The sequence below is a fragment of the Alosa pseudoharengus genome, unplaced genomic scaffold, assembly GCF_046254945.1.
Source record: "Alosa pseudoharengus isolate Yale_2024_CS ecotype anadromous, Long Island Sound unplaced genomic scaffold, YU_APseudo_1.1 YU_APseudo_1.1_scf_2, whole genome shotgun sequence".
In the NCBI taxonomy this organism is placed as follows: domain Eukaryota; kingdom Metazoa; phylum Chordata; class Actinopteri; order Clupeiformes; family Clupeidae; genus Alosa; species Alosa pseudoharengus.
This window is the reverse complement of record NW_027468663.1, coordinates 30777381-30849469: the sequence shown is the minus strand read 5'-3', so window position 1 is coordinate 30849469 and position 72089 is coordinate 30777381. Positions and strand designations below refer to the sequence as shown.

General features: G+C 42.5%; 3 protein-coding genes across 7 annotated transcripts; 1 reads left to right on the top strand and 2 right to left on the bottom strand.

The window, feature by feature from the left end:
* Positions 1-25329: 25329 nt before the first annotated feature.
* Positions 25330-44988, bottom strand: fyco1b (FYVE and coiled-coil domain autophagy adaptor 1b). 3 transcript variants are annotated; one of them, XM_076294473.1, is made up of 18 exons: positions 44935-44988; positions 44073-44177; positions 43131-43237; positions 40770-40895; positions 38810-38916; positions 37388-37531; positions 35933-36026; positions 33384-35654; positions 32760-32852; positions 32318-32430; positions 31902-32069; positions 31431-31574; positions 30420-30625; positions 29153-29297; positions 28376-28480; positions 27756-27966; positions 27447-27556; positions 25330-27231 (listed from the first exon to the last, which is right to left on the bottom strand). In XM_076294473.1, exons 2-18 carry the CDS (start codon positions 44128-44130, stop codon positions 27156-27158), a joined length of 4278 nt encoding a protein of 1425 aa, XP_076150588.1. In that variant the 5' UTR covers positions 44131-44177; positions 44935-44988; the 3' UTR covers positions 25330-27155. The 3 variants fall into 3 exon arrangements, with proteins under 3 accessions (XP_076150588.1, XP_076150589.1, XP_076150590.1); XM_076294474.1 differs by lacking the exon at positions 44935-44988 and adding an exon at positions 44825-44922; XM_076294475.1 differs by lacking the exon at positions 44935-44988 and adding an exon at positions 44675-44809.
* Positions 44989-52679: 7691 nt separating this feature from the next.
* On the top strand, positions 52680-56809 carry xcr1b.1 (chemokine (C motif) receptor 1b, duplicate 1). 3 transcript variants are annotated; one of them, XM_076294471.1, is made up of 4 exons: positions 52680-52770; positions 53615-54640; positions 55609-55667; positions 55999-56809. In XM_076294471.1, the coding sequence occupies exons 2-3, from the start codon at positions 53617-53619 to the stop codon at positions 55647-55649; spliced, it is 1065 nt and encodes a 354-aa protein (XP_076150586.1). In that variant the 5' UTR covers positions 52680-52770; positions 53615-53616; the 3' UTR covers positions 55650-55667; positions 55999-56809. The 3 variants fall into 3 exon arrangements, with proteins under 3 accessions (XP_076150586.1, XP_076150587.1, XP_076150585.1); XM_076294472.1 differs by having other exon boundaries at positions 55954-56809; XM_076294470.1 differs by having other exon boundaries at positions 55609-56809.
* A 2479-nt stretch (positions 56810-59288) lies between these two features.
* Positions 59289-61187, bottom strand: xcr1b.2 (chemokine (C motif) receptor 1b, duplicate 2). The gene is made up of 2 exons (XM_076295921.1): positions 61113-61187; positions 59289-60896 (listed from the first exon to the last, which is right to left on the bottom strand). The coding sequence occupies exons 1-2, from the start codon at positions 61171-61173 to the stop codon at positions 59887-59889; spliced, it is 1071 nt and encodes a 356-aa protein (XP_076152036.1). The 5' UTR covers positions 61174-61187; the 3' UTR covers positions 59289-59886.
* Between the last annotated feature and the right edge of the window lie 10902 nt (positions 61188-72089).

Below are 72089 nucleotides of genomic sequence, written 5' to 3'. Positions count from 1 at the left end.
GGAAAGATCTGAAACAGTTTGGGATTTATTTTTTACAGTATTCTATAATTTACCAACATAAAGGTTCTTGTTGCTTGTGTAGCTCTTCGTGTAGGCTGCACAGGCTACTGATAGACCACACTGACAGAACAATAGACATCTTAGCTTTTATCTCCTGTGGAGCTATTTATATCTCAATCATCAGTTGGTAAAATATCTTTATATAATGGCCTGTTGAACAGTTTCCATGGCAAAAACCTGTGTTCAGTCTTGCGCATCACCGCTGCACAATTTGCTCTACTTTTCTTAATAAAGAAGTAGATGAGGACATACGTATATATAAAAAAGCCCTTCTAATATTAGAGGCTGCTTCTTGCCCTGCTGGAGGAGTGATCGAGTTTAGTTAGTGTTAGTAGTGCCGTAGCCTACACAGAGTATCAGGCGATGCGAGTGGAGCTGGAGATGCAGGGACAGCGTGTCGGGAGAAGTGGCCTTGTTGGCGTTCATCTTTCTCCTCTCCAGCTCCTTCGTGTGAAAAGTGCTCTCCGGCTCGATTGAGACATCCCACAGAGTCCCCCCCCCCCCCATCCCCCATTCCACTTTGCCTCAATTAGGCCCCTGTGCATCCACATCGCCATGGTGATTCTGTCGCTGACGCAGAGTGGATGGAAGCTCGAAGTCGTTTGAGTGTTGAAGCAACTCACGAATCCTCCGACCCCATACACATACAGTATTCTTCTCAGAGGGCTCCCCAGCCCTGTACTGTCATTAGAAACAGCTTGTAGGCTTTAGAATTGATCATTTTGTTCATCAGTGCCCCCTCCCCATGTTCACGGCTCATTCCCAAACACCCCGGCTCTTGAGTGTGACGTCAGTGACATGATTGAAGTTTCAAGGGGTTTGCAAAGTGTCTGCTAAAGAAGCCACAAAGACATAAAGCGTGCACCTGGCTGTGCCTGGCTTATTTTTGGCACATTATTGTTTGCCTCTGACATCTTCAGATCAATATCAATATCTTCATTGAACATTTATATATAGCTTTGACTGTTTATCTTCAAAAAACACAACCAAATGGCCCATTTCAGTTGTTTAGCAAGCCCACCCTGAGCAGTTAGCGTTAGAGCGGGGTCGGCACCAGCTCAGACCTACATTCATTCAGGCCATCAGCATGTTCAGCGTGGAATGTGTCCGCATCATTTAGCATTCAGCATGACTGTTGTCACCCACTATTACGTTCAGTCTGTCTTTGACAAGCTCTTCCAAACACATCTGATAGGCTGAAGTGTTTGAAATGCCTAACAGTATGACTTCATGAAAAGCTTTCTGGTTTAATTGCAGGCTGTCAACATGCCAAGCAGCTGTTCACTGCTGAATGGCTGCATAAATGACAAATGCTATTGCACACTTTCTTTCTTTCTTTCTTTCTTTCTTTCTTTCTTTCTTTCTTTCTTTCTTTCCCATCAATGAAGAGGATGAAAACAATGCATGTTGTCCATAGGGTCTTGGCTGTGTATTGCATAAATGTGATGAATGAGTGTAGTGTTGGTCTAGATGTAAGCCTACGGCATGTGTGTTGTGTTGTGTGAGTTTGTGTCCATATGAGTCAAGTGAATGAATGAGGCCCATAACTGTCTTGTAGACAAGCTGAATGAATAGAAACAATGAGGACGAGAAACAATTCCCCTTGTCTTTGCAGTAAGCAAGCAAAGCTGAAAAGAGAGTAGCTGGTTACTGCTCATAATATACTGCTTCTAAATACTGTCCACTATATTGGCAGAAGATATATTTGGCTGTTCAGCATTGGAAACTCTAATGCTGAAAGCCTCGGCAAATTCAAATTAAATGTCATGACAGGAGAAAAGCATCAACTCCCGTCTCGAATGTCAACCGGATGACAGCAGCTTGTTGGGAGTCTGCAAGCAGAGATGTCTCTCACCATGACGATTGAGAGAGTGGGGTTTAATACACTCACACATTTCCAAAGCCTCCATCACCCCCCTCTCACACGTGGGACCTCAGCGGATTTTGGTGCGAGAGCACTAGTCGGCTCATTGCACACGTAACTTCTCAGCTAGCCAGTATTGAGTGTGAGAATCTATTTTGACGCCCGCAAGAAGAGCCGCGCTGGGAGGTCAAGGCGGCTGCAGAGAAAAGATATTTGTTTGGATGAGTTTGGACAAGCGGATATTGTCAGGTCAAGGCGGCACAGGAGGTAGAGTCTAGAGGGATGGGAGTTAAGTAATGTGACAGCTTTTCCAAAAGAGCCAGAAAAGGCTTTGACCTTCAGCAGTGGAACATGTCATTAGTTTGAGCATGCATAATCAATCAATTGCAGCATACACTCTGCACCATTGAAATAATATTTTGCTTTTTAGGAGACTTAGACCAGGTGGACATACTGACTGACCATTACAGTGCACTTAACAATGTGTTAATTCTCCTCATCCATAAAACATAAACTGATGATTTTACTCTGACCTCCACCACAAAATGAGCTAAATCCATGGCAACATACTGTAGTCTGCATCGCATGTCTATTTGGAGTTCTCTATCCATTTTGAGTTTGAGGTTTTTTTTTTGTAATGTGTTATGATTTGAAGTTTTTGCGTGTTGGCTCTTGCTAACTGTGCTGTTTCAAACTAAAATAAACGTGAGACATGCGGGAGCAATTGGCTTTTGTTGTCCCCCACTCCAGCATTATGATGAGTGTAAACAGATCGGAGAGGACATCAAAGAACAACGTCCCCCTCCAGTGAGATTCTAAAATGCCCATGTTTGATGGAGCAGCCCGAGTGTTAATCTCTCCTCCAGCTGAGCTTCACTGTCCCTGATGGCGACCGGGTCCAACCCAGATCTGGCCCAGAGGCCAAGGCTGTGGCTTACTGACACATATCACCTTGGTTTCATGGTAGCTATTGGGGTTGCTTAGAACAGCTGAGTCTACTCAGTAATATACCAGCAATGTCATGTTGTGAGTTGGTATTGCATCTGGGAAACAAAAAAGCACATTAGTTTATGGATGAGCTGCTTTTTTACATGCTCAGATCCAGATTACTGTGGTTTCATGGTGCTGATGAGGTTACAACTATAAATCAAAAGCTAAGAAGTAGAAGAAGAAGAAGAAGAAGAAGAAGAACAACAACAACAACAGAATAATAATGATCCAAAAGACATTCCTCTTCTGCTAGCTAGGTGATATTGGGGATCTGAGAGCAGACTTTTCTACATGTAGGAGGTCATGCTGTATTGTAAGCAGTTGCTGTGGACTGGCATCATCCAGACTCAATTTGGATGGTGGTCGTTTGTACTTCAGTGTCAGGACTACCTGCATTGCAAATGTGTTTTGGCATGGTCTAATGGAGGACTGCAGATAGTGGCTGATCGTGGTAGAGCCCTGGCCCCACAGGTTGAGGAATGGGAGGCACTGGACTGGACTGTTTAACAAACAGGAAAACAAAACATGGACAACACACAATACATCTGGGGAAGGGTCCAGACATGGGTCTCTCTCTCTCTCTCTCTCTCTCTCTCTCTCTCTCTCTCTCTCTCTCTCTTTCTATCTCTATCTCTCTCTCCCTCTCCCTTTCTCTCTTCTCTCTTTCCTCCTTTCTCCTCTGTTGCCTTCTCTTCTGACTTCCCTCTCTCTTTTTAGCTCACATGCTTCTCTTAAGGATGAGAGTCATCTGTAATGATGAAAAGGTTAAATACATGGGTCAAAGATGGTCATGAGCTACCATGGAAAGGTAATATTTTATATCACTGCATTAGACAATGCATCAATGACTCAGTGCACTGAATAAACCATGTGTATGAGAGTTTATGATCTGAAATGGATATGACAAATCTGATAGCGATGTTACTGTAATGCTATGAACATATGGTCTCTGGTCTTTCAGCTGAAGGAAAATGGAATACGTACTGTCATACAGAAGGTGGGGAATTATCAAAGTTTGGGCTTTTTCTTTTGTTATGTTGAAGTCTGATGATCAAAATAATTTCACACCATCAAAACAATACTGTGCAAGACATAAATAACACAACACAACTCGCTGGGGCACCGTATGACCCCCCCCCCCCCCCCCCCCCCCCCCGTGGTCCTTTCCAGATCCCACCCCGACTCACTCTCCCACTCACTTCTTTCACTTCATTCTCCACTATCCTGTTGCATAAAAAAAAACCACCCCCCCCCCAAAAAAAAATAGGGGGGGGGTGGGAATATAATAGGGGGAAAAGTAGGAAATAATACTGTAAAAAAAAGACAGCCAAAGTAACAAAGAAATGTCATCCAAGGATATATTAGTGGATTTTTAAAAAGAAGACAATTTTGTTAAACAAATCTGATGGGTGATTTGATGAGATGCTCTTAAATTCATAAGCTCTTCTTAATTGCACGGTAATTTCTGTGTCACTCAAAATGTTTTTTTTTTCCTGCGATATAATAATTAATGCAGAGATCTGCATGAAATGTGTCTTTTGCCTATCCTAACAGCTTTTTGTATGTGAGTTAATTTAATCTTATTATCTGCGATTGTCTATTTACTCATGAGATGTTGAAACTGGAAATATCACTTACTGTATGGGGAGTGTTTTTTTAAGAACTAAATGTTTTGGTTGGTATGTATATGTGTATGTGTTTGTTTTATGTTTTATGAGATTTTATTTGGATAGTTTCGAAATGCTGAAATTAAAGATACATTACATAAAAGCAGGACAGAAGAAACAGAAGGCACAGAAGAAGAAGGAGGAAAAGAAGAAGAACAACAACAACAACAAGAAAAAGAAGAAGAAGAAGAAGAAGAAGAAGAAGCTTCAGTGTGGAGAAACTGAAGCAGTGAGGCTGGTGGGTTGGCCCTGGCACTAGCCCTGGCCTTGGCCTGTGTGCTCAGCTCTGCTCTGCTCAGCGCCATGTTGAAGCCCAGCAGGCCGCCGAGAGTAGAGGTCTCTGTGGGGGATCGCGTTTCACAGCACCGGTTTGTTTTCTGACCACGGCTCGACAACAACAAAACCGCAAATGAAAACCCTGTCAGGGAGAGGAAAGGGAGAGCACTACAGTAAAGATCTGTTGAGTTAGTTACAAAGAGGAACGTATGTAAATAAATAAGGGGAGGTGAGGAAAAACAATCAGTTGAAAACATGCACACTCTTTGCCTTGCTGTGATGCTGGCCATATGTCAGTGCTAACAAACTGTTAGCTCAGCGCATGTCTCTGACAACAGGACTTTCCATTCCAGATACACAGGAAAAGATAATACATGGTGACCTGCAACTACTCATACCTAACAACAATATCACACAACAGCGCGTACAACAATCATACTGATACTTAACAAATAATAATAACAACAACAAAAATGTGAGCCACCTCAAAAACATTCCACATGCATATTTGAATAACACAGCCTACTAATTATCCAATCATCAGTCTCATGAGGTTAGGGTCTATCTCCCTGAAAAGGGAGTGCTGCTCCATTGAAATTACTTTCTGCAGGTTGAAATATCTGCAAATGGTTTATTCTGTTTGAAAATAATTCCCTGTCAATGATGTTAAAACCTGGATGTCTCGATCCTGGATCACCTTTTATTTTACGAATAATAGATTTTTAGTGATTTCCACAACATGACTTGTAGTTTCTGTCTTCACCCACCAACTCAGATAATTTCCTCAAAAATGAATTTAATGCAGGACATATCCCACAATTATCTCCAAGCATGAGCACATTAGAAATGAATTAGTAGGAAATATTATGAATTTTCTTGTTCCTTAACTATTCGTTTAGAGTGGTCTTAGCACTTGTACAACCCACAAACTCACACGTCTCCCATGGTCAGAACTGGCAGGCTACTGTAGTGTAGTCACTGAAACAGAGGAATATATGACAGCCTGATGGAGACTCATTCTTTATTCATGAAGGATGGGGAATAAGAGCCATTTACTTATCCATTTAATGATATTTTCACACATTCTAGGCGCATATTGTGTTTTCTGTGTAGTTTTCTTGAATTTATTGGAAAATTCTTAAATCGAACTGGAGAATAAGTTAAAAAAAAATCTGATTATCTGATCAAATCAAGAAAACCATCCAGATATGAACACCACACACACACACACACACACACACACACACAGACACAGACACAGACACACACACACACACACACACACACAGACACAGACACAGACACACACACACACACACACAGACACAGACACAGACACAGACACAGACACACACACTCGCCAAAGAGAGAGTGATGAAGAGGAACCTCGTGCACGTCAGTCCAGCTTGGAGGGGCGTCTCTTATGTAAACAGCAGAAGAGAGAATGTGTGTGAGCAGCACTGCAGAGCCCACTCTCTGCTGCCTGATGCCCATGCGTGTTGAACCAGCCCACAGAGTGTACCTCCTTCTGATCCTGCGTGTTTCTAAGAAGAGGCTGCAAGGGGAGTGGGCGTGCAGATTGTACTGAGAGAGCTCTCGCTCTATCTCTCCATCTCTCCATTCCGCTCTCTATCTCTTCATCTGGCTTTGTCACTCTGTGTCTCTCGAGGGCTGTGTGAAAGAAAGGGGGGCAGGGGGGCTGGTGAGGAAGTGGGGGTGGCAGTTGAAAGATGTCTGAAGCCAAGAAAAGAAAAGCATCCTGACACCACCACCACCCCAGCTTTTAACACGCACCTCTAATCAAGTAGACCCCTCTTAATTTATCTCCCATCTCCCAAAACAAAAGAGTCAACCCCCCCTAACCTCAAAACCTTGGGTATGCTCTCTCAGCAGAAGGGTAATATGATTTACAATGAAAGCCCCCTCTGTAATTTCATATCCCAGCCCAGCGCAGTAAGCTCTCAGAGGGGCATGTAGTGTGGGGACTCTCTGGGGGGCGATGGGCTGGGGTGGAGGCCAGCTGCAGATAAACGGGATGTGTGCTCCAGGGATGAGTCCTGATCCACAGTTCAAACACGCTGGGTGCCAAAGTCAGGATGATACTGAATAAGCTCTCCACAGAGGAATGCTAATATAATTAGACCACATGATTGTGTTATGTCGTACCCAACAATGCTCTGAGTCATGCATAGGCCATGCATTTAGATAATGCATCAGAAGAATTACATTTCATTAAGCTACATAATTTTGTGCTGTATATTTGGACAGTGCAGCACATGTGTCCTAGTGGTGAGAAAAAATAAGTGAATCCTCTGGTAGTAAAGGTGTAAATGTCTTCAAGGTGTAAATGTCTTCAAATATGGCCTAATCTTCACTTGAATTACAATAATGAACAAACACAAGCTGTTTCCTCTGATAACAGACAAATTATTGAATTGTTCTGGTCTATATTCACAACATAATGCAAATCTTCAAAATGCTGGTTGGAAAACTTGGTTGGCTATATTCATATTATCAAGCTGTAGTGACTCTTTATCAAAATTTCTTCCCTTATATTACAATGTGACAGAACTGATTTGTCCAGGACTGGGAATCCTAAATCAGATTAGTTGTGGCCATTTAGCATTAATTAGAATAGTCAGATTGGAATTCATGTGTCTTTTTGCATGCTACTTTACTGCAGGCTACCTACATGTATATCCAGTAGCGACTGTCAGCTATAGCTGTGAAAATTATGTTGTTATGTCAATTACTTACATATGTCATTACAAGGGCTGATTGTTAATGGAGCAACTCAAGGTTAAGTGCCTTGTTCAAGGGCACAACAGTGGAAGCCGGGAATTGAGCCCACAACTTTTCTGGCTGCATTACTTGCTAGCCCCGCTCCTTATCCACTATGCTACCACTGTCTGTGAAAATGGCAAAATATGTTTTTCTTCTGACCTAATAATTTAGGCTGCAGCCGACAAACTGTTTCCCATTCTCCAGAGTGAAATGTGATACATAGAATTACTTTTTGTGACATTTTAAAGGTGCGATTTGTAGGATTGTTACCGAACGTTCTGTAGGCCAAAATCAAAACACTGGTGAACGTTCTCAAGACTACCAGACGCGAGCCTCGTCTGGGTTGCCAGATGTAATGAAGACTTAGCTAACTTTAGTTGACCTGCAGCTGCTTTAAAGTTTCTCCAACCATGACCCAGCTACACATTACGGAAACCGTGAAAACAAAAAATACCTCTCTAACCAACGTAACATATTTATTAGCTGAAGTTAGCGATGAAGTTTAGCATAGGCTAGCCTACCTGTTGTGGAGAAATATGGCCAGCTCGGCGTCAGACTTGATATGAAGACGTCACATCTCAGGATTGAAGCTCCTCCGATGTCCACTTCATTTGTTTCTTGTTTTAAATTTGCCTGCCTCTCGTAGGCGTTCATGACTACAACTGACAGCTGTTGACAGTTGGCCTTTGCTAATTTGGCAACCCAAATAGGAGGACGGGCTAGCCCATTATTAACACGCTATTCTAGAATTAATCGTTCAAAACATAAACGAAGATTCCGCCCCGTAACTCATTTTTTTTCATTGGTTTTACAGGTTAGAGTAATGTTGTCAAATAAGCCATTACTTCAATTTATCGTGTTTCCTTACTCTCTGACAACATATGGTGATCATTTTTGGAATGGTTACAGTTTATTTTCCATTATTTCCTACATACTGGTCCTTTAATACTATGTTCCAGACAACCCAGAAGTTAGCAAACCTGAAGTTCAACAACTTTGGACATGTGGGTCAGAGGTTCTTTAATGAATATAAAAACATGGACACATTCTGGGCCCGAGTTCAATGGCGATATAGGTATTGGGAAGCTACATCAAGGCAGGGACTGGAGAGAATTCTCCGATGAAGTGAAATTGAATAAACCAATATATGCAACCTGTGTTAAATTCTGATCTACCAGTATCTATCTATCTTTTATGAATTAACTTCAGCCTGATTCTGCCCATTTTGTCCGTCTGACTTCGCTCTGGCCACAGTGCACTTGCACTTTCGGCAAAATACACTGTCAAACTTGCACCCTTAGAGTTTGTTGTTCATGAGAAACATCTGATGTGAACCATACCTTGCAAGAAAAATATCTCAGAAAATCTACAACAATGAATTGTTGATCTGTATGCAGTGGTGGACGAAGTACACAAATCCTGTACTTGAGTGAAAGTAGAGATATACATTGTTAAATGTTACTTCAGTAAAAGTAGAAGTCCTCCTTTTACATTTCCACTTGAGTGGAAGTACAAAAGTACTTGCCCTCAAATGTACTTAACCAAAGTAAAAGTCCTGAAGTGTATTATGACTAATACAGCTGCATTTCCTATTGTTGAAATGATTCAGCACAGACATTCATTGAGCCTTTCTCCTTCATTCAAGGACAAAATCAACGAATTGTTGTAACTAACACAAACTAATGTGATATCTTATCTTAGATTCTTCAAAGTAACCACTTTTTGTTTTGTTGAATGCTTTACACTTTCGGACCAAATCAACATGTTCCCTTTTGTGTTTGATAGTGTCAGATTGTCTTGTCTATCATTGAATGTCTATCTATCATTGTCTAATCATTTGCTCGATGGTGTCATGAGGCTAGTTATGTTAACATCAATATTGTGAAAAGGGGTCACCAAGGTACAGTACATAGTGGATATAATAACATAGCTTAGGCAACACCATTATCCAAAGCCTAGCTCGCTTAATAAATACACATGTAAGTACATATGTATTTGGGCAGTCTTTTTTCCAAAAGGAACTTCAGCTGTACTTCAGCTGTACTTCAGCTGTCACAAAATGTAGTGGAGTAAAAAGTAAGATATAAGGCCAAGAAATGTACTGGAGTAAAAGTAAAAAATTGAAATACTCAAGTAAAGTACAGATACATGAAAAAGCGACTTAACTACAGTAATTGAGTAGTAATTGAGTAAATGTACTCAAGTAATGTCGGCGACTGTCTGTATGGAAAGGGCTTCAACACACAGCTGGTTCTAGGCTGGGGCCAGGGTGGGCTAAGCTGATCCAAGTATTGTGTCTTGCCCACCCAAACAAAGTCAATATTTTGTTTACAGTTGTGCATCTGCACAGTATACAGCCTCAAACCCAGCTTGAATGTAGATGAGTTGGGGTTGAGTGTAGCTAGCTGGTACATAGTTGTGCAGTAGACCTACAGTATGTGTGTTAGGTAGACCTCCCTCCTGATACCTTAAAGGAAAACTCTGGCCATTATTCACAGATCTCTGTTTCTCGAAGTCACATGAGTAGTAGTGTCAGTACGAAAGAAAAAAAAACAAAATAACAATCAGTGCTACCTAGTTGCTCGAGTTGCAGTTTCTTGATAACTAACAGGTCATTCTTACCAAGAAAAAAAGGGGGATTTTAAGTGTTTGTGGTTGAGGAGTGTGAAGTCCGTCTACTTAAAGAAACATGCCACTGTTTTATGAAATTAGGTTATTCACCGTCTCTCCCTAGAGTTAGAGATCAGCAAGAAGCTTCAAAGATTAGTCACACAGCATGTCATGTAAATGAGTTTGGATAATGAATGGATTTTTTAAATGGATATACACCGATTTCTGAAGCGTCATTCTGACATACTGACTATATCCTGGAATTTTTGTTCTCTTTATTGTGATTTAATAAACTTTACAGACTTTATTTATTCCTTCTGAAGTTAACAATGAACTTATATTACAGTAATAGGGATTGAATAGTGAAAGTGTGGTCTATGAGGGAACACCCTTGGTACCACCAAATGGTAGCCTAAAGCGATGTGGTCAGGATACACACCGGTATACCGTGGTCCGCCCGGTGACCGCGTCATGGTCCGCCTGATAACAGAATATAGTTTACCCACCTCTTTTTTTACCACTACACCCCTGAAGGGAATGAAATGAATTCCCAAGTTACAGTATGCAAAATGTTAATGACATTCCAGCAGGATCTGATCGCATGTCATGACTAATTTTTATAGAAAATTAGGTAATTCCAAAGGGCTCAGATATTTTACTTGCCATTGTATATGCCTTGCAGCATGCAAGAGAGAGAGAGAGATGGAGAGAGAAAGAAAAAAGAGGGTCTTCCACCAATCCCGTCAGCCACAGACGCCCATTCAGAGTTTCATTCTGTAGTTACCGTTCTCCATGGCAACTGAGACCCAGTTGTCCATGTGCTCTACCCGGTGACTCGTATAAAAAGCTGTGCAAAGGGGGAGGAAGACAGCCGACCACAGATGCCTCGTTAAGCCCTACAAGTTGGATCTGACGCCTCGCCGCGCCATCTTCTGAACTTGGCATTCAAAACCATGCCCCTGCACACCAATGCTTTTGGACACAACACTGTTTCTCAACAAACAAACAGACATAGAGAATAGAGTGATATAGACAAACAGACAACAATTCTTCTGCAAGAACAGACTACAGAGAGTAACAGACCCAGAACATGATGTTCAGAAGGTCCTCATCACTATGAGCAGTGGTTAACTGCAGCCCGAGCCGCAGAAATCCAAAGCGTGTTGTAGAACAATCGTAGAGGCTATGGACCACACAGAAGCATGTTTGGAGGCTGACACTGTCTAGAATCGGCTCACAGTAATCACAGAGAGCTAGCTGGGGACGGTGAGGGCCCTTGACACAGAGAGTGTTTACAAGGGCTTTACACAGATCCACAGACACCATCACACCCTCTCACCTCACCTGAAGTATCTGCAGTCGGGCCAGCAGCCGGGGAAAACACACACACACACACACACACACACACAAACACGCACACGTCTCTCGTGTTATTATTTATACATTTCTCTAGTTTCCATTTAGGTCTCAGTATCACTGCAACTACTACTAATACTACTAATAATAATATTTACTAGATGTACCGCATAGTACAAAACTGACGCTGTACATCCTCTCTGCGAATATAAATCACGTTTGTCAATTTGTCTCCATCTCCTACTCTTCTCTACTCTTGCAACTTTTGTGTATGATGGTATGCGCGTGCCTGTGTGTGCGTGCGTGTGAGTGTGTGTGTAACTGTGTGCGTGCCTGTGTTAGTTTGTGTGTGTGTTTGTGTGTGTGTCTGTGCGTGTGGATGTGTGAGTTTCTGCATGCGTGTGTGTGTATGTCAATTTGTCTCCATCTCCTATAGAGCCTGACCGATATGGGATTTTGAAGGCCGATACCGATTTTTTAAAAACCGATAACTGATATATCGGCCGATAGCATTTTTAACAAACACAGTGTAAAAATCTCCCATAACTAAGTTCTAATCAAGCTCACCGGGGCATTATGTATTTGAATAGGGCTCTTCATATACACCTTGCATTTTAACACCTTTGTTAAAATACAACAAATTGAATACTATAGGGAATAGTCTAGTGGATGTTAGCTCAGATGCTCACATTTTTTTTTGTGTAGACTTTTTGTGGTCTTAATGCAACATTTCACAAAGCACTGACAGGGCCACCAAGGACTGTGAGTCAACAGCAGAAAAACCTATTTAGCAAGCAGAAATGTCCCAGTCTGGTGTTTAGGTGCATTGTAGACAGGTAGCCTATCTATGCCCTGCTGTCACATTAGCAAACGTTAGCATTGTGGCTAACTAACTTAGCTCCTGTTAATATGGTCAGAAAATAATGGGATGACAGTCGAAAGAGACAATTACAGCACTGTTATCAATTTGCTGGATATAACCGCGTTTATGTATCACAAATGCATCAACAATCAAACTAGCCTCCATCACTCAACCAATGCTAACGTTAACAGTAACATTATTTTTCCTATGGACATAATTAAGCTGGTGTAAGATTAACGTTTTCCTGCAGTAAAATCCAAGCATGTCTGATAGACCAATTTCACAGTGTCCAGGTGTCCGTCCTCATTGATGTTATGGATACCTTAAAGAGGCCCTATGCAACAATTTTAGCAAAAATGACCTTAATTATGCAGGTTGAGAGTCGTTCTGATGGTTCTACAACAGTTTTTGGGTCGTTTGGCGTGCTTCGTCTCCCCCTAGTGCTTCTCCGTGGAAAAACCGAATATGCAACTTTCTGGTCTCAGACCGAAGAAATCCGGATGTGACTCGGCGGAAGGCCTCGAAAATGTAGTAGGCTAAGATTGTAGTTTCTAAGAAGACTGCAAAACGGACTCCGACTTGGCTTTGTTGCTGCTGAAATTGTAAGTAGCCTACCCTTGGGTGAACTTCGTTTTTGTAATGTGGTTTGATAGTCTCTTGAACAATGTGTTTGCTCGACCGTTTTATTGTGAGCCCTGTATGTGTTTACTGTAGCTTGGTTTCTTGATGGCTAGCTCGCTAGCTAGTGGGGGTTTAGTGTAGCAGTCACTTGCTACCGAAGCTGCAGGGGGAGCTATGTCGTGAAAAATGCTAGCCAAAATCAGGCGAAAACCCAGAAACAGCGAAGGAATAACCAGACTTGCATAGGGCTTCTTTAATTGGCAGGGTAAAACGTCTTTCTGTTTCTGTCTTTCCTATGGACTTTTGTGAAATGGGCTAATTAACATCCTCAGGTTTATTTTGACTTCAAGAAGAAATGGGAATTACATTTCACCTGAAAATCATCCTACCATAAATACACAAGCCACAAAGCAGTGAAATTGTAAGCTACTGTTGCGTTGTAGGAAGTCACATTGAAGTGGAACCAAGCCAAGTAATGCATGTTCGTCTTGCAGCAAGACGCTGTGCCATCTGGTGGACAAACTACATAATGCCAATACTTGAAGCCTAAATGAAGAATCAATATTCGGTTTTCCTTTACTGAATTTAAAATTATTTATCGGCTGTTATAATTGCCGATACTGATAGTTTGGAAAATGCCTAACATCGGCCAATAATATTGGAGTGGCCCCCGGGGACCAAAAAAAATTTTCTGTTTGGTCTAGTGGGGCTACATGTCCGCCAAGTTTCATGTGCCCCGGTGTCCCAGGAATCGTTAACCAAAAATTCAGGAAGTTGATGACGAAAAAAAAAAAAAAAAACCCTCACAAAACCAATATGACCGCTACGCTAGGTACACTAACATCGGTCATAATAATAATAATCTTCTTCTTCTTCTTCTTCTTCTTCTTCTCCTTCTTCTTTTTCTTCTTCTTCTTCTTCATATCCATGTCTGTGTGTAGCCTAATATCAGCAAAGAAATCAAAATTGTATTGATAGACCTTAATTTGATGTCATGCCAAATGGCATTTCATATGTGCTATTCATGCCATGTTCATTAAGCCTTGTGGTCCTGTTTGTGAGACATTGTTCAGATAGAATAGCACAAATAATTTGGTTGCTACTTTACAGTAGTGAATAGGAGTGCATGTGAGGGTGCCGACCACATTAAGATGCAGAGTGCATGTTTCAGTGTGTGTGTGTGTGTGTGTGTGTGTGTGTTGGCTTTAGCTATTCTGCCCAGAATCCCTGGATGTTTGGCACATCTCTGCAAATTGACATTATTTTGAAAGTCAGCCTTGTGTGTTGCTCTGCTGTATTTTTTCTCCCTGTTGTCAAAGGGAGAAAGCTTCAGAAAGCTCTTGAAGAGGCCTCCACTTTTTCATTAAATTTGTCAATAAACGATTTTGGGTGAAATTCAAACCCCCTCCACACACACACACACACACACACACACACACACACACACACACAAACACAAACATCCTTTTGTATTGTCATCTGTTCTCTCTCTTTCTCTCGCTCTCTCTGCCATTTCCATTCCTTCCCTGTGAATCTTTGCTACCTTTCCTCCCACTATATATGTGACAAGCAGCAGGAGAGAAGACCCTTCTTAACATTTTCACAGATGATTTTTATTTTGATGTGTAATGTATCCAGATACACTTGGTTTCAGTTAGGGTACTGAGTGAATATGTTGTCTGTTCAGGGTGGAATATTTGTTGTGTCGTCACTGTCGTGACACGCATGAAACAGAAAGCCTTAGGGCCCAAATTTAATTTTTAAGTCTATTAACAAGCAAAGTTCTCATACATGAACTATAGCTATCATGTGGTATGTTGGAACATTGAGCTGACTCATCAATGTTTTCACGTCAGTATCTTGCCCATGCTATTGAATGAGCAAATTGATTTGGTCTAGATATCAAATTAGCTTTAGTTACACTTAAGACGTTGCACTTGGCTCATCATTCAAATTAGGGCCATTATAGGGTTTGTTCAAGGAATCAAGAAAATTATTGGAATGATTTTAACCAAATGAACAACAACACAACACATATGTCCTGTCCAAACTGTCAACAATATAGCCCTACTACAATTGCACATAACGTTACATCACACTACACTACTCAGAAAGTACAGTTACAAGCAAGTACTGTGAAATATTTAAAGTATATTTTATTTACATCACATTTATTTGGACCTACAAGGTGAAAACAAAAATGATGCCACAGGGTTACTTATCCTGGTACATCTGGAGACATTTTTATTTAAGGCAATTATTTAGAACAATAAAATGTAATCTTAATGAAAAGAGTTTTTAAAAGTCAAGCAGTGACTTTCTCCCTCTCTGCTTGCTGCCCTCTATACTCTCTCTCTCTCTCTCTCTCTCTCTCTCTCTCCCCTCTGCCCTCTTCTCTCTTCTCTCACTCCTCCCTGGCCTCTCTTCACTCCTCTCTGCTTCCTGTCTCTTCATCTGACACCCCAGCTGGTGGAGACGCTGTGATGGATGTCAGATAGAGAGTACATGGGCACAGAGGAGAAACAACACTGAGAGTGAGAGAGAGATATGGATATGAATATGGATATGAATTTTCAACCTGGGACAAACACCCAATTGAAGCCCTGCATGCAGAGTTCTGCAAAAGTATCCTCCGGGTACAGAGGAAGACGCCGAACAATGCATGCAGGGCAGAATTAGGCCAATACCCCCTTATCATCAATATTCAAAAAAGAGCCCTCAAATTCTGGCAACACATTAAAATGAGCAACCCCGACTCACTCCACCACCTAGCACTTCAAAGCCAAGAGCAAAACATAGGAAGGAGCCCACTTAGCCAACTTGTCCTGAGACTCAGTGACCTCACACCATCCCACATCACTGAGGCCCGGGACAATGTTACAGCAAGAACAATTAGACCCAACCAAATTACAAACAATGAAAAGGAAAATTACATCACCTATTGGAAAGAAGTAACCCAAACACAATTTAAATTACAATGTTATTTGGCCCTAAAATGTGAATACATAATAGCTACTTACCTGAGTACACTGAAAGACCCCAAACTCAGGAAAACCATGACTATGTACAGACTCAGTGAGCACAGTCTCTCCATTGAAAAAGGCAGACACAGGCAGACCTGGCTGCCCAGAGAGGAGAGGAGAGGCTATGCTCACACTGCAGTTTGGGGGCTGTGGAGACAGAGCTCCACTTCTTAACAGAATGCCCAAAATATGAGGAAATACGGACATTATTATTCAATAAATTAAATGCAACCCTCCCTGAATTCCAAACCTGGACAAATGAGGCTAAATTGCCTTACATCCTCGGAGAGAATAAGGATGTAGTCATTCTGGCTGCAAAATTTGTAGCAGCCTGCCACAACCTGAGGGACAGCCAGTGAGGCCACAACCACCAACAATGTTGTATATTTGTTTTTATTATTAGAATTGTTGTTTTACTTTTATGTCTTCCTCTTTACCTCTTATGTGTACATGTAATTGAGCTTTGGCAATAATGTTCATGCAACGTTCATGCCAATAAAGCTTTCTTGAATTGAATTGAATTAAGAGAGAGAGAGACTTTTGACTTCCTTTTTATTGAACCATACTATGGATCAATTACTCATTCCCCATTAATAAACACGGCAAACCAGAGAAAGAGAGAGAGAGAGAGAAGTGAGAAACTGGAGGGAGAGAAAAGGAGAGAGAGAAGTGAAATAGATGTGGAGTAGACAGAAAAAGTAAAGAAAGACAGAGAGACAGAGTACAGGTGGAGGGTGGAAGAAGGTAAAGAGGGAGAGAGGGAATGAAACAGAGGAACAAGAAAGACAGGTGGGCTGAGAGACAGGGCAGAGGTGTAGGGTGCAAAAAAGAAAAAACAGAGATGGAGGAGGAGTGAGAGAAACAGGGAGAGAAGAGAGCAAGAGAGACAGTTTGGAGGTGGAGTGTGTGAAGCAGGAGAGAGAGAGAGGGAGAAGGAGAGAGGAGAGGATGAGAGAGAGGAAAGGGTAGGAGAGAAAGAGAGAGGAGAGGGTGGGAGGGACACAGGCAGATGAATAAAAGATCAGAGACTTGGTATGCAAGTCTCTAAGTCTGCCCTCTAATGAAGCGATTCCTACCTAAGAGACGCGTGAAGTGCAGCACACTATCAGCGCTGCTGAGCACTGAGGCCCTGATGAATCTATTCTATTCTATTCAATTCAATTCAGCTCAATTAAATTCAATTAAATTCAATAAGCTTTATTGGCATGACCATTTAAGTAAACATTTCTAGAACACACTTGTGTGTTCTACTGATTTCTGATTAACTGAGTGGCAGCCACTACAACGGTGTCACTACACCGTGTCATGACGTCGACAGGAAAACAAATAAATAAAGAAATTATTCTAGCCCAAATGCTAAAGAGATCATGTGACAGCCTCTACAGCTGCTAGAAAGTGACAGTTAAAAGCTTAGGCAGCACCCAGGGCTCTACCACTACATTTTATCTCTCCTGCTGCCACAGAAGGTTTTAAGGTTGCAATTAGCCAGGTTAATCTCTCTACAATTTCTCAATTAAATCTTTTAACTCCACTTTGGCTGGCATGAGTGGTGCACCTGTTACCGCAAATTAACCATTCAGGCTGTAAGCTAGGCGAAACATGACATGAGTGTGTGAGAAGGAGGCGATGGTGAGGTATGCATGTGTGTGTGCATGTGTGTGTGTGTGTGTGTGTGTGTGTGCGTGTGTGTGTGTGTGTGTGTGTGTGTGTGTGTGTGTTGGGACTATTGTTGGCAGAATGGATTTCATGGTTGAACACTCCTGTAAAATACTGTTTGTACAGGAAAATACAGTAGATGGCCCTTTCTCTGTATGTTTCTAGTTGTTTCATGGACATGGTTAAAATGCCTCATCATAAATCTCTGTCTGTTTCTAGTAGGCCTACTCTCAAAAGCAAAACACGCAAGCCAGATGACGCTCTCTCTCTCTCTCTCTCTCTCTCTCTCTCTCTCTTTCTCTGTGTGCATGTGTGTGTGAGTGTGTGTGTGTATTTACAGTATACATTCAAGCATGTACTCAGGCCAATTAGTGTGGCACCAAGGTCCCAGGGATTGTTGTGAGTCTCGGAATGGAGTCCCGGCAAGTCTCACGAGACATCAGAAGGAATCCAACATGTGCGGCAGTTGATCTTCACTTCTGTTAAATATTACATTTCTCTTTTGCCCAGAGTTTTAACAAGTCATCAATATTGAAATGAGCTATAGGGTAGTAAACATTTACATAAGTGACTCTTGGAATAATTTAATTTAAATGTAAAAACAATCATTTTTTTACATTTATATCTACAAATATCATGTTTTTGTCATTGTTTGTTGTGAAATGGCTTTTCTTCTGCAAGGAGTGAAAAGTCAACTTCATGTGTATCTCAAATCACTGTCATCACTGACGTCCAATTATCTTTTGTGACATACTGCCAAGCTGTGGTTCGCTGCCATTCTCTTCTTCATGTCACAGCTGAATGAATGAATGACTACCGTCATGCTGATCATGCCTCAAACAAATAGGTGCAGGCGGGCGGAGTAAGATAATGAGGACTGCTTCATCTAGAATGAATAGTAAAGATCCATAATGTAACAATAACAAACAATGCTTTGCTAGCACACATAAGTTAGCACCCATAGTCATCCATTTGACTGATATCTCTAAGTAAGCACCATTGGGTGTCCAGGTAACAGTTCCTTAAATTCTTATGTGTGTTTGTGTGTGTGTGTGTATGTGTGTGTGTCCATGTAAATACACACAGAAGCAAGGCAGTCACTCGTGGGGACCCACTCTGAATTATACTACACTCTAGTGGACAAACAGTACAATGGACTACTTCATCTCTCTGCGTCCTCGCACGGAGCAGGAGGATAGCACACACAGTGGGATGCTGTACCTTAAGTACTGTTTCTCTTTTTGTCACGCTTTAGAAGTTTCCATCACTCTTGGACTTCCCTAGATGGTGTATGTTCTGAGTGACAGGACGGTGTCATTTCAAGACTCGGGTGTCATTTCTGCCCCACCCCACTGAACACCCCACCTCAACAGTTATTAAGAGGATTAGTTCAACATCTTTCAAGTCCAAAGCCTGATGGTTGCTCAAAAATGAAAAATAATGTATTTCAAAGAGGTCATTTCAAAATGAATCTCACTTTGCTGAAGTCACGATGATCCAAGTTGCTGAAGAGAAGTCTAAGCCTCTCTACTATAATCTGGTTAATGCCCCTCCCCCCGCTAGTGTCTAAGAGAACATGCTGCCTAATGGAAGTCTACAGTGGGAGTTATAGTGTGCGTGTGTGGGGGGGGGGGGAGTGAGAGACCTAGGCCGGGTATCCATGGAAACCGGTATTGGTGAGCATGTCCGTTGCAGGAAGCTGTGTGTTGTAATTGCACAGCCATTTATGCTGACATCAGAAAACACACAAATCACAGTAATCAGGAGGCAAGAGTGAACACCTCCTCCGCTCCCAGAGAGGAGACATCTGCCTGAGCGGCGGCACATGACATCCGTGTCAATGCATGCAGAACACAACACAGCTTTTTACAAACGTTTCAGGCAGGTCAGTTACTGGCCTGCCAGATGTTTTGCGTTTTTGCAGGCAAGGCACTCTTAGTGTGCTTCACATTCAGTCCTGCATATACTCTTCAGGGCATTTATAAGCACGTCGAAACGTAAACCAGTCACATAGTCACTACAAAGACCCTACTGCACATCTCCGCTCAATGAGAAATCCATTTCAGAGGCTCTTCTCAAGAGGTAGAGGATGGAGGGAGAGATATGGACGACTTTATAGGTGATTGACCGCCGTCTCCGCTCCCCCCTATCCCTCCCTCTTCGTCTTCCAATCAGATGCAGCACATCACTATCCAGTGGCTGAGGAGGGGAGGGGGGGGGGGGGCAAGATCACATGTCTGAGCTGGTTGATTAGAGAGGGATAGAGATTTACGGACTCTTTATTACAATATTTCATTAGATTTTTAAATCTACAACCAACAAAAAATAACCTCTTAAGATAAACAAAGAAAGGTGTAAGGACTAGTTCTCCATTAATGACTAAACACAATTTCCTTTTTTCCCATTATATCACCAAACATGAGCACCAAGGTTACTTCTAGACTTGGAGAAATTCAACTTCACCCACACAATGACTCCCATGTCTCTGCTGAACTCCATCCAGGCATCAGAATAAACCCTTTGGCAGTGATGTGGTTGTGTTATTATTCATACAGGGATGTGTGTGTGTGTGTGTGTGTGTGTGTGGGAGAGGTTGGGGGTTAGCATAGGAGATTTAAAAAAAAAATCCTTGGTGGGCTTTGAATGTGTTGCCTTGGCATCTTTCTTCATCACTTCTGGTCTACCCACCTCATTCCTCTCCCTTCCCAGAAGCGTCCACGATGAATCCACTCGCCTCGCAAACATTGCTGATGTTTTGAAATTGTATAGCAGAGCTAGGTTGTAAGACTGCAGGTTGCCATGGAAACAACAGATATAATACAGCACTAGCGAAGTGGTAGGAACTAAATGAAGTGGTTTTCTTTCTATCTGATTTTAAGGCCAGAAACGGACCTGGTTTGACAAACAACCAGCAGAACTGTGTGGTCTAGTGCCCACATGGTCAATAAATAAAATCTCTTAGTTCTCAGATCTGTCTCATTTGGTTTGAACATACTGCCATAATTTTACATAAGAAGCTCTCAACCAGCCAAAGAGATTCGCTGCTTAAGACCATTTTTTTTATCAGGTACAGGATGTGGAGTGTGGTAGCCTGAATTGGGTCAAAGGGTAAATAGAAAAGGTAAATACAAAAGAATATGGAATACAGTATGTGAGATGAAATTTACATAGCCTAAAAGCTACCAATATGTCAATCATTGTACTGCAGAATATTTGACAGTCCATTAATGTGTGTAAAATAAAAGAAGGCTTCTATGTGTATTATCTTCATTGAAATGATTGAGAGAATACAGTAGAGAACCCCCCCAGCTTTGTGCATGTGTATGCCACAGAAGAATGTATTCAGCATAGATATAGCACAGAAGCCATATATCACATCGCCAGCAGCAGAATAATTTAAAGACCCCCCCCCCCTTTTCTCCCCCCTCTCTCTGTCTCTCTCTCTTCTGTGTGATGGGTAGCAGAAATCTCCAAGCGTAGCACTGCCTACCCTCTCACTCATTCATCATCAGAGCTCTTAGAGAGAAGCCAACTCCTGACTGAACTAAGCGCTTCGGGAAGGTACCGGGCCTCACTGAGCAGACAAATTAAACTCCACAAGAAAGTGTGAGAGAGAGACACACAGAGACAGAGCTAGAGAGAGAAAAATGTGATCCACTCTGATGGATCAGAGGAAGTGGAAGGTGCCGCATGGGTCAAGCAAGGAAAATAAAAAGGTAAAAAGTCCTGGATGGCTTTGGGATCCCCTGAGGTCAACAGTCTTTGTTATGGCTGTCATTTCCTCTGTGCTCCTCCAATGTGTAGCATCCAAAGAGACAGAGAGAGAGAGAGCGAAAGAGAGAGAGAGTTAAATAAAGCTCATTGAATTGAATTGAATTGAATTGAGAGTTGCTTTGGTGATATGGTCAAGCGGCAAGATTGGGTCTATTATGAGACAGCAGGTTGTGATTGGATAAAGAAACAACTATGAGAAAAGCAGAGACAACAGTAGCAATAATATGCATGTGACGAGGACGGGAAGATGGAGAGAGACTATGAAACAGCAAGGAGGAAGAGCGACAGATGAAAATAATGAGAGAATGAGAGAGAAAGAGGGAAAGCAAGACGGCAGGGTGCCTTTCGTCTTGTCATCTGCAGGGCCTGTACTGTAGTTTGTGTGAGGGGGTTAACAAAACACACAACTCTCCACAGACTCCAGGAGAAACACTGGTAAAGAAATTGTGTTAGACACAGACAAACTCTGCATTCATTAACCAACCTGGTAACACACACACACTTAGAAGAAGCCACAGAGGATTACAGAAGCCCCCCCCCACACACACACACACTGGGATATGAATGATACAACAAGAGAGGCTTGCACACTCATGCATTTGTGTGTGTGTGTGTGTGTGTAATGAGTCAGAGTGTAAAACTGGGACCAGCCACACTCTTTTCTCCCAGGCAGGGGTGTGCAATGACACTGTTTTATTCAATTATGGTAATAAAAAACAGCCTCAGGGAAGCAAACAGGTTTCAGGGGAAGTACTTTAAAGCCCAGCCGCACTCCATATTATTTCCAATAATGAATGTAGCATGAACTGTATGTATTATTCACGCCAGAGCCCAATTAGCTGTAGGGGGCTCACATGTGGCTCCATAAAACATAGCTAGAGGGAAGGTTTCATGTTTAAGTCTGTTCTCTGGTCAAGTGGGAGTCCTCTGATAACGTTTCAGCCCTCATGAATTACTTTGATTTTTTCAAGTAATGACCATACAATTTGAGTTATATATTGTAAACGTACTAATTACCAACCATTTCCTTCGAAAATTCTAAAACAACAATGTTTTTTTAATACTTCAAAAAACCATTTGATAAATTAACCTTATATTCTTTAGTAGCTATAGGTGTGTAGTGTATGTAGATTTGAACAAAATCTAGTTTGGTTCTTTTACTGCCTGAAATATCCGATTTTGTGTACCAGATGTGACATATATATTGCGACCTGATTGTTTCTTTGTTTCTAAGCAGAGGAAGACGAGTGAGAAACTGCTATGATGGGAAAGTGTCAGTTACAGAAAATCTCACAGCACCTGCGGGTTTGCCACACTGGTGTTTAAGATCGCCACCCAGTGGTCTCAGCTTGCAAACGCCCACACCCAAACCATTCATGCATTTCTTTCTGTCTTTATTCATGTTTGTCTTCTGCAAATATAACTGTGGTCACCAGAGACGTGTGTGACTCCAATCCATTTGACAGTGACAAGCCTGTCACTTACAGAGGAGCATATCTTAAGCTTTTAATATGGCATCACTGCACCTACTTAATGAGAGTAAGGAGGTGAGGTTGTTTTTTGAAATGCAAACACAAAGGCCACGGCTGTCGTCTGTCCGCATGGCTCTCGAGGCGGACTGGCTGGCTAAAGTGCACTAGCCCTGATCAAAGAGGTGCAGGGAAGAATGAGTGGTTTCTCAGAGCCAGCCACAGATGAATCATACCCAGCTCATCCCCCTCCCTCCAAGATGGACAGCGCCTTTCATTCACCCCCCCACCCCCCGCCACACACACACACATACACACACTCCCAATCTTGATTTCTCTCTTCCTGCATCAGCCACGCAACACACCACGCCATGCCCAGTGCAGAGGTGGACAGTGGGTAGAGAGACATGGTAAACAGAGGAGGATGCCATGGGTCCTGTTTGCTGCAGTATTCTGATGCACCGGATGCGTGCTTCCTGAGGGCAATACATTTGAAGGAGGATGCTATCAATGCTGAGTAGTATGATCTACTATATCTGTGTCCCCTAAACGAAACAGCAGTGCTTGGCCTGCAGCTGAAAGACAGTGTTCAGACAGTGTGTAAAATTAGTTATAGTCTGAAATGTGAACACACGCTTGACAATGTACAGTCAACCTTGTGTGCTAGTGTGTTTGTGTGAGTGTGTGTGTGTGTTGGGAGGCTGGTGTGTATTCCCATAGTGACGGATGGCCTGGAGTGTGTGACGGGCAGGAAAGTTCCGGTAGTAAAACAAAATGTCAGTGTACTGTTTTATGGGCTGAGTCACGACCAACTCTCCAGTCGGAGATCATTAAGAACAAGAAAAAGGGAAAAGGCACACACATACACACACACACACGTACACAGATACTGAGATACACACACAAAAACACACTCAGACACTCTCATCTGTTTCCTTACAGGGATCCTTACAAAGCGTCTGTCTGTCTCTCTCTCTCTCTGTGTGTGCTGGGGGGAGTGCACACTGCTGCTTCCCTGAGACACCCTCATCTATTTCCATTCCTGCTACTTGAACAGTGGAAATTGCTTTTAGCATTGTGCGCAAATGTGTGTTTGTGTGTGTGTGTGTGTAGAGACACAAAACCATGGGCTGTGTGTGTTTAACTAATAATGCATCTCTGTGCCATGGTGTGTGTGCTTGTGTCTGTGCAGAGAGAGACAAAAGTGTTGGCTGTGTGAATGTGTAACCATTATATGCTTTCTTGTACTGTCTGTGTGTTTGTGTGAGTGTGCATTAGAGAGAGTGTGTGTTAGAGAGAGAAAGTCTGCATTAGAGAGAGAGAGAGAGAGAGAGAGTGTTAGTGCATGTGCTTATGTGTGTATCAGTTTGTGTACATATGCATTAGTGTACTGTATGTGTCCCTGTATATGTGCATATGTGTAAGTGTGTGTATGTGTGTGTGTGTATGCCTCCACCTCCCTGTGATATGACGGGGTATCTCTCTCTCTCCCTGGCTGTTGGCCACAGGACATCGTTGGCATGCGCTGCACGTCGCCTTCTCCTCCACAACCAAGCACCCCCCACCATCATCCCCCCTCCTCCTCCTGCCACTGCCCCCACCCCCAGCCCAGCCTGAGTATAAATCAGTGAGCCGTGGGGGCATGCCGTCTTGGCCAGCCAGGGGGGGATGTGATGGGATTTACAATGAGATCATTAACCTTGGGAAATAGCCGGGCCCGGCTACCATATAAACAGAGCCTTCAGATGGACTCCACCCCCTAACACACACACACACACACACACACACACAAACACAGCATGTGGACAGCCGTCTACAACAGAGGGGAGGTGGGTGGTGATGAGGGGGTTGCTGTTACCACGGGCAACCACAGATCCCAAACTAGCATTATGGAGTAAAACAGAGAGCCATGGCCAACATCTTTCGGACGACAATGTCTCGTGGAGAGAGCACTGAGGTCAGATGAACGTGTGATGGTGACATTTAAAAGGGCAGTCCATGATTCTATTCCAATACACTACGTTTGTCAAACTAAGCAAATTTCTCCTCGTGTTCCTATGGCTGTCTGTTCTGTGTGTGAGCTCAAATTAAACTCTGGTGTTTGAACTGTCCTGACCCTGTAAATGTGAATCAAACAGCGATCTCAGCCAATCAACATATTGCTTCAGTACAGAGGGGAGGGTACATTGACTCAACCAATCAACCACCTTTTTGTCAACATCTCTTTGGTGGTAATGTGTGAAGCAGAGAGCACAGAGCTCAGGTGAATGTGTGAACATGACATTTAGAGATAAAAAAAGACACCGGAGGAAGAGTGGTACATACAGGACAGTCCATTCATTGAAGATTCACACAGTACGTCACAGTACAGTACATTCAGTTCTCACAGCAAAAAAAGTCAAATGAAAAATGAAAACAGAAAAAAAAGAAAAAAGTACCACACCATACTACTGATGTAATCACATTAACAAGGTTCACTTGAAATCTTCCAGAGCAGTGGCTGACAGACAAGGTTCTTCTTGTTTTGAAGTTTACATTGAAACAGCCATAGGCAACAATCTGGAGCAATCAACTCAGTGCAGCTGATGGCAATGCCTGCGGTCAGTTTGGAAAAATGGACATTCAAAAAGTGCATGATTACTAAAGGCTGCAGAACTCTTTCTCTTCTACAGAAAAAAAAGTCATAATAAAAGACATTCATCATTTGCACTGAGATGAATTTGCACTGAGAATTTCAGCAGCTGAGAGAAATAAAAGTTGTTGTATTTCAATGGAATACAAAAAATGTGTTCAATGTAAAAATGATATTAGAGGTCTGGAAAACCACCTGCATTTGATTGTGGAGAACCAGCCAGCAATGCCACGGCCAAGTCTGTGAGTGTTTCCTATTGGCCAACAATGTATCTCCAAAGAGCACTGTGCAATGGCCATCTGTAAGCGACAGAGTGCTATTCCTGTGAACACTCTCTCTTTTAGTTAGGATGGTCATGTTTCAAAGGAGTACGGAACACAGCCATCAGTCTCCATCAGCTACGTGAGAGCCACCAGAACGGAGATGTGTGGTCACCTGGCGCAGGTCTGGCCCTGATCTGGCGGAGTCCAGTCCAATCTGAGAGAAGGCTTCTGTCAGCTCTCTGAGAGGGTAATAAGGGTACTGATACATACACTCGCTCTTCTAACCTTGCTTAGCCTATTAAAATGATTTATCAGTACACATTAATTTACCTTTAATTGATCTTTATGTTATTACACAATACCGTTTGAGAGATGACAGCCACAATGCATACATGCATTATTTCCAGTCACCACAAGGAATAGCTTATCTTGTTTACATAGTTTTGACATGCTATGCAATTCGAGCGTTCAGTTGAAACGGTCCTTCACATTGGTTTCCTAAACTTTCGCCATCAAGTATGAAAGTTAAGAGTTGGCATTTCATAAGTCAGTATAAATATTTGACAGTCAAGGCTGACTTGGTAAGAATCAATCTTGAAACATTCCTACAATAAGACAAAAATTGTGTTCTCTGCAAAAGGCTTCAAGCTGTCAGTGGAAATTAGAAAAGAAAAATCAACTTTTTTGTTTTTAGAAAAACAGTTTTGTGCAATATCATACCATAGATAAGTTTATCTATTATGTTGTGTACTTCAGTTCCTTTATATATCTTTTGACACAACCTGACCTTTAAAAACAAACTATTTCACCAAAAATACAAACTATGTAACACATCATTCCAAACTTAGCAGATTTCCTATGAAACAGACTCTCGAAAAGAGATAAATATAGGAGAGCTTTCTATAGTGATAATGATCATCTGTCAAGACTACACCTTTTCCCCCAAGTACCGTATGCTCATGTGGCTTTGGGTTACTGCTCTATTCTTTGGGTTCTAGACAGGGAGGTTCCACAGGAGAACATTCTGCTGTTCTGGAGAGTTCTACCCTGAAAGCCATCCTCTGGCCACTACTGAATTCACTACAGTAACACACATTCTTCTTCTTCTTTGTCTTGGCAGGTGCCACACAAACCCGAAGGCAGCAGCTCCCAGACCCGCTGCCATCTGTCTGTCTGTCTGTATGACTGTCGTACACGCACAAACATGCGTACGGACACATCTGGAGGTTGAGGGTTCTGTGTGCGTGTTTAAGGACAGTCGCTGCCATCGTACACCACTGGTTTCTCCACAGACAGGCGATAAAGCACTTTCTTTGAGATGAACCTGTCAGATCATTACACCAGCACAAAAGAGAGAGAGAGAGAGAGAGAGAGAGAGAGAGAGAGAGAGAGAGAGAGAGAGGGAGAGAGAGACAGATAGAGAGACAGAGAGAGAAAGAGAGAGAGGGGGAGAGAGGGAAAGAGGGAGAGAGTCACAGGTGAGCTGTGTCAAGGGGAGAATTGCACATGAGAGGTGTGGGGCAGCGGGGAGCCTCTTACCTGGAGAAGGAGTTGTCAAAGATGAGGGTGTACTCGCCAGGGCTTCGCACCTTCAGCTGCCCCTGGATGGTCTCCTTGTGAGAGTTGCATCTCGTCAAAGGGATCATCACCTTTCATGTAAAAAAATAAAGTAAAATAATTATTTGTGGCTCTGAAATGTGCAAAATTGAGCTTTTGATGTATACAGTATCATCCACAAAATGTGTATGGACTCCACAGTATTACACAGTAGTGAAATTAATATATACTATTACTACTAATATAATATATATCTCTCTGTGTGTGTGTGTGTATGTGTGTGTGTGTTACCTTGCCCTGCTCCAGGGGGATGTCAGTGTTGTCTCTGTACACCATGCTGAAAGAGATTCTCTTGGGTTCGGAGGAGAACACCCAGCTGATAGTGGGACCGGCACTGCCCACAGCAATGGGGATGATACTGTAGCAGCTGGACTTCACGAACAGCTCCCGAAACTCGTCTCCAAACTGGGCGATCTCATCCACACCAAAGGGCACTGACAGTCTGGAAAAACAACAAACATCAAACAAACATCAGATGTTTTTGTCTTATTTTCAAACCATCACAAGAAACACAAAAAACAGATACCACATGAGGTATTCGTCATCCATCCCTCCCACCCAGCGAGAACACTTTCTGAACTGTAGGTCATATTGCACATATACACATTTAGCAAAGGGAGAGAGCAGGCACCCCACCCAGCCTCGAACCCAGGTCTCTGGGGCACTAAACCTGCAGCTGCAGCTTGACCTCAATTCCAGAGGGCAAGCCTGGTTGGTATGGCAGTCAGAGCGCATACTCAACTGTAATGGCGGCATTCCGTCTCTTTCACACACACACACACACACACACACACACACACACACACACACACACACACACACACACGGTGTGAGTGGTGGTGAGTACTTACGTGAGCTCTCCAGACTTGAGCAGGCACAGCTCAGCGTCCTGCACAGTGGCGATAATCTCTTCTGGTTCCTCAGTTGTGGCGTCATCGGCACTGGTGCTGCTGTTCCTGAGACATACACACACACACACACACACAGAAAAGGAGAGAGACACACACACAGGCGATCAACTCTGCTGAAGATGTGCTTAAACAACCCCCACACACAGTACCAGCTGGCCCAAAGGAAATAAAGCTCCTTGGCGCCAATGCGGCCATAAAAATGTGTGGAGGGCGGCTTAATAAATGCTTTTTGGAGAGTGTGTGTGTGTGTGTGTGTGTGTGTGTGTAAGTGTGTACAGAATGGAATTGTTTATGCTTGTGGAAAGAGAGACCCAGACAGAGTGTGTGTGTGAGAGAGAGAGAGAGCAAAACCTGGCACAGACATTGAGGTGAAGGAGAGATAAACAGAGGGGGTTGGAAAAAAAACTGAAGAGTAAGAGAGGGTGAGCAAGGAAGAATGTGAGAGAGAGAGAAGAAGAGAGAGAGTGAGAAGGGAAAATAGAAGAGAAAATGCAGACAGGGTAAGGGACTGAGAAAAGGTGATAGAGGTAGAGAAGGAGGGATATAGAAGGGAGAAAGGGACAGAAATAGATAGAAAGACCGAAGGAGGCAAGACAATGATCTAAATAGTGCTCGGGCTGTGTGTGTGTGTATGTGTGTGTGTGTGTGTGTGTGTGCGTATGTATGTGTGTGTATGTGTGTGTGTGTAAACGTTTGAGTGGGTGTGTGATGACTCACAACTTTTCTGCCTCCTGTCGTCCAGTCCCGGGAGAGCAGGCAGTGGTGTAGGAGAGTGAGTCGCCGTCATAGATGCAGTTCACCTCCTCCTCCGTGATAATGTCAAACACGCCGTCATCGGGTGCCCTGGGGGGCGGCTCGGCCACTGCAGGAGGGGGGAGAGGGGCCAACGTGACACAATATCAGGGCCCTGGGCACCTCACAGGCGCCTCCTGCAGCACCAGGGATGGCTCACAGCACTTAGAGCTGTCACAGCACTACACTATAACACTACGCAGGCTAAATGGGCTGCACACGATGCAATCACAGAGACGCAGTCAACTGTCTCAGAAACTTAATCATTTATGAAAAATACAAACTCAAGCATGAAGCAATATATGGGGTAAATATGAACCCTAACATAAAGAAGATATACATATTTATTACACGGCTCTTCATAGTGCTGCAGAATGCTTCATTCACTTGAATGGGCCTTCCCAACGTTCGGCGGTCTGCTAATTCTGAATAACAGACCGTTGCTAAGTATAACAGACCGCTGTCAAGGAAAATGGGCTTTGTGCTTCTAAGTCAATTCTTTCATATCACTACGCAAGGATTGGAACTTCATTCAAAAGTGAAAGCAAACGGTTGATCAGCTGTGTTCTAAACAATGTTTGATTCAAGTTCAGCGTGTGTTGTTGCGAACTATTTGTTTCTCAGCAAAAGCCATGATGAAACGGTAACAAATAGGCTATAGCCTAGGCTATGTAGGCTAAAGAGTCATATCGTGGGGAGTTTATTGTGTCGTTTTGGTAAGTAGCCGTGTAATAAGCGGGATAATGTATAGAACGCCGGTCATTGTCGGGAGATAGGTCCCTTCAGGGTGGAACAAGACCCCTCCGCTGCGCGTCGGGGTCCGGTTCGCCCAGTCGGGACCTATCTCCCGACAATGACCGGCGTTCTATACATTATCCCTTACATATATACTGTATATAACATGCTGAGGTACCTGAGGTAAATTCCAAGCTGTTCCCAAAGTAAGTGATATGTTCTTCCAAAATGTACTTTCTGTTGTATTTGAAATGTTTGTTTTGACACAAGGTGAACAGTGTGTGAGATAGATAGATAGAAGTGCAGCCTCATCATATCTGTCTCATTCTCTCCCCATCTCGACTACCAAAGTTGGCAAGGATGCCAGTGTGTGAAATGGGACGAGGGTGCTAGCACCAATCACACAAGGAGTGTGGTCAGGCAGTGGAAGTGGCCACTCCTCCTGCGCCTACTGTACCTCTGACACTGGGCCCGGCGGAGCTGGGGGGTGTGAGGGGGTTGAAGGGCGGGTAGGGCGGCGTGCCCAGCTCCTCCTGCGGGTGGCGCTCCACCACGGCGCTGTGCTGCGTGTAGCAGTCCTTGCAGCAGCGCTCGCGCGTCCCTCCCTGCTGCGTGCTCACCGTGCTGCTGCAGCAGTAGTAGCAGAAGGCCCGTCCACACAGCCTGCCAAACAGGAAGTCACTCGTTAACCCTTCCTAGTCTCGTCGTCAGGAGGTTGGGCAGATGTGGGCAAGCTTATCAGATCACATTGCACGTTGTGGGCGGATGCGGGTCCCGTCACATGTCCTTACTGTCAATCATCTGCATTACCAAACTATAACACCATACATCTCACTACACTCAATAAGCTTTTGCAATAGCCTTTAGGCTAATTCATTTGGTTTATAATTACAGCCTAGTCTAACATTTTACAGCCATATCAGCAGTCTTCTTGTCAATTTGTGATTCATGAGTGTTTCCCTTAAGTAGTAGGCCATAGGCCATATACATCCTCTTGTTTAGATTGCAACACCTAGACTTTTTGATGGTCATCAAGAGGCGGTTATCAGTACTATACCAGTTGGGATACTATTGGTCAATACTTTGCTTCAGTTCTCTGTCAAAAGAAGTAAAGGATATGCATGTTGTGTACATATCATGTGCATACATGTGTGTGCACATGTGTGTGGGAGAGAGAGTCTGGATGAAAGGTTGCTTATTTTTCTTGGTAGGGTGGGTCTATAACAGTTAAAAACACTTTCTAGAATAACTACTAGTTACGCCCCTGCTGGAAGTCATAAGTCAATTAACCTTTTCCAGACCCACTCTCAATTACTTCTAATTCTCATAATGGAGAAGGTCTGTGTGCTAAAAAGACTAGGTTATCTGGTCTGGATGCATTTATATAGAGCATATTAAGAGATGCTAATGATACTATGAAACCTTTTTGTAAACCGGTTGCTGGTCTCTGTGTCTGACCCCATCTCACCTGCAGTTGTGCTTGCGGAGCCACCAGCTGAACTGGCTGTGGCAGCCCAGGCAGTGGCTCTGCTCACGGTCCGTCTGCTCCTCCTCACGCAGCTTCTGCTCAAACTCCAACGCATCCGACTTCTGCCACAGTGCATCTTTATCCCTGCAGGGGGCGCCCAAGAGTTTCAGAATAAGGGTTACACTAAAATGTTGTTCATGGCTGTTTTGTTTGCTTTGTCGTATGACTATAATGATTATAGACAGAGGCATATCGTCTTTAGCATTCTCTTTTTTAGCTATAACAATGTTGGCATAAATAACCTTTAAAAATTTAGCCCAGTTTGAAATATTATGTATAACAAATACTCATTTACCTCATACTGACTGTATGGTAAGAAATGGCAAGAAAATGCATGCAAATGGATGCATTTGCACAAGTGATAAAACAATCACGAGTAGAGCATGCCCCATGAGAAGGCGTTGTGATCACCTGATGAGCTCGATGAGCCTCTCCTCCAGGTTTCTCTTGGTGCGGTGCAGGTCGTCGATCTCGGCCGACGTCTTCAGATCGCTCGTCTGCTTCTCCGCGGTAGTGCGACGCAGGCTTTCACTCAGGTCCTGACAGGCCTTCTGGGCCAACGCCAGCTGCTCCTCCGCTCTGATAGAGGGAGGGAGGGGGAGAGAGAGCAAAGGAGAGATGGAGAGGAGAAAGAGGAGAAAAGAGAAGCACACTGAAAACACCAACTGAATGAGGAATCATGTGGTGTCAGACGTCATGACCCAGTAATGGCAGGCCGACAGTTCTGAGAACAGTAGTGATTTCCATTGTGGAGTGAGTCATATATGCGTAAAAACCTAAATACACAGAATTTTCAGTCCCAGTTGTGTGGGCACTTCTCCACTTACTTGGATACATCTCCTTTCAGTTTCCTCACTTCTTCCTCTTTCTGAAGAACAACACTGTTGGCAACGTGGGTGTTTTCGACCTCAAATGACTGGCCACTGTTCTGAGTTACGGTCTGCGATCAAAAAAAAAAAAAACATTTATTGCATGTTGTTTAGCGATAGTAAGTTATTTGTTTTAAAGCATTGTGTATGAGGTAACAATGACAGTCCAGAGACATCTTGTGTACAGTATGCATGCTCTGAACTTGCTGCTGTAGTGCCTTGTGTACTTCCAATGTAGTGTAAAAAATAACCAACTACTGTACATAACAAAGTGGAAACAATCCAAACCGAGCAGTGGCAAAGACAAAAAACTCGAGGTTTATTAATCCGGGAGTTGATATCTCCACTTTGTTATGTAGTTGGTTATTTTTTACACTACACCAACATCCAGTGTGCACACCTCCACTTCCTTCAGCTTAGTTTGGAGAACTGAAATCTGCTGTTGCGCGGCCACCAGTTGTGTCCTCACACCCTCAAGCTCCTCTGTGGCGCACTGCAAATGGCAAAACATGATCAGCCACAAATAATGCTCCAGACACCTCATCTCACTGACACTATTATCACCTTTATTATGGAAACTGAAATTTGATATTTTGATGGCATGTGGTATGGGAATTCTGAGGCAGTTTTGACAAAATGAGGCTTCCGTGTATACCAGTACACCGTGTATTCTAAAGCATGTATCAGAGTTTGTTTGTCTGGTTATTATTAAAGGATATCATTATTATTAGCTATGGATATGTTTCCTAATGCATTTCTCACATTCTAGACCATATTCAATAACTATTGAACACAAGACCAGTGAGAATCTTACACCTATCCCAGTGCATTTCCATGCATATTTTGATCTATGACATGCCTTCTGGAAACTGCTTGAGAGCATTTGTCATCTGGAAACGGCCTTTGACAATTTCTATGCATGCTTTAGCTTTAGGTATCTCTGAGGCCTTTGTTTTGACATCTCTAATGCTCTTCCTCTGAGTGGGCGTGTGCAGCATGTTCAGGTCAGGCAGACGTGTCTCACCTGGAGCCTGGCCTCATGCTGCACGCCGCAGCTGCTCAGCTGGAGCTTGAGGTCCTGGATCTCCCGCTGACTCTCCTCCTGCAGACTCCGGAGCCTCCCCCGCGCCTCCTCCAGGCTGCCCTGTGCCTCCTGCAGACTGGCGGGGAGCGGCTGAGCCTGCCTGAGCTCCTCCTGCAGCCTGCTGTTCTCCTCCCGGAGGGTCTTCAGGCTCGCGTTGAGTCCGCGCGCCTCTGCGGCCGCCTCCTCCTCCATCTGCCGGAGCCGTTCGGAGAGTGCCTCCCATCGCCGGCGCGCCTCCTCGTTCTGTCCGGTCAGCGCGCACACGTGCACGCCCAGCTCGGCCGTCTCGGTGTTGGCGCGGTGCAGGGCCTCGCGCGCCTCCGCGTTCTCCAGGGCCAGCGCGTCGAGTCGCCGCTTGAGCGCGCCGTGCTCCTCGCGAAGCGCCGCCGCCTCCGCGGTCGCCGCCGCCCGTTCGCGCGCCTCGCGGTCCCTCTCGCCGGCCAGGGCCTCCTCGCGCTCGCGGCCCCGCAGCAGCTCGTCCACGTGCCGGCGGTTCATCTCCTCCACCTGCGCCTTGAGCTGCTGGGCCTGGGCGCGCAGGTCCTCGCGCGAGGCCTCGGTCACCTCCTGCAGCGCCTGCGTCTTGAGCCGCTCCTCGGTGCTCTGCTGCAGCTGGGCGCGCAGCCCCGAGGCCTCCTCCTGCAGACGCAGCACCTCCCGCGACTGCAGCTCCCGCTGGGCCTCCGCCAGGGCCAGCCTGGACACCACCGCATGGCCGGACGCTCCTAGCTCTCCCTCCCCGTCCTCGCCGCTCCTGCTCCTGCTCTCGGCCTCCTCCAGCTGCCTCCGCAGCTCCTCCTGCTTCTCCTCGGAGGTGGCCCGTCTCTCCTCCAGCTTGGCGGTCCGTGCCGTGAGCGCGCTCAGCTCCTCTCGCGCCGACGCCAGCCGCTCCCTGGCCTCGGCATGCTCCTCCCTCCGGTCCTCCCGCTCCCTCTCCAGCTTCCGCGCCTCCTCCTCGGCCTCCTCCGCCCGGGCCAGGGCCTGCTGGGCGCTCACCTCCAGCCGCCGGTTCTCCTCCAGCAGCCTCCTCTCGCGCTCCTCCAGGGGCAGCTGGGCCTCCTCCAGCCGAGTGCGGAGCTGCGCCTCGGAGACGCGCAGTGCGGCCAGCTCGCGCTCTGCCGCCTGCCGGGCCTGGGCCAGCTCGCGCGTGCTCTCCTCGTTCCGCTTGACCGTCTGCAGCAGCTTGGCGTTGAGCTCCATCAGCGTGGTGCACTGGGCCTTGTAGTCCTCCACTTTCTTAGCCGTCGGGTCCTTTTTGGGCCCCGCGCCGGCCGTCTCCGTCTGGGCATCGCGACTTTTGACCTGCTCCTCCTTCAGGCTCTGGTTCCTCTGCTGCAGGGCCTCGCGCTCCTCGGCCTGCCGCTCACGCGTCTCCAGCGCCCCCTGCAGGTCCTGCAGCTGCGTGCGCAGGTTTCCCGTCTCACGCTCCTTCAGCGACAGCGCCCCCTGGAGGCGGCCCACCGCCGCCCGCAGCTCCTCGGCCTGCCGCAGCGAGCCGGCGCGCTCCTCCTCGGCCGCCGCCAGCCGCTCGCCGCTCTCGCGCAGGCTCTGCTCGCGCAGGCGCAGCTCCAGGGCCAGGCGCTCGGCACGCTGCCCCAGCTCCTCGTGCCGCTGGCGGGCCTCCAGCCGCTCGGCCTCGGCCTCCTTCATCTTGGCCAGCAGCTCCTGGATCTTCCAGGCCGAGTCGCAGTAGCTGGCCGCCTGCTGGCTCTTCTCGGTCAGCGCCCCGTCCAGTTTGGCCAGGAGTTCCATGTTTCTCTTCTCGGCGACGCTCAGCTTGGCCTGCAGGTCGCTCTCGGACGCCTCCCTGACGCCGAGGACCTCCGGTGGCACGTCGGCCTGGACGACGTGGTTCACAAACTCCCCGTTGGCCTTCGTCTCCTCCGCTTGCTGGTTGTGTGCGACCTCCTGCCGACCGCTGACCACGACTGCTGCACACTGCTGCTGCTTCTTCTTCTCCTGCCCGGCGCTCTCCGTGGAAGACAACTGGCCCTCGAGGTTGCGGATGACCGATCGCAGGTCGCCGGCCTCCTTGGTGAGCAGGCGCACACGCTCGAGGAGCTCCTGCTGCCGCAGCTCCGACTGGTCGAGCTCCACGCGCAGGTCGTCGGCTGCGCTGCAACTGGACAGGTTACCCAGTTCGCTAAGCTCACCCAGCAGACACGGACTGAAGTCGGGCCCAGGGAGGAACTCAGCAGGCTGCTGTAGGGACTGAACCAGACACCGGCTATCACTCAATATCAGTTAATATGGTATACATTTCATATATACTGTATACTGACCACATCTTTTCATTTACATTCATTTATGTTGATATGTTTTATCTATGCAATTGAGATTATTATGGTACATTTCAAGTCATGAAAGTATATACACGGGCAGGACTAGTTACTATTGCAGTAAACTACTGGAGGTTGTTTACACTTGTATTTAGAACTGACCACTTGTAATTTCATCGTCTCAGTGAGCGGACAGATAGTGAGACACACCTGTGAGTAGTTGCTGACCAGGCTGTTGACACTGGAGCAGCGACTGGGTGGTCTCCACAGGTGAGAAGTGGAGACACCTGTCCCGAGTGTCCTCCTGGAACAGTGCAGAAACACACACCTGCAGTTAGAACTAGCGGACCAATTAACAAAGGCTATGCTCACACTACCTGGCTGAGGTGACTCAAATCAGATTGTTTCTTGAAATGACACATATCTGATTTTTTCAGTGCTGTAAGAACGTCACATTTTTTACAATGAGATTTGAGTCACTCCCGTATGTGGTTCTTGATCAGATATACATCTGATTTGTGGCCATGGGACATAAATGAAAATGGACAGATTCATGAATTCATGTGTCTTTTTTGCATATACTGTATATATCTATGGATGCTTCTTTACCAAAGGCTACCGACATCTCCTGCAGCAACAACGAACTGCAAAAATGGCAAAAGTTCTTTGCTTGTGTCAGTTGTAGATTACATGATCACACCTGTTTCTCATCCTCCAGAGTGAAAAGTGATACGTATATTAGCTACTTTTTAAAGATGTTTTCTTGTCGGTTTTAATGATGTATTTAAGATAAACTCAGAGGTAGCATCACTAAAAGTCGCAGTTCCTTTGGAGAAAACATTAAGATTGGAACTTATGTTCTCATTTCCCTGTTGACTCATGCCAAAACAAATCAATGTGCACATGCGTGGCGTTTTGGAAGATAGATGCATTCTCATTTAACTAGAGTTATAATACAAGGACTCTTGTCCAAATTCCAAATGTGAATCGTCAAGATGGGCAAATCTGATCTGAGCATTAGGCTTGTGATGTGAATGTAGCCAAAGTGATTTAAAATGCTTTTCATGGTGGTTGTTAGGTAATGGGGGCTCAAGGCCATGCCCCCCCCCTCCCCCCCAGTGGCTTGAATAGAATAAATTATAAACTGTAAAATACATAAATTAATGAAACTAAACAAGCAAAGATCCTTCAAGAAAACACGCTTCGTGACATTCCTACTGGGCTTGTACACAACCAAACATTCCAAAGAAATCTAGAAGGAAGTCATGATGTTCTTGCTACATGCCAAGGTTCAGTGGGCAGTAAATATAGAACAGATATGGTAACATGAAACTGCTCACAGTGAATACAGTTTAGGAAAAACATCACATGGTTACTGGTGCTATGTGTCTTGGTATGGTGAAAACAAATAAAAATCTGAGTGGAATACCCATACTGTGAAGATGTTCCCAAACTTTTCTGGCTCACGGCACCCCTAAACATATCTCTCTCCATCCACGACACCCCTATTTTTTTACTTCCTTCCTTAAGTTAGTTGGTTCAAATTGAATATGTTTTGTATGATCAGGCTTGAAAAACAAGGCATATGGCCAGCTTCTGTCATAGTAAGGATTTATCAAGTTCACCATTGGCAGGAGTACATGAACAGGGATTTCAAAGGGTTACCTGGCAAATGTGGGCCAATCAGAGTCTAGATCGTGACCTCTGGAAGCCACATCAAACTGGATCTCGTTCAGCTCGTACAGGTGGTTGATGATGTCAATGCTTAGGTGAGATTTCAGGAACGGGCTGCGAGCATAGTACCACTCACTGTGCAGAATTACAGACACAAAGACAGACAGACAGACAGACAGACAGACAGAGAGACACAGAGAGAGAGAGAAAGAGAGAGAGAGAGAGAGAGAGAGAGAGAGAGACATGCACAAACAGAGGTGGGGTAGAGAGAGAGAGAATGACTGATCAAATCAATAACTGGGACAAATCTGGACAGGACACTGCAGGTGGTCTGTGTGATCCCAGACTGTAGATCTGATGGCACGCTGTCTGCTGCATGCCAAGTTTGCCAATAAACACACTCGCCAAGCACTACTTTTCTGTGCATGTAGACACACAGACACACAGACAGACACACACACACACAGACTATTGTATACAAATACTGCATATGATTAGACTGACCCTTCTTAAAACCCTTAAAAGGTCCTTTGGCTGATATAATGCAACATTACCATAGATGAACAATTATATTTATTTATATCCTCACAGGGAATGTAGTCTGGACATCCATTTGGCCTTGCTCATACAACACTTGCTATCTGTGCACCCAAGTGTACATCAACCACAGCCTGGCATGTTTTGTTTATAACCTAAAAAAATGTGCTGACATTTGTAAAATGAAATGCTTATTTAAAACAAAACAGAAATGGTTAAATCTAAGAATCCGGAACCAAGAGTAAATTAAGGAAGAGACATCACTTTCAGACACAGATCTTAGTTTATAGCTCACAGGTTTAAAGGGAAGGCTCAAAGTGAAGCTTCAAGAAATCTTTAAACTTCAGTCCAGACATAGCATCTATTTTAGCTCATGTCACAACAAACACAAGACCACACATAACTACCTCTCTATTAGCAGTCTAAAGTAGGCTAATCTAGGTCAAAAGTGGGGTTTCGGAGATGAATGGCTTCTCTTTATCGACTCTAAGGCCGACCTAAGTGAAGGTCAGGCTAAATGTCTCAGTTCCTCTCTCATATTGCGTCTCCATCCCACTCCAGGTACCGAGGAGGTGAGGAAATGAGAAAACTGTTTCCTGTTCATGTGAGGATAATGTTATGCTCCTGTGCAGGTCTGTATGAAACTGGAGATATTTGGTACATGTCTAGATGTACTTGGAGAGTGGCACTAACTGTGGACACAGGTTTGGATGCATATGTGGCTGGACACACTGTGCTGTAAGCAGGAATAGCCAGAAAGCCACACCTTTGCATTTGTGTATGTATGTGACGACATGGTGCTGCATGTCTATCTCAATGTATCTGGTAATTGTTTGTGTGCATGTTGTATGCGTGCGTTCTCCTTTGGCTGCATACCTGGTGACTTTGTGGTTCATCAGACATTGCTGCAGGGTATCAGCCAACCTCTGGTGCACCAACGAGTAGCGGATGAAGGCTCGACCCTTTCCCAGCGAAGTTTTGAGCTACAACACAGACGGACACAGAGGTCAAAGGTCAAATATGTCATGTATACAGTACGTGCATCCAGGATGTGACTTGATGTGATCCCATGAACTTTAAGCGCTGACAGTACAACCGCTGTCAGTCACTAAGAGAGAGAAACTATTAGAGTGTGGTCTCGGTGTCAGCAGATGTGTGACATGCGAGGCCTGAAAAGTGTCCTCCTGAGGAGAAAACGCCATGTCTCATCTTCACAGGTCTGTGCATCAGCGAAGCTGTCTCACAGGCCACTACAGCTGACTACAGCCGAAAGGTTACTCTCTGTGGTTTGGCTTTGCATCTCATACACTTGAAGACGGAAACACAAACACAAACACACCACAGAAACACAAACACACAACATATTTGTCAGGAAGGGCTTTTTGCTCTGAACTGTACATTTTCTAAGTGACCAAATATGTCAAATCTGGTTAGCCCTACAACTCCCATTGCCCACTGATGTGATGTGCTATGATGTGTCCCTTTGGTTCTGAGGTTCAAAAGCTGACCTGATGTTATCCCATAGATTATCGGTCAGGAATACCTTGTGTCCCCTGACTGGGACAAACCGCCACAGAAGCACAGATGGACAGGATTAAAGGCAGGGGTCCAAATTCAACACAACACCAGATGGGGACTTTTCACTCCAAAATAAACAACTAATGACATGTCTTTAAGGTCCTGTGGCATATACTTCAAAGGGCTCAAATTAGCATCAATTAACACAATGCAACAATCTGTCACTTTCTGAGGCATGCTTTTTTTCTACAGGCAACTACTTCTGTTACCATCTTGAAATTCATGTTGATGGTATATGGTTATGTGAAGGTCAGATAAACCCACTGTATGCACCAACCATCCAAGCCATGCTGTATGTGGCCAGCGATGGAACATCACACCAAAATGTAAGACAAGCATATATCCAACCATGTTAGCAAGCTTATAACCACCTTGACTGTCAGTGGTGTTTCCAACATGTCTGCATGCTGTTAAGGTAGCTTTAAACCATAATTCCGAAATGTTGATTTATTGTCAGTTGCTGATCAGTCACACTTGGTCACTTACAGACGACCCTGACAGACAGTTCAATTGCAATGTTCAATGTTGTTTATTTCTTCCTGTCAATGTCATTTCCTTATAATAAGTATCATTCTCAACTTCCATTCAGCTGTTTCTGCAGCCGTACTGTAGATAGCGGTCTCAAATAATAACCTCAATGACTCAAACAACATCAGCAGTCACATATCACCTGACCCAGAGATTTCCAGAGAGTTCCTGTGCATTGCTATTGGTTTCTTGCTTAAAAGAAAATAAAATCTTTCTTTTTCTAAATTATAGCCAAGAGTGACTGTGTGTGGAAAACACACTACGTGCATGCTTCTATGTATTATAAAGCATCATTCAAGCATCTTTGGCATACAAAAAATATATCTTTCATACACTACATACCACTTCAAATAAACTAATATATCAGTATATGTCTAGACTCATATCATTCCAAACACAGGCAGAGTTTCAAGCAGCACCCTACAGTAAGCTCTTTAAGCAACAGTTCAACACCAACCTCATCTCACAGTCCTTTTTATGTCTGTTCCTCCATGACTCACCTTCAATGGATGACAGCCCAACAGACATCAATACATTGGCATACTCAAGTCATTGGTCACTAATAATAAAGTAACTTCATTACATGCAAGGCAGTAAAAAAAAAACATGGTTAGACTACAGCCTGAGACGTTATAGTCCTGTAGATCTCAGGGATGGGTGTTCCAGTGAACCGGTAGCTCAGACTGCGAGTTTAATTGTTTGTCACACTTGTGCACTTGTGCAGGATTACCTCAGGGATAGACTTGACAAAGCGAATGCCGTCATTAGCTCCTTTTAACTTTGCCAAACAGTCACAGAAGTAATCCCAGTAGTCTTTCCTGATGCCGAGAAAAGTTGTCTTCTCTTTCTGGTCAAACTAACAAAAGACAAAGAGCGCACATAAATCAAAATTATTTTACATACCGTATGATTACATACAATCAACCATTAATATACTGCATATTTGAACCACCACTGATCCATCACCACCAGACCTGCACAAAAAACAAAAATAATTTTTTTTGGAAGAATACATTGTAGCTCTATCTTTTTGATTGACTTGTAATTTAATATATACTGTGTATGTATATATATATATATATATATATATACATACATTATTTGAATTAAGTATTATGCCACTGTGCAATGGAGGGAATAAGGGCATTTACCGATTTACCGGTAAGTAGGTTGTTAGAGGTGAAAGGCTGCAAGATGGCACTCGGTTACCAACACCTACAACTGGTGGGGTTCTATTACAGACAAACCAGCTGAGAGGTCAGGCAGGTGGTGCAATTCCACATTGAGTGACCAAGGAGAGAGGGCATCAATGACATTGCTAGGACAATCTTGCCTGGTAAACATAAATTGTGGTTCTCACAGTTAAGGCCTTTACCACCTGTTGTAGCGTTTGACTGTATGAAGTTGTTATTGTAGAGGTGGAGAAATGTAGCAGATTTGCTAATAGGATATGTCTGGGGCTTCAGATGCATACAGAGAGTGTGGAGGGGGTGGATCTGGAACCACCCCCTCCACAACACAACTGTTGAGCCTTCTGGAGTTGTCATGGGCCTAATTCATTGTAACACTTTGAACAGTATCAGTTTGAGAGGCTCTTGCGTCTATTTCTAACACATTTAGTACAGCATCAGGAGGGATGTTTACGCACTTCATGCACAACTATGGTACCAGCTGGCTACTAGAGGTGTAACGGATAGAAAAATCACGGATCAGTGTATACCTCGGTTTTGAAGTCACGGTTCAGTTCATTTTTGATTCGATTCATTTTCGGTAAGCCTGTTGGTAATGCTTGCCTAAAATTCACTGACATTTGGTCCACCACAATTTGAAACATGGTCCATACCCAAAAAAAGCCTAGTGTTGATTACTGCATTCGGTACACGTATCTATATGGAACCTAATGTCCTATACCTAAACAGTTCGGTACAAATATGTGTACCTTTACCCACATACTGGCTACAGTAAGTACAATAGAGTTTCAGAGAATGAAGAAGCCTTAGTATCTGCAATCAAACACGTAAAAGCTTTGGACTACTCACCTACCACCAACAAAACTAGAACTAAGGCGTGAGAACAGCATCACGATAGCCTATATACTCTTTATAGGTCTATAATGGTGACAATATAATAGCACTGCATTTTAAACACAACTGCAAGTGCCTTGCACAAAACATAAGATGTACACCAAATTCATAAAGATATCCTAACTGGTAAGTAACTGTCATCTGTCTAAGTTTGCTCATTTGTATCACCATGTTGGTTTCATTACCTAACCCGATTAGACTTGCTGCAGGTATAGTTGACAGGTTGTTGAGCTACATTTTACCACAAAGTTAAAGTTTTAACGCAAAACTGAACATTTGTGGTGCTTCCTTACCGATATGACATTATTGACCATTGGTCAGAACCTGCATTAACACCACTATTTTTTTTAAACTGAAGTGAAATTGTATTTCACACACATTATGATTGTCTTAACTTTGACAACCCTACTATCTAGTAATTAATAAATTGTTTAGAAAATAATTTACTGAGATACACTGATATGAAATACACTCGTTATTCAAGCTGAATTGTTTAGTGTCCTTTGTTGCTGACTGTTTTAACTGAATTTGTTTTTTAACTGAAAATGTCTTCAGAATAAGGTAGGGGTTCCCTGATCTTATTAGCTTATTAACCAGCCATTTTATCACTGTGAGTAATTAAGAGTTGACTCAAATAATCACTTCAAGTCAAACAAAATAGACCAATGTATGGACCCAAAGCATCCATAACATCTTATTTGTCGATGTCTGGTTGTGGTGGTGGGTGGGAGTATAAAGGGTATCAGACTGGGACACCTGGGAGGCATTCATTCATTCATAAAAAGTTGAGAACCACTGTTCGGTCTAATATATATAATTGGTTAATTCTTAGGTATTCACTGAAAGACATGTCATCAGGATAAAGTAAATCTAAGAAGAAATGTATAACATGATGATGATTAAACAAACTTAGGGCTTGATGAAACATTGCGGTGGGTTTTCATGCACTGCACTAGTGCAGTATACCTGTGGGATATATTCAAGTTTGTGTGTGTTTGTTTGTATACCTGCAGCAGGTACTCCAGTTTGTAGGAGAACTTGTGTAGGCTGGAGTTGTCGTCTGTGACGGGTTCTCCTGTCTCCCTGTGCTCCTTACTAAGCTCAGCCACAGCATCTGCATGCCAGATAACACACACACACACACACACACACACACACACACACACACACACACACACACACACACACACACATACACACACACACAGTGGAAGATGTACACACCAGCCCTGGGTCATGTCTGTCTCTGAGTGAGGGAACACTACCCTGTTGTTCATAGTCTGACCTTCATTTACCCAACTAATTTCTGCATTTTTAACTAATATGTGTTAATACACACACTTTCAATATTACCTTTATGACAATGACACTTTTTAAAATACTTTACTTTACACATCTGGGAGGGTTACCAATGCAAAAACACAGAAATAGCAAAACCCTGTTGTTTGTTTATCGGCTGCCTAGGTCTGGAAATGTGATTCAGTCAGATTCAATCTCAATAATAGCCAACCTATGTGGACATTACGATAGTTTGCTTTTATCCAGTAACCTTGGGACCTGTCACCAAAACGTTGAAACAAAGCCATTGTGCAATATGTGTTTGTAAGAACAGGCACAAAAAAGGGCCACTTTGAACAGGGCTCTTCAGACAGGGTTGAAAGTGGTTTTGTGCTTCTTCTGGTATTTTTCTGGTGGTTTTGGTATTTTTGACCAAAGTATGACACAGATGTTTTATTAAGACCACATCTTATTTAAATTGTGGGAAAAGGGGTAAAACATGTGACCTTTAATACCACTTCAAATACTTCCACTTTCTTTTGGCAAAATTAAGTTCCAAGCTGTCAAATTGAGTGTTGTCAGTCAGTGAGCTACATCCTTTCCTACTTTATTTTTCACATCATCAGAAACATTGGTAAGCTACAGTGACTATCTCCCTCCAGTAGGCCTACCATGAAGATCTCTGATGATCCTCTGCAGCTGATTTTCCCCAACGGAAATAGATGCCATGGCGGATTGATGGGGAATAGTAGGGCTTCAAACAGTCAGCATGGTATCTGAGAAGTCACAAGTAGACACAATTAGAGGTTTTACATTACAACTATGGATTTCATGGAGATTATAAACCAACACAAAAGGTTAGCTAAAAAAATCAGTCTTAACATAAGGACACGTCAAAATATGTATGTACAATCAACGTAATCAACATGTGTAAATGCTTTTCGATGTCAATGACATCACCTCTTCCCTCTGCTCTTCTAATCACTAGAACATCCTAAGCAAATGTGTCCGACACCACAGTTACGTGTCTGAAAACCATGAAGTCCGCTGACGTTAAGTAGCCTAGGCCTAGCATATATCATTGTCCTTCACAACTGACTCAAATATTGTCGAACATAGCCTGCATTATTGCACAACACCACAGGGCTCTCCAATAGCTTACTCATATATATGACTACTTTAATAACGTTTACAACAAACAGGCCACACAGCAATGAAGACAGATTTCAGACTCTAGGCATCATCATAACAACGTGAAAACAGGCAAGCCTACGTTTGACTTTTTTAAGCTTTCCCCACCACGTCTAACCATTTTCACTTCAGAGTCCGACTTTCTTCTTCCAGGAAACAAACAGATTTAAATAATCAGACAGATCGTATGCGACATGGTATCGTGAATTACACCTGCTGTTCCACCACTCACTTTCATTCGTGAAAAGTGACAGAGAACTCAACAGTCATAGACATACACCGGCTAATAAATCCACGTATTTCCCATCATTTGAGGCACACACATCTCGAAATATACCATACTTGGGTTAAGGAATAGATGATCCAGCAGATCGATAGGTTTACAGTGAATTCCTGCTAGTAGGCAGTAAGGAGGGGATTGGCTATGATTGACATCACCGTGAATCAATGGAAACGCCTCTTGTTTGCCAGAGCGCAGGCTCCTGCTTGACAAAAGCCTAGTGCGGTTGCACTGTATAAGCAAGGTAAATAAACCGCAGGGCACGTGACGCACCATGAGGTGATGAGTGGACACCATGTGGACTGGCCTTCTTTTTGGATGGAGCAGCAGTCTGTTGACTGATGCCTTTGGCGCACCATTGGCTACAGTGTTAGAAATATAAATTCACCATTCATTTACTTTTGCCCTATAGCTCAATGCAACTATCAATAACACAAATATGGCTAATAATACCGGTAATTATACAGGCTTATGCTCAGATTGAAATTTAATTAAAATTAGCAGCTATCAGTACTTGCTGGTTGTTTGTCAACAAATTGATTGAATAAAGCGTTTTTCCCCCTGCAAAATTTCTTTGTCAAGTTTGCTGAGGTTTGGTTTAGAAGATGTAGCCTAAACTGAGTCATAGAGCCACAAGATGTTTTAACCTGCCAATTAAGGTATCATTAACCTGAGCGAGGCACACGAGACACCTAGACACTTATATTTGTTATTTCATGAACTAGTGCAGTGCCCATTCAAACATGCCATTCCTGTAGAAAACCTGTAGCCCAATAACATCTCCGCAGGTAGGTTGTGTTGGGTCAGATAGAAATGTAATCCATTACTGAGTACAGACTACACACCATTTTTTGTAATCCGTAACATAATCCATTGGATTACAAAAACAATGTAATGTAATCTGAATACCTTTGGATTACTTTTTGATTATTTCAACGTAAAAAAACGAAAAAATAAATATATTGAATAAAAAAGTCACTCAATCAAGATCATTTTGATGCTACACTGATATTTACGGAGAATAACATGTCTGACATTGCCAATGCACACCCAGAATGCCTTCTATTGCATTATGTAGGCCTAATTTTATTCTCATGGGTAGGAGAATTACCCTTTTTGTCTGTTTCAGAAGAAGTGATAGAGTTTTATCACTGTTGTAAATATGTAGCACACAAATTGCATGTTTATGGTAAAATATGTCATGTCTTGGTAAAATATGTCTTGTCTCCACCGTGGGATAGTGGGAAACGTAATTTCGATCTCTTTGTATGTCTTGACATGTGAAGAAATTGACAATAAAGCAGACTTTGACTTTATGTCTAAACATCAATCCTGATCCGGGTCACGGCACCAATGCCTTGTGGTGATTTGCACGCTCAGTCATGCACTCGCCCCACAAACAGCAACACCTTGGATTCGGGAGTCGAGCGTGCTAACAATTGAGCTAAAAGCCCAGGCTGCTGCAACTAGCACATCTCTTAAGGCGTTGGGAAGGAAGCTAACGTACACAACATAGGCCTACATGCACATAGAGTATGTACCAGCTAGCTACAGTTACACAACTAATAAGCCTATAAGCAGACATTAGGGGGTGTCCTCATTTTGGCCAATTTGTCCTCACTTTATACACAACTTGTCCTCCTTTTCAGAGTCTGGTTGGTGGTCACTAGTTCTGCTACAATATAGCACACATGTAGCCTCTACTTCCTCTTTTAAACACAAATTATGACTATCAACTGCTCATGTATATCTGCACAGAACCACTCACATGAAGTGAAAAAAATGGGTCGCGGTTGGTTGTGCTAAAAGGCAATAACCCCTTAAATTAGGACTTCTGGCAAGTTTTGTGCAAATAAATGACAGATTGAGACTTACAAATATAACCATCAACACATGTAAGGCATCTTGCTGTGAAAAAAGATGGCAATTACAAAGCATGATTATCACACATTGCATAACCTGTGTTATTTGACTGAGGGGCCCCATTTAGATATCAGGGTGAATACTATAACCTATGTTATATGATTGAGGGGCCCTATTAAGACATATCACATAACATAACCTATGTTATTTGGCTGAGGGGCCCTATTCCGATATCAGGGCTGGAGAACATACTGTAGTAGTTACTTCACAAGATTGCAAGATTGCAGCCAGTTTTGATCATCTCTTCTGGGAGAACCAAAAAGCAAGGTAAAAAAGTTAAAAAAAATATGATCAAAATGTTTCTCATAGTGTCTAAACTGTTTGCAGAGAGTATTGTAAATTGTATCATTTAAATCAGCAGTTTCTTAGCTTTTAATAGGCATAGCTACCATGTGTCAAAGCTAATGTGCTAAGCTAGCATGGCTAGTTTTAAAATGGTTGACCCTGTGGGGATGGTTGCAATGAAATGTCCCCACATGTGTTAATTCATTAATACTGAGCAGTACAAATTAATTGTAATAATTAATACAAGGTTCTGTTACATTCTGTTGTCATTTGAAAGATTGTCATGTTTATTACTGGAAAAATGCAAATCCTGCCAAAGTTTTTTTTCCTCCCCACACTCTTCAAAGGGTCAAGATGGCCTCAAATTCAAGATGTCTCATTAAAACAGTTCTGAGTGTTTTGTTAGGTCTGTTTATTTAATTAATTAATTAATTAATTAATTAATTAATACTGAGCAGTCAAAATTAAGTGTTGTTTCATCACTGTTTAAAAAATAAATGGTAATCAAGAGTGATCTTTGTCATTTTATGTAATTTTAATAAGTGTTGCAACTGTCCCTCAAGACAAGTTCAATATTATAATATTTACACATGTTGCATAATTATACATGGATAGGTGACAGATGTGGGCTAAATATATATACAAATTTGGCCTTTCTATTGAAAACAGTCTCTGAGATATACAAGGAAAGGTAAAAAGTGGAGCAACTGTCCCCCCTCACCCCCATAGTGTGAACCGGATAATTCCCCAATCTCCTCGCGTTGTTTTTGTTGTTCTCATGATTTCCTTTTAAACGTTTCTTATATTAAAAAGGTGAAATCAATTACCAACAATCACAAGCCAGCTGGAAACTTCCACCCTCTCTCCCTCTCGTTCCCAATTAAAACGAGTAGCATAACGTTCAAGTTAGATCTGCTGCATAATAGAGAGACTGAGAGGACCCAAAAAGTAAGATGCTGTTGCTGCATTTTGTACATTGTACACTATGTAATCGTTCTCTAAGAAGAGAGAAAAGCAGTTTGCAGTAAAGCTTCTCTGGCTAAATTGTGGTGCCCCTTCTGTCCCTTGGTGCCGTGCGCAGAGCGAGAGATGCGCATGGTAGCAGCGGCACTGGTCACTTTGTTCCAGGTGCGTTTACAGTAGCCTACTATTGACAAGTTAACAAGGCCGATGAGCTGTGATAGAAAATCGGGACTGGTGCTGTCCCTGACGGGACAAATCAAAATCACCCAAAATACGGGATGTCCCGCACAATTCGGGACGGTTGGCAACCTTAGGTTTAGTAGATTAAGTGGCAAGGGCTGCATAAGAAAGGTGAGGGAGGATTGGGATTGGGGGGGGGGCACCAACAAGGAGCACCCAAGAGCAACAGGGGCAAGGAAAAACTCCCTTACCAAGGAAGAAACCTTGGGCAGATCCACGGCTCAAGGGGCTAACCCAACTGCCAGGGGTCTTGGTGTGTGTGTTGGGTGGATGACAAGGGAGATGGGATAGTGTGCTGTATATGTGGGGAGAGGGCAGTGTGCTGTAAGTATGTTGGGGATGTGTATTGGAGAAGCTTCCTGGTGAAATAATGTGCTGTGTACAGTATGTAGGGGAGAGGGGGGGGGGGGCAGTGTACTGCAAGTATGGTGAAGGGACTTACTATTGCAAGCAGAGTACTGTATGTATGATGTATGTGAGTGATGACAGTGAAGATGTGTGTGTGGGCGGGAGGGGAGTGGAGCAGTGACTGTGTGTGTGTGTGTGTGTAGTGTGTGAGCGGGTAGGTGGGGGCAGTGTGCTGTAAGTATGTAGAGGATGTGTGTTGGAGAAGATCCTGAAGACAATGTGCTGTGTATGTAGGGAGGGGGGGGCAGTGTGCAGCAAGCAGCAAGTATGTAGAGGAGGCTTACTGTAGCAAGCAGTGTGCTGTATGTATGTGAGGTGAGGACAGTGATGATGTAAGTGTGTGTGTTTTTTGTGTGTGTGTTGGGGATGGGGGTGGGGGTGGGGCTTGTATCCTTGTATCATATCTATAATTTTGGTGAGCTCTACAGGAATTAGAAAACTATCTCAGATGTAAATGATTGCGTATCCTATTACTCAAATTCAATTAAACTCACCAATAGGCTAGCTAGACCTTAGTTTCACAGCCTAGGTATGTTAGCAACACAGGGCTTGTGCAACTCTGCTTACCCTCTTATCTAGCAGTCATGGGCTTCGGAAAAACCTTTTCCCAGTGAAAACATCATCATTCCGCATTATTCACGTCACGTAATGTGTGAGTCAGAGGTCGGAAACTGGGGCTAGAGTTGCCCAGTTAGGGGCTTGTCATGACTTTTGTCGTCACGTTGTAGTTCGTTTGTAGTCCATGTGGCCTTTCATGTCCAACAGTTTTAATGTGAACTTGGGAATTTGCCGTTTTTTGTCACTTGAAAGCTGCATATATTTCTTTCACAAGCCTCTTACACTATATTTAAGCAGTGATGCCAGTAACGCGTTACTTAGTAATGCGTTAGTCTATTTTTACCACTTTTTTCAGTAATGAGTAATCTAACGCGCTACTATTTACAAACCAGTAATCAGATTAAAGTTACTTATCTAAGTTACTGTGCGTTACTATTTTTGTCATTTTCCTTAATAAAAAGATATATTCTTTGCTTTCTTCTTGTCTTGGGGATTAATGTCATGTAGGCTATGCTCACCAGTGTTGCGCGGGTTTGGTCACAAGCGGCCCGCGGTCGCCCGATATTTTAATCAACCCGACCGCAACTCGGACCGCGAATATTAATTAGGACAAAATTATACCCGACCCGCGATCCGACCCGCTTATTTACAAAATGTGTGCTTTTGGTTATAGGCTGCATGCAGTGTGACAGTAGGCCATTTCTGTAAAAACAAACTAATTTATTTACGAAACTTGATGCAGTAGAACTACACGCAGTAAGCATGCAGGACATAATGTTTGCGCAGGAGAAAGAATGAGAATAAGAGCGCAAGCACGCACGCAACGCACAAAGGATAAGAACACTAGGATAAGATTTGAAGGCCATGGACATACATCTTTCTTTCGAAAACAGAAATGGTGAGGCGAGGTAGGCAAGAGAGATACATTGCTGGTCAAAACGTTAGCGTAAGAACTGGTTTATAATGCTGAATGAAACACAAAGCTTTACTAAAGCACATCCACTGTTTAAAGTCACAAACACAACGAACTAAGGTAACTTTTATGCATGCGCGAACCTATACCGGTAGATATGGCTGTGTAGTCTGTGCCATAACATTTATTCCTGCAGGCTGCCAGTTTTGGCTGTCATACTTTTAAATGGCTTTGCAAGAAGTAGGCCTAGGCCATAACCATAGCCTATATCGCTTTTCCTGAAGGGGTGTCTTTATTATTTTAACTCGTGTCTTGCTTCTTTACTGTTGACTTTACTGTATTGATGCTTTACTGTATTGATGCTAGCTTTCTCGTGATATTTTAAGTAGGCCTATTTGTAGAAAATATATATTTAATTAATTTTAACTGACCCGCCCGCAAATGACCCGAATATCATTAAAATATTTTGTTTATGACTCATAACCGCGGGTGACCGCGGTCATCTGCGGGCGACCGCTTAATTTCGGGCAGACCGCGCAACACTGATGCTCACGTTTTCAGCATGAGGACAATTCACGTGCAGCGACACAAACGAAAACAACAATGGAGGGAGAGAGAGAGATGCACATTTCATCAGTCATTACTTTGAGTTTGTGTCAGCTAAACATGACAACATTAAGGTACATTGTACATTCTGTGCTGGTGACAAAGTGCTGTCTAGCTAGACATCCCAAGTCTCCCGAAGTTTTGGGAGTCTCCCACATATTGATAGCGGCTTCCTGACGCCCGCAAATTACATAAAATCTCCCGGAACCTAGAGCGAACAAGAGCACGCAAGCCAGACCGGACTTCAAATCAAAGATTCTAGAATCTTTGCTTCAAATCGCGTGTGCATAGCTTAATGCGCACACAACGGAGAGGGAGAGAGAGAGGAGTGGTGCGTTTGTGCCTGAAGCGCATCCAAGACAGAGAGCATCCTGGTCAGTTTTCAGTGTAAGTGCTTATATCTCTTTTCTCCCAAACATAATTAATCAGTTCAGTCAGTGTATCTAGGAACAGAAGCGTCATGGCAGCGTCAGTGCCCCTCAAAAAGGAAGATTTAAGACCCATTTCACATCAGACTACACAAGTGTACCCAATTGTCTTAAAAGATTAAAACATAATGATAATCTTGCACACTGCACTGTTTGTAACAGCAACTTTAGCATTGCTCACGGCAGGTTAAATGATTGCAAAAGACTTGTTGAGGTGAGTTTAACAAGTGTAATTTCATTTGCATATTACTCAGGCCTATAGGCTACAAGATGGCTAGTTGCCAAGGCTACATGAAAAAAAATCTACATATTTTACTATAACAATTTCTATCAATAGGCCTTCCTTATTTGGTGTACTTAGACATTATTGAACAAACATCTGAATTTCAGTATCTAAGTAGGTTAGGTTGGGATGTCTGCTATACATTGCTGTTAAAATGCACTTCCAGTATAGTGAGTATTGGCAAAACCGGTTATCATTTTTATGTTGAGGCGTTGGGGGTGTTGTCGGCAGCTGCTGAAAGTAACTAATAAAGTAACTTGTAATCTAACATAGTTACTTTTAAAATCAAGTAATCAGTAAAGTAACTAAGTTACTTTTTAAAGGAGTAATCAGTAATCAGATTACTTTTTCAAGGTAACTGTGGCAACACTGTATTTAAGCAAATACAGTTGTTTATTTAAGATTAGTGAGTGTATGTTTTAACCTTTGTTGAGACCTTGTTGATTCCTGTGGGCAGTACAGTAATCCTTTTGTGAGTATTATTTGGACTCTTTGCTGTTGGCCACCAAACTCCAGTGCTTCAGTAGTGTTTTCCCCCCTGAGTGTTTTCTCCTTTGCCTGCCTTCCATTGGACTTACTAAACCCTGCCTGTCTTGAACCCGAATCACTGTTGTCTGAGCCTGTGTCGGTGACACACACACACACACACACACACACAGACGTTCCTGTAATCTATAGATAGATATCCTTAGCCCCTTCCAAGCATTTCTCATTCAAGCATTGCAACATACAAAAGTTGTAAAAATGTTGTAGGCCTGCAGGAGCGCCTAGATCCCAGGTACAGTATGTGGCACATGTTGTGGCTGTCACCAGCCAGTTGTTTTTGGTTGTATCAGTTGTGTTATATTGATTAAGCTAAGTTGTTGATTGGTTATGGAAAGGGTACATAGTCTGAGATGAAGGGCCTTTCTGAATTCCAGGTACAGCATGTGTGCAGCACGTGTTGTGACTGTCTCTTTGAGCATTGCTGTTCTGTGTCATGTTATAGAATATATATTTGGCTTGGTTGTTGATTGGTCAACACAAAAAGTAATATAAAACATACACACACTGTGCTCCAAATGACAACAGTAAATAAGAAACATCTGGTTGCAGTTCCTTGTTAAAAAACCACATACAATTTCGGTACCTGCACGTAAATTTCAGTACTAGTAAAGGTCACTTTCACTACAGAACCCACCCATATGATGAGATTCACTTAAATAATCCTTTTGTCTTTGAGAGCATCAGTCTTACTGTACAGTAAGACATCACCTGTAGTCACTTTGCATCTGTATTTGCACCATAGAAGGTAAGTAAACAGGTGACATCAGTTAAAATTCAATTGCTTTTCCATCCTTCCATGTATTTTATTTCACAAAGTTGCGGCAGAGATTTTTGTATATGCTAGTTATACATGAATTTCTTGTTGGTTTCGATGGGATGTGTACTTTGATATGCGATGTGAAGAGGTAGAGGTAGTAAGGGAAGAGTTTAAGTTTAAGTATTCTAGACAGGTCATCTATTAGAAAAAATATGCTTTTATCCCCTATCAAATTTTTCTTTTCGAATTCCTTGCTAGAAAGCATATTAGAACAGATTGACTTGGGGGACATGTTGAACATGTCAAATGGGTCATTCAGTTCAACCTCTGATATTCATAGTCCCCTTGATATAGCATGTGCAGCTTTGAAACATGGTGTTTAGGGCACATTTCAAGAAATGATTCTGACATTCTTATTACAGTAAAATAGTTTAACCTACTGAATACATTTGGCATGTCAATTAATAGGACCAAAATTGGTGCTTTGTCTATCACACTGTTTGCAAAGCTCTCAGAGGAGTATCATTGTCAAGTTTCAAAGCAGCACATGCCACATCAAATGAGCTATGAATGGTGGAAGTTGGACTGAATAGACAGAATGGAAAATGACATTTTCAACATGCCACAAGTCTTCATCTGTTTTAACATGCTTTCTAGAAATGATTCTACAGAGAAAACATTGACATTGACTAAGTTTGCTATTTGGCACTAGTGACCAAACTAGTGACTTATCTATTCGGCAGAGACTTCCAAAAGAAATTACAAAACATTTGATAAAAATCAAGCAATAATATATATTTCTTAATTGATTTATTTATCCTACTTTTAACAGAGATGAGTGATCTGATAGCTACATCTGATCTGGTAACTGCAGATTATGACCAGAATTCCTCAGATTACTACAATGAAGATTATGAAGATGAAATGTGCGAAAAGACAGAGGTTCGGAAGTTTGGAGCGATAGTCACAACGGTGTTCTTCTCTGTGGTGATCGTTTTCAGCGTGGTTGGGAACCTATTGGTCCTTGTGATCCTGGGGAAGTATGAGAACCTGAAGTCTATGACCAATGCCTTCCTGCTGAACCTAGCCTTGTCCGACCTCATATTCACCTTGGGGCTGCCGTTCTGGGCCTCTTATGACATCCACAACTGGATGTTCGGCAAAACCGCCTGCAAAGCTGTGAGCTTCATCTTTGATGTGGGCTACTACAGCAGCATCATCTTCTTGACCACCATGACCATCCACCGCTATATGGCTGTGGTCCACCCCATGTCCGTGGTCATTTCCAGAAAGAGCTTATATTGTGTGGTGACGTCTTCCATCGTGTGGGTGGCCAGCTGCTTGGCCGCCACCCCGGCCCTTCTCTTCAAGACCAGCTATGTCAATAATAATGACAACTCCTTGCATTGCGAGTACGAAAGCACCAGATGGAAACTGGTGGGTACTTATCAGCGAAATGTTTTTTTCCTCATTTCTTTTGCCGTTATCATTTTTTGCTACACTCAGATCCTTCTGCGCCTTTTTCGGCCCAATTCCCATACCAGGCACAAGACTGTGCGGCTCATCCTCATTATTGTTGTGGTCTTCTTCCTGGGCTGGGCGCCCTATAATGTGACCCTGTTCCTGCAGTCTCTGGCTTACTGGCAGCTGAAGCCTTTCGACAACTGTGAGATCAACATCACAGTGGACTATGTGTTTTATGTGGGTCGCCTGCTGGCTTTCTCCCACTGCTGCCTCAACCCCATCTTCTACATGTTTATGGGCATCAAGTTCCGCAACCATCTGAAGCAGCTGCTGTGGTACTGCGGGGATACGACCAACATCCGCCGACGCCACAGTCGCCTCATATACTCAAATGGTGAGGAGTGCTCAATGTACTGAGCAGGGCTTGATTGCAGGTTGTTTGGCTCTGGGGCCCTCTATATTCTTCCCTCATATACTACTCACAAAGCATTATACTCTTTTTTTATATTCTATTTTATATTATATTCTATTTCTGGCTATATATATATTGTGTGTGTATGTATATATATATATATACACAATTACTGCATTTACATGGAATTATCCCAGTTTTTATTATTGGGTTTTGAATTTTTCTGACTTCTCTGTGTTTGCGCATACAAACATCTCGAGTAGGAGTAAGAATAAAGGGCTGTTCACATCAAGAACCATAATGATAACGATAATGACAAAATGGTATATTCCTAGCTAATATGAATGACTATCTATGTCCACACATAAACTATAACAATAATGACATAAAGAATGATATCATTGGGGATCACTTTCAGGAGTGATTCTGAAAACGATAAAAAGCTGACAGCCAATCAGAATCCATCAAATTTTAGCCATCACGTTCATCAACATGAGGAGAAACTTTTCTTACCGTTAGTCAGTGTGGATTGGATGCTTTTATCGTTATAGTTATCTTTATAGCTATTGTTCCTGATGTGAACGGCCCTTAAACCCTTATCCTGGTTTATATAGGGTTATGCTAACTGGAATACTGGGCACTGTGTACACCCTACAAGTGGCCCTAATAACCAAGTGTCTCTGTGTTCATGTAAACACCATATCATGAATATGATCAAAATCAGGATTAACCACATGACTGGGATACTGAAAAACATGTAAAGGCAGTCAATGAGACTTTCAGTAATGTTACTGGCTGTTCAATAATTCTGATGTGAGCTTGTTTCAAATTATGGTGAGCTTTTGCAGTGATGTCTCCTTTGCTAAAGACACAATGTTAAATGAAACCTTCAAAAGGTGTATTTTACATAGTTCAAAATTGATAAAATGTTTTTTTTTTTTTCATTTCAGCGAGTATGCCAACTGTTACCTCCTTCCAAGACCAGTTTTGAAAAAGCCTCTAAGATGAAGTGAGTGACAGATTAGGACCTTACTCATTTTAATCAGAACTCTCATTTTGATTAAGAGGCAACAGGAGAGTAGATGTGACTTGAGGCTTTCCTATTTTTTTCCTTTCATTTCCAGTTCTTTCTCCACTTGAATTTGGTAATCTTTAATGAATCATTCACGTATAGAGTATGTATTGCATGGTATGGTTCACACTCTATGCTATGTCTGTCTGATGTGTACTTGTATTTGTGTCTGAGTAAATTTTGTCATGAGATAAAAGTTCAAAAACGTTTTTGTCTTTTACAGTGTTTTACCATTTTGCTAACATGGACCCTCCTCTTGCCGTTTTAGGAATGGATCTCATTCTGACATTCTGTAAAATCCCCAAAATGTGTCAGCTGCAGTCAAGGCACAAGTCTATGCTATATTTGCTAACATGGACCTTCTTTTTGCCATCCAGGAGTGCATCTGATTCTAGTAGTAGTAGTATAACTTTATTTAATTCTCAGAAAGTTCAGTAATGGAAGTCCTCATTTACAATGAAGCTGAGATTGCTGAGACATGGCCATAAATAAAGTTATACTACATAGTTAGGAAGAGGAATTCTGAATCATGACATTGCATGTAAAACCCCTGAAATGAGTCAGCTGTTATCCAAAGCACAAGGGTACTATAATGCACAGGAAAGTTAGGATGATTCAAGGGCCACACACCCACAGGGGGACCTCATATGTAAGGGATCATGTATAGAACGCCGGTCATTATTGGGAAAATAAGTCCCAACAGGGCGAAACGGTCTTGTTTCGCCCTGAAGGGACTTATTTTCCCATAATGACCGGTGTTCTATACATTATCCCGCTTATTACACGGCTACTTGCCAAAACGAAAAAAATAAACTCCACGATATGTCTCTTATTTGTTACCGTTTCGTCATGGCTTTTGCTGAGAAACAAATAGTTCGCAACACACGCTGAACTTGAATCAAACATTCTTTAGAACACAGCTGATCAACCGTCTGCTTTCACTTTTGAATGAAGTTCCAATGCAAGAAGTGACCGGAATACTTGCGGAGTGATATGATCAGCAGCACAAAACTCGTTGCCATTGACAGCGGTAATTACATGTTTGAAGAGCCGTGTAATAAAACCTAATATATAATGACCACCATTTGTATTATTTATTTTGTTTGTATGTGTGGCTGGGGGATTATATTATTTTATTGGGCCCAAAATGTCTTGTGGCACATCTGACAAAGTGACTTGAAAGTGCAACAACATTTAAGGCCTACATACGGTACATGGCTGGTGATGCGACGGCGATTTATGGCAGGTGAGTCGCAAAATTGAATAGAATCTATTGAAGCAAATGGTGCAATGCACAAAGCAAGTGGAACGACGGGGTGACCATTGCCGTCACATCGCTCTAATCAACCCCTTTCTATTTTTTGAGGTGATATTTGATACATCATAATATAAACCAGCTGTCTGGTCAGTGTCTTCACTGAATAAATGGGTGCCCAAAATTTTGGAGCTGGCAATTCTCCAAAATTTTCTTCGCAGCACACTACCATTATTTACAATGAGCTAGTTCACTGCTTTCATAATAAAACGTATTTAATATAAATCGTAAAAATACAATCGGTCACATTGCAAGTAGTGTGTATAATAAAACAAACAGAATTCCACCGTTGTGTTCTACTGTCGTATCGCAGGCTGTGTGTCATCCAGGTGCACACTTTTCATCCCCCTCTCCACATTACATATAGGGAGGACGAGAGATGACAAGCCTATTACTGGTGCTATGAGTGATGCATGCCAGGCAGACTCTTCTCTCCTTTAGTCCGACTCAGGGGCTCCTCAGCCTGGATTTCAATTATGTGCACTTGTGGCCAGAATAAATATGTAAGTACAACAAATAATGTGCATTGTTATAGTATTAACTATACTGAGTACATTTCCCATACGGCTTTGTTGTATTTGGGTTTTGATGCAGGTGTTAGAAATGGTTAGGAGAGCAGAAAAGTGTGGGACTGCAGTGGCTTAGTGGGAGAGAGTAATGTAGTGCTGGAGAAGTCAACTGTTTCAGGTGCCAAATTTGTTTGACTTGAACTCATCGACTTCACCACATTGTTAGCCCCTGCCAAGAATCTGCTGCTTGACTAAGAGAAGATTTTAAAGGAAAACTCCAATCTAAAAACAACCTAGAGTCTATTTTATAGATAGATGATAATGGGTGTACACTTTTGTTGGGGGACCAAAACGACATCCCTCTGAGTAGTTCTGAGTAAGACTGCAATATGATTTTACAACGAAATACAAGGATACAAGGAAGTTTATTGTCACATGCATATAGTTACTGGAAGTAAGAAATGCAGTGAAATTATGTCTGGTGTCAGCCTATTTGTGCATTTATGGGGGGGGTAAAAAGTGCAGTAAAAGAGGGGTTTAGTAGATTAAGTGGCAAGGGCTGCATAAGAAAGGTGGGGGAGGATTGGGATGGGGGGGGGCACCAACAAGGAGCACCCAAGAGCAACAGGGGCAAGGAAAAACTCCCTTACCAAGGAAGAAACCTTGGGCAGATCCACGGCTCAAGGGGCTAACCGGGGGGGGGGGGGCAGAAAGGCTAGGCAATCAAGGACATGGGTAGAAATCAAAAATAATAAATAAAAAGTTCTATGGAGATGTGTGTGTGTGTGTGTTTTGACATGTGATGAAATAAGAAAATAAATAAAAGGTCTGTAGCATAGGGTGAGGAATGTAAAAGTGCTAAAAGTCTTGTAGGTGTGTGTGTGTGTGTGGGGGGGGGGGTCATGAGTGCTGAGGAGTGAATGAGTGCAAAGTCAGTATAGTGTGAGTTCAGAGTTGGGAAATGTTTGAGAGTGCTGAGGAGTGAATGTGTGCAAAGTCAGTATAGTGTGAGTTCAGAGTACGGATGGCCTGGGGATAAAAACTTCTCCTGAGTCTCTCAGTTCTGGCTTTGTGACTACATAGGCGTCTTCTTGATTTCAGCGGTAGGAATAATCCATTGTTAGGATGAGAAGAGTCCTTCAGAATCTTTTGGGCTCTTAGGAGTACTCTTCTGGAATAGATATCTTGTAGAGCAGTGAGTTGAGTTCTTATAGTACGTTCAGCTGAGCGCACTACTCTCTGCAGAGTACTACAATCTCTAACTGTGGAGTTCCCATACCAGGTGATGATGCTACCAGTTAGAACACTCTCAACCGCTGAAGTGTAGAAGGCCTTCATGATGGATGTAGAAACTTTGAATTTCCTTAGCTGACGAAGGAAGTAGAGTCGTTGTCTGGACTTCTTCAGAACATATTGAGTGTTAACAGTCCATGTTAAGTCTTCAGTAATGTGGACACCAAGGTATTTAAAACTTGTGACTCTCTACAGGTTGCCCGCTGATCATTAGTGTGGGGGGTAACTGTAGTTCTGCTGCTGCCTTCTGTAATCCACTACCATTTCCTTGGTTTTATTGATATTCAGTGTCAAGCTGTTAGAGCTGTTAGAGCTGTTAAACTTCGGTACTGGAACAACAAGTAGGGCAGTTAATCACAGTTCATCCATTGCAACTGGACTGATGAAAGGTCATGTACACCTGTAGGCTACATTGTATTTGGGGAAAGCAGAAGGTATCAGTTTTACATTTATTTATTTATTTATTTATTAACAAACAAAACAATCCCTGTCATTCCCATGCAGTTTTCAACAGCTATCAAGAACAGAGGTCATGCCATGGATTTTTGTGAATGTTTCTTCTTCTACATATGCACGATTTTAGTCATCTTTAGTTCATATTCAACTTTATGGTCAATGCACAAATTAAAAGTGTAAATGCATTTTACATTACCATCAAGTGCATGTGTAGGATTTTGGGAGCATTTCCTTGTGACTGCTGCTAGTATGATAAAGACAAGTCTAAGCTAGATGACTTGAAGCTCTGTGTTTAAAGATGTCTGCTGAAGGGTACGCCCATTTTATAGATGCTCCAACTCCATGACAAGGCTAATATTTTTTACAAATCCAACACTGCTTTAGAAGTAACCATTAATACAAACAGAAGTAGCTAGTACACAGACAAAAATACTATTGATTTAATATTTGATTTGTTTAACTGTCTGTTGCTGTACATTGAAGAGACACAAACACAGAATAAAAGCACTCTTAAATAGTTAAATAGTGACAGCCTTTGATCAGACCAGTTAAAATATACCTTGCAAATATTCACATATTAGCCTTATTCCATCAGCGTCATCTCCACACACATTGTACTTTTGGGTCCCTTCTGCTTTTCAATAGCAGAGTGACTGATTGGCTGATTAGCATTCTCCGAACAATGGACGAGTCTGCAGAGCAGGTTCCTGAACCTTGGCCTTAGCATGTAAAGTAGCGGATTGACGCAGCAGTGAGAATAAGCAAGGATCCGACAAATGACGTATGCAAGGTATATGTGCTCATTTGTTTCCCAGACTGATGGATCAAGAACTGTTAAAAGGTACAACACAAGATTGTAGGGTCCCCAGCAGATGAAGAAAGCAGTGACAATACTAAACAGTAGCACAACTGTCCCCCACCTGCCTCTCATATTTGGGACAGATAGCACTGTCCTGAAAATACAGCTATAGCAACACACAATGATGACAAGAGGAAGCAGAAAGAGAAAAACTATCTGCATGTAGGTCCAAACCTTGTCTTCCACCTCTCCAATTTCACATGAGTATGTTCCATTTGTGGATGAATGGACGGAGATGAGGACCTCTCTGAGGCTCATGATCACACTGATGACCCACGTAGCTACACAGACCACACACGCACAGCGCAGCCTCCGGCCTGGTTGGGCTGTGTACCGTCCCTTCAGCACCACAGTACAGAAGCGGTCCAGCGTCATGGTCGTCAGAAGCATGAGACTCCCATACTGTCCGACAAAGTAGGCTCCAGTGAGGAGCTTACAGGCAATGTCGCCGAATACCCAGTGGTACAGAAAGTAGACAGCCCAGAACGGCAGTGTGAGTGTGAAGAGGAGATCGAATGAGGCAAGGCAGAGGAAGAAGAGGTTGGAGACGCGCCGCAAGTCCTCCAGGCAGACAAGGGCACTCACCACCAGGCCATTGCCCACCATGCTGAGGACGAAGACAATTAGGAGGCACACGCCAGTGATTCCATCGTGTCCATCGAATGGGCTTTCAAGCTCAATGGGATAATCCCCAACATCAAGAGTAGTGTTTGATAAACTGAAATTTGTTTCTCCTGTCCAAGAGTCATGTAAGAGACAAACACAAAGAAGAACTGAGCTCTTTTGTACACCCTGGGCTCTTCAGTCACACATAAAACAAGTAAGAACTACTGTAGCCTATTGACATTTCACTAAACTCTCCCTCTCACAAAGTATCAGATAGTCAAGTTAAAACATCAATAGAGGGTTTGTTTTCATTTATTTACTTTGGTGAAACAGACAAAACTTACCAGACATTTCAAAAGCCTTCTGGTAGAGTATGTCTTGAGAGAATGCGTGTCTGAGGGGCATTTACGAGAATGAGGAACAATTACATCTGTTTCTTCACGGATCGTCTAAACCCTTCCCAGATTATTCAGATATGTCAGCAAGACAGGGATGGACATCTCTTCAGGGTTTTCTTTTTTCACATTGTACTCTGCAACTAATTTCGATGTTATTCAAACATTCTATTTCTTTTTATATTTCTGTATTCTGCACAATATCATATGAAGGCTGTGAGTTTGATATAATGTATTAGTTCTTTCATGCCCCCACCCACGTCATCAATAATATTGAATATAGTGTGATCACCACACCAGTGGCCATCCTAGATTCTGCTCGACTCTCCACACATACAGAAAATGATGACTTATGTTATATGTTTCTATTTGATATATTTTGGAATTCATATAAAGTTATTTTGTTAATAATTAGGGCTGTCAATCGATTAAAAAAAATCTAATTAATTACATACTCTAAATTAATCGCATATATAATTTTTGCTGTGAAAGTATTTTAAATATTTAAATTCAAATGAATCATTGAATAATCAGCATTAGTGACATTAAAGTTCAAAGCCTGGTGCCTGGTGTCCCTTTAATGCAAATTTGGCATCTAGCTGTTTTGTTTTCATCCGTCAGTGATAAATACTTCCCCTTAGTGAGTGACCATTTAGTTTTTCCTTTCATTCTTGTCATTGGATTATAGGTGGTTCAGAGAAGGGTTTTTTTTTTGTTTTTTGGATGACTGTTCTCAAGAAAGATACATTTCCTTTTTATAAAAAAAAAAAATATCAAATAAAAGTCAATTTTGTGCATTACGTTTAGGGCTGTGAAATGTTTTGTAACTAGTAAGGCAAAAATGTTGATCACTGCGCACCACATGCACTGTAAAAAAAGGAAATGGCAATTGTTGTTCTAACACACATTTGTATTGTTATCTGACTCAGAAATATAAATGTGACATCTAACAAATAAATACATGTTTGCCCGACTCAAATTCTCAGAAGTTGGTTTAACAAGGAATTTTGAATAGCCTATACAAGATTTTTTGAGTTCCCTCAACTGTAAACTCATGGGTATGCGCATTGCTCATGTTCATGGACAGGCCTACTACGGTAAGGGGTTTCCAATCCCTTTATCCAAGGGTACAGCCGTTTTCCCTCGAGTTTGAGAAGATTGGCGGACTTGAGATTTTCAGGTAGGCTAATTATTGTTATTTCAATACAGTTTCATAGAACGCTTTTGTTCAAAGAAACGAAGATAGATTTGGTCGGTGAATTAACTAGAGTCGTATATTTAGTGTATTTAAACCGAATTACTGAAGTTATTAGCTGTTTTTAACCGTAACTTCAGGCTAATTTTTTCACGTGATGTTCTATGCAGTCAGTAACTTAAACTGCTAAAACTGTTAAACTGTTACTTAATTGGATTTCATAAGAACCGCGGTGGTTGGAAATGTTGTGGAGCGTTTTCAAGCGGGATAGAAAGAACTACGTCTGCTTAACTAACGTTAGTAGTAATGACTAAAGGTGTTTGAGTCGTGACTCACTCGGATCTTTCACCCGTGTCTTTAAATTAACCCATGAGTCGCGAGTCTCTAGTATCATTAACCCGGATCAGTTGAGTCCTACTACAATTCAATCTAAAACGATAAACAGCGCCACACACAAACCTCTTGCAACATTAGCTAGCCTCCTAGCCCTAGCCATCGTAGCTGCCAAAAATGTAACAATTTCGTAGGCAACCACAACTCCACAAATCAACTCAAGCGACTGAGTGAGCAGGCAGTCCGAGATAACTTCCCGCAGAGCCGGAAACATTGCAGACTCACAGACCATGGGACTCAGATTGGAGGCTGAGTGGCAATCCGGGTTAGTCGGATCAGCCGGCCGGTTAGGCTACGTTGAGTACGAGTCAGTCGAATCAGCCGGCTACGTTGTCATGAGTGGATCTGCAAGAGCGAGTAGCTCCTCCTCGAGGTGAAAAGCAATTCCACAACAAAAGCCATTTCTTTCACTTCTGAACTCTCCTAAACGCGCATCTCGTCTGTGACTTGCTGGAACAGTTTGTTATGTTTTTATAGGCTAGGTTTGCCCAGGTTGTTTTTGTTGCAGTTTTTGGAGCCTGGGCTGTCCACAGAGACAGTGTAAAAAACTCATGCATGCACACACACACACACACATACAGTGTTTACAGAGTAAAAACACTCATGCATGCACACACACACACACACACTCACACACACACACACACACACATAAAGACACATGCACACACATACACACACAGTAGACATGCAGGCATACTTAAGCACGCATGCAAGCACAGGCACACATGCAGACATCACACACACACACAGATACATTTCCTTTTTTTCTATTATAAGAAAAATGTACTTCAGAGCACTAACTTTTTTTTAAATGAAATTATGGCCAATGTCATGCATTATATTAGGTTTAAGGCTGTGAAATGAAAACGGTGCAATTACGGTAAAAATGTTGACCACAGTGTGCATAGCTGTTTTAAACATCACGTGTGAAAATGTTCACTGTTAATCACATTCTGAGACACTGTCAAGTTCATAGCACTAACCAAGGGTTGAAAAAAAAACCTGACCTAATACAGTAGCCTATGTCCCTCTGACCACATTCTTGCAGACCCACCAATACAAAAGTGAGGATGTTGAAAAAAATAGTGACGATTTGGAGACTTCAGTGTGAACTCCTGACTAGAAGAAAAAGACTGTGATGATCAGTATTAGTCCTGGCTGTTCTTTCATTTTCAGATGTGGATAAAACAAGTTGTATGTGTAGTTATGGTATTTGGCCGACGCTTCTTTTGAAAGCAATTTATAAAACACTGAGTAGAAAAGCACATTTTTAAAAACATAACTTGCAATACAGCAATCATTCATTTTCAGATGTGGAGAGTTATTTTATTAAGATAGAGAAATAATAAAGATGAAGCAAGTACATGTATATGTACTGGTGCAGACAAAACAGATAGAGAAAATGGAGGATGCACATTTTAAAGTCTAAAGCCATAGCAAGGGGTGTTTATTAGCTAATGGAATGGCTGAATAACACCAATTTGTATAAAGGACTAGGAGAGGCAAAGTCATGATTGTGGAGTTTATTTCAGTATTGTCACCATCTAAGCGTGTTGCACAGAGAAATGGCTCCCCAAAATATATAACAGGTTCATTCATCTTCATGCAGCGCTGCGCAGTTCTGGCTTAACATGATGCATGGTAGGTTGAACACAATGCATGCTGGTTAAAATTGCTGTCCAAATCACCCTAGCAGGACAGACACAAGCCTGGTAATCAGAATCAGTACTTTGTTTCACTTTGTGAAGAGAGTCTGGCCTCTAATGTTAGGGACATGTTTTCAACTCTAGCATAGTAACAGTCATAGACTTTATGTCAGTAACTTTGAAATCATTGGTCCAACCTAACCATTTGTTACTTTGTAACGTTGTAACTAGAGTGGCCATCCGTCCGGATTTTGTCCGGACAGTCTGGTTTTTGAGCTCTCTGTCCGGACAGAGAGAGTGTGACTTCCTTTTTGAACATTTGTCCGGATTTTTGTCATGAGTGATGGCAATAATTTTAGGGTTTCAAGACTACTTTTAGTTAGCCATGTGGCCCCTCTTGGTATTAAACAAAGACACCCTCCCCTCCCCCAATGAAATGCTAATGTACTGGTTCCAAGGGCTATCAGATCCACAAGACAAAGGATGTTACCTTGCTATACTGTATCCATGTCATGAAATGTAAATATATTCATGTTTGGTATAATTGTAATAGTCTCAGTACAATGATTGTAATGATTTAATTGTAAGAATGTTTGGAACAGTCTATAAGTGATATTTCTGATGTATAGGATATCTCTCCTCATGCTGATCAGATAAGAATGGGTAGGTGTGAAGTAGGTGTGCCTGATGCCATCTGGAGAACTAACCACATGGGCTTGTTTTGCCGCCAATTCTTTCTTTGTTTAACCCATACAAAAGTGACTAACTTGCATTGTTTGTTAGAAGAACTAGATGGAGAACTGAAGAAGAGAGAGAGAGGTGGATCCAACAGAGGCCATGGCCTACATAGACCATAGACCATTTTTACCCTCTCTGCTTGTAACAGAATAAACCTGATTCCTGAGTGTTCCTGAAGTTTGCCAGTCTAAGTTAATATTAAGTAATTGTTCACCACAATTACTTTCATGAGTGGCCATCTGTCCGCATTTCATGAGCACATAGGCTACGCCTCATTTCAAGGCCTCTGTAAGCTACTCATTTCTGTTACGTGTCATCATTTCTGACCCTCCGCCACCACCATAGCAGCACGGGACATCACAAAACTCCACCGACTAACTTTTCGCGAAGCAGTCAATGCAACAACCTCCCTTGTGATTGAATGATCTGTGTGGTATTCTGAACACCATTTTGCTACCAAAAGCAGGACAGATGCATACCATGCATTTTGTAAACTGTGAAAAAGATATTGACGTCAGCTCCAGGGGTAAGAGTGCCAAAGAGAGGCATGCTCTCACAGGCAGGCACAAAGAGAAAGCCAGATCTGCCGGGAAATCTTCTGTGGCATCATTTTTGCTCCAGCAACAACCACAGCTGCAGAGCTCACTAAGTTATTAAGTCACTAAAAAGTTATTGGGTTAAAAAGGTGGGTTTGTTGATTAATGTGGAAAAAACACACACACACACACAAAAACTAATGTTACTATGTTATTATAATGGGAATGGGAATGTTGGAAATAGCTGACTAATGTGAAAAAAAACAACAAATGTTACTATAATAAATTATGTTATAATAATAAATAGGTGCCTTATAGAAATGGTTTATTTTCAAATGTTATTCCCCATATGTTACTCCGATTCCGTATGTGTCCTACCTTTTGGACCTTTGTCCTAACTTTTGGGCACAAGTGTCCACATTTTCAGTGTCATGGCGGTGGTCACCCTAGTTGTAACGTTACTTCCTACTTCACCTAACCTTTCAAACTCTTATTATACGGCTCTTGCCAATGCTAGTAGAATGCTCCATTAACTTGAATGGGATTTCCCAACATTCTACGGTAAAATATTTTCATGTAATTACCGCTGCAAACATATAATTACCGCTGTCAATGGCAACGGATTTTGTGCTGCTGATTTAAGTTTTTCATATCACTCCGCAAGTAGTCCGGTCACTTCTTGCATTGGAAACTTATTCAAAAGTGAAAGCAGACAGTTGATCAGCTGTGTTCTAAAGAATGATGGATTCAAGTTCAGCGTGTGTTGCAAACTATTTGTTTCTCAGCAAAAGCCGCGACGAAATGGTAACAAATAAGTGTAAAGAGACATATCGTGGAGTTTATTTTTTCGTTTTGGCAAGTAGCCGTATAATAAGCGGGATAATGTATAGAACGCCGGATTGGGAATATAAGTCCCTTCAAGGCAAAGCAAGACCCCTCCGCTTATTATGACCGTCGCTAGTGAAGCTAGTGAAGCGGTCATATAGGGATTGTCAAAGTTTTTTTTTTTTTTTTTTTCCCTGTCATTTACTTCCTGAATTTTTGGTCAACGACACCCAGGTCACCGAAACACCGGGGCACATGAAATTTGGTGGGTATGTAGCCAGCTCTAGACTTTTACGGAAAAATTTCGTTTGGTCCCCGGGGGCCACTCTCCTCCCCCCCCCCCACGCTGGGCCCCCGGAAACCCAAAAAATGCAGTTTTTCCTAAATAACTACCTGAACCGTGGCACCGAGGATGAATAATTTTTTATGGTATATTGGTCTCAAGGGCCCACATCAACCTAGCCCATAATCACTCATTTGTGATTTGCACCCCCCCCTCCGGTAAAAAATGAAAATGCAATAGCATTAATTGCCCCTCTCTTCAGTTAAGATGTTCAGAACTGCACCAAATTGTATGTGTATGATTAACCTGACATTCTCTGGGGGTATGCCAAGTTTCGTAGAATTTCATCCATGGAGGGGTCTAAAAAAATTAAGTCATGTGTACAGTTAGTGACTGTACATTCATTGGCCTGTAGATGGTGGTGCACACACATACACACGCACACACACACAGGCACCCACATACTATCGGTATCGGCAATTAGAACGGCCGATACATAATTACAAATTCAGTAGGATTAAAGGAAAACCAAATATTCATCATCATTTGACTGCATTTCCAGTATTGGCGTTACGTAGTCGTTTGTCCACCAGATGGCGCATTGTTGCAGTGAGACGTAATTTTGTTGGAAGTTAATCTAAAGTGGGTTGGAAAGACGCTTCCTACAAGGACACTGCAGTTTACCGCAGAGAACGTCTAATAAGGGTAGGATGATTTTCATGAAATAAATCTGAGAATGTTTATCGGACATGCTTGGTTTTAACTGCAGGTACATAATCTTATACAAGTTGTATTGGCCTACCTACGACCTATAGGTAAAATAATGTTAGGCCTACCGTTAGCATTGGTTGAGTGATGGAGGCCAATTTGATTATTGACCAGTGTATTTGTAGAAAACCATAAATGCGGTTACTAAGCACATTGATATCAGCGCTGTGATGTATTTTTCGACTGTCATCTTCTTTTCTGACCATTATAGCCTACAGGAGGAGTACGACGCGTTCGCTAACATGGTTTTCTAATGGAAAATATAGGCCTAGCCTACCTGAAAGATAACCTGTCTATGAAGCATCCTAAACAGGCTGGGATATTTCTGCTTGCTAAATAGGTTTTTCTGCTGTTGATTAGCTCACAGTCCTTGGTGGCCCTGTCAGTGCTTTGGAAAATGTTGCATTAGCCGACCACAAAAAGTCTCAAAAAGCATCTGAGCTAACGTTCATTCCCAAACAATCCTCTATTTTCAAAGGTGTTTCAAGTAACGTGTAGGAAGAGCATGGCTCAATTGACTAGACTACATAAATTCGTCAAAGTGAATAATTTGTGTCAACTCGTCACAATGTAGATTTATTAACGCACCAGTGATGATCTAGAAAATCATTTTGTGCGATGGATGATTTACTAACGTTACTTCTGATACAGTTTTGCCTATGGCTATACATGCGTGAGACTGAGACGCTTGTTTGTTTGTTTGAAGTGCTTGTTTAGGGTGTGACTGTGAGAGGTGAATCGATGTGCTTTGATTCCAGCTTGGTAGTTGTAGTGTCTATGCGATTAAAAAGCATGTGTGTGTGGGAAGTATCCAAACAATGATAACACTTTCATTATGGCTGCTTTAGCCACAGACCTTCAGCTACTGTACAGCAGGTACCATTTAGAAGTGGCCACTTCATTCACGCGGCTGGGTGAAATGTATTACAACTTTTTGCCAAGAGGTGGCAGCTTAAGTCTGCTTGATACTGTAAGCCAGGTGTTTTCAACCAGTGGTCCGCGGCGCACTCATGGTCCGTGAGGTCATTGCTGCTGGTCCCTGACCATGGATTCAGTAGTTGCAATGTGGAAATCAGTATTTTTCCCACAAACAATAACGGACGCAGCTCTGAACTTGGCCCGTTAAAATGTGAACAGTCTAGCGACACATTTCATGAAGGCCCTTTTGGACATGTCAGTTATTTGTACCACTGGTTAGATGTAAAACTGCATTTCGTTTTAGACTATTGGTATTTAATGACTATTACACCATTATGTACAATTAGCCTAAGTCTACTGTTTTTTTTCTTATATTTTTTGAAGTTGAGTGAATAATAATTAAAACATTTTAAAAGTGTTTTATATGTATCTTTTTATCATAATAATATACGTATAATATATATTATATTATAAGTATACTAATACAGACTGTTATATGCTATGTGTCATTAATATTATTATTGTTATTATTATAGACTCAAGAGCTTTTATTGTCAGCCTGTCCCATACAAGTATAACCTACAGCAAGGTTGAAATAACGTTTCTTGATGGTCTATGGGGCACACAAGTAAACATAAACGCATGTTAAAGTTAACGTTGTTTCCCTGAATTTCTCTAAGAGTTGTGCTTTTCATTTTGAACTTCTTTGTTTTCTCACTGGTAAGGGGGTGTGGTGTCGGTGTGACGTGAGACCTATGCCCTGTGAAAGTGAACTTTAACTTGGGTTGCCACCCCTCCTCTGGTCTCTTGTCTGGTACTGCGCAACAGAGGAGAATCTGTGCATGCATGAGCTAGCAATAAATTAATTGAAAGATTCAGAAACTGAAATTCATTCAGTTCAGTCGTCATGTTGCGTCATTACTAAAATGTTGTTGCGATGTGTGTGTGTGTAGAGAGAGGGAAGGAGGCGGGGGTTGAGAGAAAGTATATACTAGCAATATATACTAGTAATAATAGCAATACCTTATTGTTATTAACTAAGATCTTTGATAGCAACGGTCGGATAGTCGGTTTGCATCTGTCCGGCGCCTATCGCATCCAGGTGACCAGCGTTTTGTGTGCCTACACAGTAAAAATTATAGGATCCTCGAAGAACCTTTGGAGGTTCTTCAGTTTGCCACTGTGGGGGAACCTCTACAGGTACTCTGAGGAACCTTCAAGAAAAGGTTCTTCAAAGAACCCTTCCTCAAGGTTACTTGAGGAACCTTTTGAGGTTCTGGAGAACCTTTATGTATTTATTTATTTACTTAGGTTATTTATTTATTTACTTACTTATTTACTTTAACCTTTATTATTTATTTATTTATTTACTTAGGCTACTTACTTGCTAACTTGTATAATGCTATCATAAATAGGCAATAATGACATTGTTTCAAGAATTTATTACACAGCAAGTTACAGAAAATACAACACAAAAAGTAAAGAAAGGAATAGAAAAAATATATACCTGTACATACATACATACATAGATACATTCATTCATACATTAATAACTAGATGTACCGCATAGCGGTACAAAATATGACCGCCGCTCAGTCCTGCACATCCATTCCGCGAAAATAAATCATATTAATGAATTTGTCTCCATCTTCTACTCCATCCCCCACTCTTGAAACTTTTGTGTATGCTTGTTTGGAATGTGTGTTTGCACACATTCCGCACACAAAGTAGCCTACTGGCGCTGCAAAGGTGAATAGATTTGTTTCTGGGCCAAAAAATGTGTAGCATTGTTATAAAACCTTTAAAATCTCTAAACAATCATAAGTAGGGCAGTTCATCACAGTCCATCCATTGCAACTGGACTGATGAAAGGTACACCTGTAGGCTACATTGTATTTGGGAAAAGCAGAAGGTAGCAGCATAATGTATTTATTTATTTATTATTAAAGAAGAAAGGTCATGTCATGGATTTTTGTGAATGTTTCTTCTTGTACATATGCATAAGTTTAGTCATCTAGTTCAAATGATATTCAGCTTTATTGTCAATGCACAAATTAAATACCAGTAGTCTAAAACAAAATGCCGTTTTACCCAGTGGTGCAAATAACTGACATGTCCAAAAGGGCCTTCATGAAATGCGAGACTGTTCATACACATTTTAACGGGCAAAGTTGAAGAGCTACTGTCCGTTATTGTTTGTGCAAATAATATGCTGATTCATGTTCCCTTCCATTTTGCAACTATGAGGTCCATGGTTAAGCTCAATCTTTTGACGCAATCTTTTGATTTTCACCCAGCCTAGTCCATGGTATGCGCCCGATAGAAATATTGTTTAATTTTGCGATTGAGATATCCACGCACTGGCGCCCCCCCTGCGATGTGTTCGCCCCCCGGTTTCAGAGCTATTCTAAATGCAAAAATGCATAGAGGGAGTTATGACAAAACCGTGACTGTTAACAAACTATAAGCTATATAATGTAGGCCCTATGCTAGGCCTATTACACAACACTTGGCGACCCAAATAAAATCTCCTTTGGAACCAATGGCTTACACCTTACAGTATCAAGCTGCCACCTCTTGGCGAATCACGGAAAGGGCGAATGAAGTGGACACTTCTAAATGGAACCCAACCCACTGTACAGTAGCTCAAGGTCTGTGGCTAAAGCAGCCATAATGAAAGCGTTATCATTGTTTGGATACTTCACACACACGTGTTTTTTAATCGCATAGACTATAACTACCAAGCTGGAATCACATCGACTCCCCTCTCACACCCTAAACACGCACTTCGCACAAACAAAAAGCGCCTCAGTCTCACGGAATAGCCATAGGCAAAACTGTATCTGACCGGTGTAACGTTGGTACTAAATCATCCATCGCAAAGTTTTTTGTAGCACGTGCAACAAATATGTGTAGGTACCGCCCTGCCCTGAATACATCTCAACGTGCGCTCTAAAACATCTGGTTTAAATGGAGATGTAGATCATCACGGGTGCGTTCATAAATCTACATTGCGGCGAGTTGACACAAATTATTCACTTTGACGAATTTATGTAGTTTCAGTTACTTTACTTTGAGCCATGCTCTTCCTTACTTGAATCACCTTTGAAAATAGAGGATTGAACGTTGACTCAGATGCTTTTTGAGACCTTGAGCAGAAATGTCCCAGCCCGGTGTTTAGGATGCATCATAGACAGGTTATCTTTCAGGTAGCCTATATATTTTCCATTAAAAAACCATCACGTAGCGAACGTGTTGTGGCTAACTCACTTAGCTCCTGTTAGTAGCCTAGGTTATGGTCATAAGCAAATGAGATGACAGTCGAAAGATACAATTAGTGCTGTTATCGATTTGCTTGGTAGCCTATAAACGCATTTATGGTTTTCTACAAATACATCAATAATCAAATTGGCCTCCATCACTCAACCATGCTAACGGTAACATTATTTTACCTACGTTCTGCTATTGATAGGATTAACGTAGCCTACCTGCAGTAAAAAACAAGCATGTCCGATAAACATTCTCAGATTTATTTCGGCTTCAACAGGAAATGGGAATTACATGTCATGCAGAAATCATCCTACCCTTAGACGTTCTCTGCGGTAAACTACTGTAGCCTAC

Bases quoted from the DNA above. Each gene is read 5' to 3' on its own strand.
- xcr1b.2 (XM_076295921.1), bottom strand. From the start codon at position 61,173: ATGCCCCTCAGACACGCATTCTCTCAAGACATACTCTACCAGAAGGCT. The intron at 60,897-61,112 runs GTAAGTTTTGTC...ACTCTTGGACAG, and splicing joins GAAGGCTTTTGAAATGTCTG to GAGAAACAAATTTCAGTTTA.
- xcr1b.1 (XM_076294471.1), top strand. From the start codon at position 53,617: ATGAGTGATCTGATAGCTACATCTGATCTGGTAACTGCAGATTATGAC. The intron at 54,641-55,608 runs GTGAGGAGTGCT...TTTTCATTTCAG, and splicing joins TCGCCTCATATACTCAAATG to CGAGTATGCCAACTGTTACC.
- fyco1b (XM_076294473.1), bottom strand. From the start codon at position 44,130: ATGGCATCTATTTCCGTTGGGGAAAATCAGCTGCAGAGGATCATCAGA. The intron at 36,027-37,387 runs GTAACCCTTTGA...GCACTGTTCCAG, and splicing joins GATTGGCCCACATTTGCCAG to GAGGACACTCGGGACAGGTG. The intron at 29,298-30,419 runs GTACAGTAGGCG...CCCCTCCTGCAG, and splicing joins CGCCGGGCCCAGTGTCAGAG to TGGCCGAGCCGCCCCCCAGG.